This window comes from Macrobrachium rosenbergii, chromosome 23, assembly GCF_040412425.1.
Source record: "Macrobrachium rosenbergii isolate ZJJX-2024 chromosome 23, ASM4041242v1, whole genome shotgun sequence".
Lineage (NCBI taxonomy): Eukaryota > Metazoa > Arthropoda > Malacostraca > Decapoda > Palaemonidae > Macrobrachium > Macrobrachium rosenbergii.
This window is the reverse complement of record NC_089763.1, coordinates 10,496,620-10,561,239: the sequence shown is the minus strand read 5'-3', so window position 1 is coordinate 10,561,239 and position 64,620 is coordinate 10,496,620. Positions and strand designations below refer to the sequence as shown.

Genomic DNA, 64,620 nt, shown 5'->3' with positions numbered 1-64,620 from the left:
TGCCATTGATGTCTTACCCCCGCAGTATTGTTTTCCAGATAGTAAGTTATAGGTATACCGAAATTAGGTAAGATAAATTCGTAAAGTTACTAAGTCTTTGGTCATAACCAGCCCGTTTCACGGGCAGAACCAGCCCCGTTTCAAGGAAGCCCCCCCCCCGACCCCTGTGGTGCTAGTGATGTCTACCCACACAGTCCTGATTTTTAGATAGTAGTCATATGTATATCAAGTTTGGTTGAAATTGCTCAGTGCATTCCAGAGTTATTGTGGCATGTACACACATACATTTATTTACACACACACACACACACACACACACACACACACACACACACACACACACACACACATATATATATATATATATATATATATATATATATATATATATAAATATAATCCACTGATCACTCTTTACCAGATACCAAAGGGTCTTAAGGTTATTACAATTGCACACGTTTTCTATATAATGTACATATATATATACATTTATATATAAATATATAAATATATATATATATATATATATATATATATATATATATATATATATATATATATATATATATATATATCACTTTCGTTATAGGGGATTTGTAATTTCGCCAAAATTCTTCTCAAGAATACCACGAAAATTATTTTTAATCAGCCCATGCTGGCTCTCTGTCTACCTGGGTCAGTCGAGGTAGAAATGAGATCTTATGCAAGAATATTTCCTAGGCCTATTAATCCGGGAGATACTTAAAAAGCATAAAAGAAACTCATCGACATAATTAAGCAATGGTTTTGGTCATGTGATTGGAAGAGACCTACATCTTAAAATATGAGGGAAAAATGTTTTTAAACATGATACGAATTTTTTTTTGATACAAGAGAGGAAAATTTTGATTTTACTTTGGTGGGTGGGATTATTTTTAAAGCACGATGGAAGCAAATCTTTCAAACCAAGGGAATTTTTTAAAACATGGAAAAACTTTTTTTAAACGAGGGAGTTTTTTTAAACTGGAAACAGTTTTTTTTTTGCAAAAATAAAATAATCCATTCAGTAGACTAACGTCGCAAAAACAGACTACTAAGGTTAACGAGGATTTTTTTTTTTTTGGATATCAAACTGCATAAACAAAAATCTCAGACATTTCCCGAGATACTCTTCATCGTAAAGCTAACCGACATAGGCAGACAATTTCCCCCTTTCTTAGTAACCCCGGGCTAACAGCAACAACTTTCTTTGTTCGTTTGTCTGCCTCTCATCCCACACACCTATTAACTGGTCGCTTTGACGAATAAGGTAAGCGTGTGGGAAGAAGCTCTCTCTCTCTCTCTCTCTTTCTCTCCTTTATGAAACCCTTCCAGAAGTTAAGAGGGTTTGTACTGGTTTCTAACGAATTTTGGGTCACTGTGCTGGGTTTACTTGTTGCTTGCTTTACTGTTTATCTTGGTACCGTCTATTCGCTTTGTCAAGATTTCGATTTTGTTTAGTCAAAGGACACCTGTATGTCTTTAGTCGATTACATTTCACGGCACAAGCACCAATATACATTGTCAATTTTTTTAGTGGCCTCGTAACCTTTCTCTCCCTCTCTCCTTATATTTCTGAACGTGCTTTGCACTGAAATCCTGGAAATCCGGAATGAAATGTGGGGGAAGAATCCTCCCTCGACCCCGCAAAAAAGATAAAAATTCAAATAAGTTTTTATCTCAGCCCAGATTGACCCATCCTCGCAATGATGTTAAGCGTTAGCTCCTGCAATGTAGGCTGAAGTATAAATTTATTTATTAGTTTCATTCACCTGTTGTATGGTCCTTCTCCTTCTAAATTATTTAGTTTGTCTTCTTTAACAGGCCTGCTTTGTGCTGCTTATTTTTATTAATCATCTTTATTTAAAATTAAGGAAAAATGTACACCAAGTTTCTTCCAGGGTCTCCCTTTGCGTTTTGAACTGGGATCCACTCATGCGTCATCAGAATTTGATTTTCTGTGCCTTAATTTAAGGAAGTTTTAATCTTAATGACTTAGAATTAAACATATTCACATACACATGCACACACACACGCACACTCATTTCTTGCTCGTGTACAGTATTTTTGTATATAGTAGGCCTAAACATCTTACGCATAGCCACATTATACACACTAAATACATGTCGTGAATGTGCCTGCAAACCTTAATGGGAATCAATAAATGATAAACGAGCTACGGGGAGTTGTGTATTATTGGGTAGTTATTTTTCATGGAAAAATATCTCAAAGTAGATCATTCATTAGATGGTATATCTTCTTCTTGCTCAACATCACCCAAGACTTTATGGAGCTTGCACATCCAGTCTCTTCCCTTTCATTCCAACTGCACCGGTTCGGAGGCTGTCTTTCTATTTTCCATTTATTTCTTCTGTCTGCCGTATCTCACTCTTCTCCTTTCCCCTTCCTCCATCGTCTTAATTGCAATAGAAATATTATGACATTAATGTTTATAATGATGTCGGCTCTCTCTCCTTTAGGAACACGCTGAGCGTGATCTATACGTGCACCCGTGTAAGTAGAATTGGTGTACATGCTGGTAACACAAGGTCTCTAACAATGTTTAACAAATCTCGCAAGTGGGGATATGTGTTGGGGATCAGCCTAAAGATGGTCGCAGATATTCGGGATAAGCACTTCTTGAAGTTGAGACAGCAGTGAAACCGGAAGCTACGGCGTTATTGTGTATATTCAGTCTTTGTATTATGTCATGCATAATATGTACGTCATCAGTATATACGTCCAGTGCCTGTATGTGACACGGTAACTGAGTGAGTAATAGTTTACTGTTCCCCAACACAAAGTGGTTTCAAAGAATTGCGCTGTATTATCTTAACTCCATTATAAGCGCATCGGAAACAGCACTTAGAGAGAGAGAGAGAGAGAGAGCCTTTTTTCTCAGCCAAGCACAACGACCTTAGTCATATTCGAGGTATTAAATGCCATGCATCTCGCAACAGTAAGGACAGACACGATTTGCTGCTCATTACATCCCAGTACAGACGGAGATAAAACTAAACTGACAACACTCTCGAGCATAAAGACATACATAATATGAGATCGGACATGTTGTCACGAGGCATCACGTGTTTTAACAACGTTCGACCTCAGGAGGTTTGAATTCCCTTGGTTACAGGGCATCAAGCACCCGACTTGAACCGGGGACGGGAGGTGGTGACTACTTACCAACCCCCACACACTTCGTCCTCAAGCATTTGCATGCACAGTCATAACGTTCGTTGAAGCTATGGAAACACGACACACACATTTATATATATATATATATATATATATATATATATATATATATATATATATATATATATATGATATATATATATGATCACTAAGCAAGCAAGTTTAATTTTTGCCTTTTAATTTACAAAATACCTTATTCATTATTTACATTACCTAAGTATAGAATTGCATTACAAAACCATAGTTTATTTCAAATCAGTACCTCCATAAATTCATCGGTTACAGTTGTTTTTATTTTACTTCCATACTGCATTTCAATATCCATGTTTTCTGAAGTGATTTATTATTTTTTTTCTGATAAAACGAAAATGAATAAATAAATATTTCTCCTGTAGAGTACTGACCTAATCTTACCAAACTACAGATCGTAGTCCATTTAAAAAGTATTTTTTTTACTGAGAGTACCAAACAAATTCGTCTTGCAGAGGTTTAAAAAAACAAGAATTTCCTTTAAATTTGTGAAGGGCAACGGTTTTAATTTAACAGCAACATATGGTAGGTGTTTTAAAGAAACTTTCAAATTCTTAGATATTCGTACTAATGATGAAATCATTAGTATTCTAAAATAAAAAAGGTATAACACCCACACAGAGTCGTAAGATGAATTTTTCTGTTTCTTATCGACTCCTTTTATTTAGACATCGTATCTTTCGAGTGCTCTAAGCTAATTAACAAAACTATTAAACATTAAGTAGCTTTATTTTTTACATATAACTTTCGTAATGCTTGAATTTACTTTAAAAACTATAACTCATTCAGATGGTACTTATGGATATGTTATGTATAAACGAAATGTATATGGAAAAGCGAACCAAGACAAACGAAAAGCATCAATATAAGTTCAAACTTGGCGCTGAGTTTGGATAAACCAATCAGCAACAAGACGTGGATAAAAACAACCAATGACGAGAGGTCTGGCGGTGAGTTCGTGCAAGTGACCAACCATAGCCAAGATGACATCAGCTCACGTCGCGAGAGAAACTTCCCGACCAATGGGCGACGTCGTCACAAGCCACGGCTGCTTTGTTTAGGTTATTTTGGCGGCATATATGGACTGTCCGCGAGCGTTCGCTTTCAAAAGTGTCCAGAGTCGCTGCCGTACCTCAGTGTTTTTCGGTTATCTTGTCGTGTGTTTGCTCGTCTTTGTCAGTTTGTTGTGAGTATTTGCTTTCAAGTAACAAGTGCTTTGTTCCTTCACGCGGTTTGGTGACTTCTTTTTCCAGTTCGGTGTAAGATATATGATGGTTGCCCTTTCCATTTTCTTTACAATTTGTCACCATTTGGTTTTATCAAGAGGTTAGGTTTTTCTCGCGGTTTGGTTTCCATATGATTGGTCTACCCTAATGTAGGGGACAAAGGCGACTGTTAGGCTAAAAGTGTTCTTGTTGATAGCATAATTGACTATGGCGAATCCTGGTGGGAAACAGGACTGCAGACAGGTTCAAATCCATTAGGCCATGTGCGAATTTCAAATTTTCGGTCTATTTTTTAACCAGTTTCACTAAATTTCTCACTTAAGCTAATTGTTATCGCATTTGATACTATTGGAAATGCTTACAGCTCTATTCGAGTATTTAAATTGTAAAAACTGGGTTAGGTTGATTTAAGAATTGCTGACAGGGTACAGTTTGCTGATGGCTTCCGTAGGCTACAAGGTAGTGCTTTTGTAATGACGTTGTATTATCAATTAGGCTAACTTGTCTTTCCTTTCACATCATATATAAACTTCCTAAGTACCTGGTTTAGAGACATAGACCTAGTTGTGACAAGTGTTTGTAGTAGGTCTCAGGCCTATGTTAGTCACATTCAGGCTGCAATGGCTTTCTTACCGTATTGTCGTAGATGACTATTGTTGTTGCAACGCCTCTCAATGTGGATGTCAGTCCCACAGAGTACAGTCCGTCATAACAAGAATCTGAGGTAGTACCTGTGTTATTTCATGGCGTATGCTATTTGAGTTCGGGCCGTTTCTGCCGTAAGCACGTTTACGTGCAAAATGGACGCCGTGTTCAGTACCAGTCCCTTGGGGATGTACGTAAAACAAAATGACGGTAAATATCATAAACATGACATCTTACGATGTTTTGGATGACTTACCGTCGAAACGATCAGGATTGGGCTGTTTTACATGGTACGCAAATCATTGCAGTAGTCTTCATAAAAAAAATTAGTTTGAAATTTAAAGTAAACTTTCCTGTTGCTTTTTTTGTGAATGCCAAAACGTTCTCAACAGAGACTAAATATACGTTTAGGATGCTTGTCTAGCTCACTCACAAAGCATCAGCCGTCAATTCGTCTGCCATTGTTTAAATTTCTTTCAGAATTTGAGCTATATTGACTTTTCTCTGACGAACTAAGCAGGTCTATTTTAGAGCAGGTCCTGAAATGTACCAGCAAGTAGGCCTAGGTGGTTAAGGGTTTAATATTTGGACTCCTACGTACGCTAGGTTATCGGTAGGAAGGTAAAGTTCATCATGCGTAGCAGGTGGGCGGTCCTTGAAACTACGAATAGGCCTATCACGTAGAATAGCTATCTTTCAGGTTGGGGTTGTGGAGGGAGAGTTGTTGGCCTTGATGTGAGCTTTCAGTTATTGTGGTGATACGTTCAAATTCTTGACAGCAGATGGAAATTACTAATTTAACTGAGTATTTTTGTTTAGGGAAGAAAGGACCTGGTGCTGGCAAGACCAGTTTTTCACAGTTGGGCGTCCGTTACTCTGCTGTACTTGTGTGGGTCAGCACCTGGTTCTCTTGTTTTAATTTTGCTTGTTGTTACTGTGTTAACGCACGTGGGAAATTAGTCATAATAGATTATGTTGTATGTAGTGAAGGAGTTCGTATAAATGTTAACCTTTACAGCAAACTTTTTTTTTCCGCACGAACTGGTAGGTTACCGAGGTCACCAGCCACAGTTGCTATGCTGTGGGATGAACAATCTGTGCTTCTTTGTGCTCAGAAGAGGTTAAGTGTTAGTATTTTACATTGTAGTTACATTTTTGACAATTTGAATAGTTAGGTTTAAACTTGTATTGACTGACCTTTTCGTCGTTATTTCTTCAGTTCGTAAAGGTGGTTTTTAAGTCATATTGTACGAGAAACAAGTTAAGTCTTGTGCATAAAGATCGTACCTCTCGGCGAGATATTTATTTTACCGTGCAAGTTTTGAAAGCGGTAAAAATTCATTGAAATGCTGTTAAATTCGCGTCGGTGGGGGAAAATTTCGTTGGTGTTAGTGTATCTAGTTCCGTTGTCAGATATAATAAAACTTAAAAATGTAATAAGCATGGGCTATAAATTTGTATATTGCTGAAGGTTAATATAAAGGTTTTTAATGAAGTTTCAAGCAAATAGTTTAACTACATAGGCTAAGTTAAGTTGCGAGATGCCTCTTACGTAAATGGGATGACAAATCACAAAGTTGGCAACTCAGAACTGCGCCTCCATGTATGGCTCATCTTTGTTCTATGCTGTGGGTATTTGTTTCGTTGATTGTTTCCTCATTCTTTTAGTTTGTTTTAGATATGTACGGATTAATATGTATTTATGTACGAATTAATATGAAGTTCATCGAATGAATTTATGGATTATGCACGCGAGTTGATATATATCGGAAAATAATTTAGCCTGTTGTAACCTCTCCTCAATCGTAAACAACAATAATTAACCAGATATTTGAGATACACCTGTGTATTCTAGCTGTAATACTGTTTGCTTTGCTTTGTTTTAGAGCAGCAGCATTTTCTTTGAACGGTACCTTACCAGTCATCCCCTCCCCACGTGTTTCCTGTTTGGATAGGATGTCGGGTGAGGAGGGTACGTCGATGCCAGCATGCGTGGTTTAGGGATGCTGGAGAGTTTATAGTCACTGCTCCGCTTTTGCTTCCACTTTTGCTTCCACTTTTGCTTCCACTTTTCCTCAGCGTTAATGCTCAAAGGCGTTGGATCCATCTTCTTCAACTGTCCAGTTTACGTTTAAAAGGAAATGTAATTATAGGTTGTTGCTCATAGTGGTAACTTACCAGGGTAGTGAATTCAACTTCTAGGTCTTTGTGTACTACTGCATATTTCCAAAGTATTTGCTCTCCATGATTTAAATGCCAAGATAATATAGTTGTGGGTTAATGATGAGTAGAAATTTCTCGATGGTAGTTCGTGGATAAATGTAAACTAGAATTTCCATTGTAATCATTCCCTATAACGCCATAGGGGTGGAGAGTCCCCGCAACTTGGACGTTGTTTGTGTAGGTTGCCTCAGGGGTGAAAGTTTCGTTGTACGTCTCGACTCTCCACCGTTGCCTTGAGGCGGTTACGGAACTTCACAGCTTTTGTGGTCTCAGGCATTTGATAGGTGACAAGGGCCTGTATGTTCCACGAATTGTAATCTTTAATGTTCATAGATCGCGATTTAATGTTGCAAATGAGTGTTGGGGACCCCATTAAGCTTAATTTTACTTGCAGTTGGGGGGGGGGGTGTCATCCCCTGTTTAGTTAGCTACTGTGCAAATGCCAGTACCTACTGGTACGGATTGTCTTCCGGGAATGAAAATTTAGGGCGAGTAGAATTCCAAACTGCTAAAAATCTGAGTAGTGGCACCACTATTTTATCGCTTTGGAGACAATTTCTCTTACGGCCTTCGTTGTAGCTGTGGTTTTCCCTTGTACGGTAATTCATTCTTGGTTGGGAGTTGACTCGTACATTCAGTTACGAGTCGAGATAGATAAGTATGTGTTTTAGGAGTTTAAAACTATAATAATAGGAAAGAACATCTTTCCAATAGTTTTGACTCGGCGATATTACTAAAAGTTGTGTTTTATGCTTATTAGTTAATGCAATATTGACACAGCAAACGAAATTGAGGATGTGTTTTTGTTATTGAACACGCCTATTTTTAAAATTAAATGAAAATTTAATTTTTGAAGGAAATTACGAAATTAATATACTCTTAATGAATAATTACCGTATACATACTCAGCTTTTTGTTTGGTGAGTTGCAGATTCTCTCTCTCTCTCTCTCTCTCTCTCTCTCTCTCTGGGTCAATGATATTTGAACCACAGTATCACCCATCGGAATCTCTTTACTATAGTCAACTGACGTGTAAGAAACTGATTACCTGAACGATATTAGGTGACCTGCTTGACTTTATTATTAAGAACATAATCTATACTCGTCGAATTCTTTTTGCATTGGTTTATATGTAAATGATGTTCCAAGTGAGCCCTTAGGATTTTGCAAGCTGCAAATTTAAAAAGTTAATGAATACAGAAATAAAGTATCAGACAAAAAACTTACAGTGAAATATAAATGACCAGTGTGAATTGGAAAATAGATCACTATAGCGCACACGTCAAATTATAAAGAACATTTCAGTGGGAGATAATTGCACTTCGAGTAAATCCTTGGAATTATATAGGGAAGCTGGTAGCTCCAGTTATACGCAGTTGAGCATTGAATTGGTCTTTCTTATCTCGAATGAATGAATTTGGGTTATAAAATAATGCTGTGGGAAATAACTTTTGATAAGGGGAATTTCCACTAAAAAAGACATCAAGGGATACTGAAATATTTAGATTAGAAAGGTTGCTGAAATATTATCAAGATAGGTAAAGTTACGGGAATGCTATTGGAAGATTGCATTTAAGACCCAATAGATTTTATCAACCAAGAATTTGCTGCACCTGGCAGTTGAACCTGAACGAGCTTTAGTAAGGTACCAAATTTGGACCTGCTACATTGTTTATTATATTAAAACTTCAATGAAGTAAGCATTGAAAAGTTACAGAATTAGGGGGACTTGTTGCCATGTTCATTCCCCATTATAATGGTAACCTTGGGTGGGTAAAGTGTGACATGGGTAATAGGGGTAGCGATGGTTCTTTTACATGCCAGTGTAAAGCAGTGCTGTCAAGAAATTGATCGATCATGTTTTTTAGTTCCAGGACAATGATTAGAGAAGATTGTCTGCAATATCGGGATGAGAGTTGCCTGTTTACAGTAATAAGGCTTGATAGTTTTCTGCGGCCAGTCAGGTTATTATAGTTTTACCCTAAAATCGACTCTTGCAGTTGTTCTGTGGGGTTTATTCTCCAAGTTTTACTTCTAGTTCTTTGTACATTTCATTTTCTGGATCACTTTTCTTGCTGTCAAACTACTCCAACTCCCCTTAACACTCAAGTGCAGATTGGCCGAAAATTAGCCCATGTTCTGTTTGCCTTGTGTAAAAAGACACTGGCATATGGCTTACAAGGTGATTGGGTCCGAAACCTCTTAAAATTAAGAGGGTATTGTGAGAGTTGTTTGGCTACATGTCTCGTAATATAATTTTTAGAAGACTGAAATATGTTGACTTAGTTACAGATTCTTAAACTTGGGAATTTAAACTTGGTGTTCTGAAGGTTTCAGGTGTGTTTTTGAGCCTTTTAGGTTACTTGTCATGTATCTATTTTCGCCTTCGTTTGATTTGTTTCAGAGTACATAAATGTTCATGACAAATATTTAGACCTAATGTTAAATATTAAACCCATGGTGAGAGAAATATGGAGAATACCATGTAAACTAGGATGCCAGAATTTCTCCTCTAAGGAATTTTTTTATTGCCTTAATTTTTATCTGCACGGTTACTTGATTAGGTGCAAGTGCCGTTCTATTATGCAGTGAAGTTTGTCACTGCAGTTTCCATACCGAGTGGCTTTTCTATTTGAGCCCCCCTCCCCATTTTTTCAGTATTCTACTTTCCAACCAAGGTTGCAACCTGACTAGCAGTATGATCACTCCCCAGTGCCGTGTGAAACAAAGGTCACCTGAGTAATTCCACCCGTGTTCATTTCCCGAACAGTATGTGATAGTGTCAGCTGGTACCTGTGGGCGTCATCTAGTTTTGCTAGTTCCTAGTAAAAATGCCTATTCATTACGTGAAGGGTGAAAATAAAGAGGACTCAATTTAAATGAAAAGATTCTTAAACCAATTCCTGAAAGAATAAGGCCTTACTAGCTGAACGGCATTGAAAGACCTATCGAATCCTTAACTGCTTTAGGCGTTGTGGATATCTGTTCTTGCTCCACCGTTTTATACATAAGACTAGGGTAAAAACTTGTTTACTTCTCTTATGGCTACTTTTTAAATTTTGTTGCTTTGTAAATTTTGAACTAGTTGAAACTCTTCTAATTTGCTGGTGGATGATGTAAGGAAAGTAGTGATACTTTCCTTACGTCATCGCGGTTTGTAATTTTTTCCCCCATCTTTTTCAACCTTAACTCGTGTTTGAATAGGCGTTACATTCTTTGAGAATTTGACAAGCAGTTGTAGGGAGTTTTGAAGTTTGTTGATTAGGAATATTGAGCGTTGTGTTCCGAGGAGGGTAGCCTATTCTGCTTCACGTCTCAAGGTCAAAGTTGGTCTAATTAGTGTCCATAGGGCCTCAGTCAACAACCAGGATAATTATTTGTAACCGCGAATTTAAGAGAAGTTAGTTACAATAATAATAGTGGTGAAAATATTAGAAGTGAAGTAATAACGTTTGTGTAGAACAAACTGTCACGCTTTAAGATAACTGAAAAAGAGCATGATTCCGAAATGGTCTATAATTATTTGACTAAAATAATGCATTTTCAAGGTTCCCATCTTTATTGGCTAGTTTAACCTATAGAATTTTAAAACTTTGTTATCCATCCCACGTAGACAAATAAATGAGGATCAAATCTAGATGGAATGAATGATAAATTGTGATCGTACCGGCTAGTAATTGAAAAACTAAAAGGTGAAAAGGAGACTTGTTTTGTAGAGGACTCGTAGCGTCCTGACTAGTGCTTCGGGGGTTAAAACTCAACCGGTAGTTCATATTACTGTAGTATCGACACTATGACTATAAGTACAAGTAGTGAAAGTCTCTTTTATTAAATTTCTGAAATACAACGGGACTATACTTCACACAGACGCGGAGACTAACGACTTGGATGATGGCTTTCTTGTTTTTCCTTTTTAGCCTAGTTTCAGTGTTGCTTTTTTAACAAGGTTTATTACTGTTGCTGTGAGATTTTTGTGTGTGTATTTTTGGTCTTTGCTGATTTTGTTTCAAAGTTACACGTAATATATCCTCTTAAAAAATGACCGTGGCTTTATGATGTCCTAATGCTGAGAGCTTTTAAAACTTCCTAACTTTCAACTTCTCTGCTCTAGTGAAGACGGCCAGTGTTCTTGAGCGGGCTGTCTGCTGGAAGAGAGAGAAACAGGAGAGGAAAGAAAAAGACTTTTAAGCAAGGAAGGAAGGAAAGTAGCCAGAAGAATACTTGCCCTACCAACCTTATTGATCTTCTGCCACCTAGGAAAAATTATTTGTCTTAAAGGTTTTAGCACAGGAAAATATTAATAATGGGATTAGGTGAGTTTTAATAGCATTTAGCTTCATACTAATTCAAGGCCTAATATAGCAATAAGTTTTTAAATTCTTGGAAATAGTTTTTTAATTTAAAGTAAAAACCCTAACACGTACTGTATATTAATTGATATTTTAGAGGTTGGGTACTAATTACTAATAAGTTTTGCATGTTATACTTAACTCAAACACGTTTTAATGTTAGTCGAGAAATGTAGCGAATTGGATTTCTGAAGATGAAACAGACTACCCAACTGAGCGTGGAAGCAGATTGTTGAAATAGTGGAGTTGGAAATATTTTACAAGTTCCTCTCAAGCTCATGCTTGGAAATTATGCTGCAGTGTTTACTTTATTTTTGGTCTAAATATGTTAGATTTTTAACTAAGCTCTTTTAAGTTAAGATATTTAAAACATTGATTACGATATGCCATGGTGGGTCCATATACTTTATTTGATAAGCTTGAACTGTCGATCTGAGTATTTATGCATTTTCCGATGAAAATACTGTAAACGAAATTATTACAGTTCAATAACTAATCTGTTACATAAAACGTTGAGCGTGCCGGAAGGCGTGGTTTTAGTTAATGCAACAGAATGTGTCTCCTCGCTCCGAAACCTTCCATGTTGATGCTGAAGGAGGTTTGCCGGTTTCTGGAACCCTCACCCCCACCCCCAACGTACCCCCTTTCCTGGTCCCCCTTCTTCCTTTACTCTAGTATGCCGCATTGAATGAGCTTGATCTTTATACAGTGTATACATATTTGTTCCGTTTATACATACTTGTTCCGGTAACTATTTTTGCCGAGTTAAATTAATATATTTTTTTTTATTTTATTGTTTTCCCCCTTCACCCCTCCCCCTTTTCATTGACTTAAGTAGGCCGGTGGAGGTGTGCCAGTTTTCCTGCGACTGCATCACCTGCGTAATCCTGATTTAAGGAATAAATGAGTTGTCATGTAATCTTATGTGATCCAGGACTGTATTTTTAACTACCTGTGTACAGTGTGGCATACTGCAGTGTGAATTCATTTGACAGTTTGAGTGCAGTGATTGTGTTAGTCTTCATGGTCCATATAGGCGGGTTATGTTGTGTGTTTGTCGGCCATATTGCTAAGTTCGGACAGTAGGGCCACGTGTTTTGTGGGCAGTCATGAGAGAAGTTCCTCTTGTGCAGGTGGTACCCTTCACCAGGTCTCTCCGTGTTGACATAAAGTACTGTTGCCCTAGTACTACAGATCTCAGTTTGTGTGAGTTTTCGAAACCCGAGTTAGCGTTTCGTTGGTATTCGAACTTTTTGCTGTGTGTGTATTGGAAGTGTAATGATATTAAGGAGCATTTGCATGCTTTGGGTTTATAAAAGGATTCTGTTGAATGGTTTTTGTCCCAAATGTTTGGGACAAAAATTAATCTTTAATCGAAATAACAGTAATGTTTTGTAAAATGCTTTCATTTACGTCACTAACCTTCATGTTCGTTATTTTTTTTTAAATATGCCAGGTTATGTTAGTGTTCCAATGCATGCGTGAAGGACTTTTATTTCAGGAAGTTTATGACCTTTCAATTTTGATTTGTTAAATCTTGCCATGCGTAGTGATTTGATGCTTTCCTGTACCGATCGGTTTTGGAATTTGATGAATATGCAGTAATAAACTTAATTGACGTAAAGAGGCGTTGGCACTTGTTCGTTTACTCGTTGCATTGATTTATATTTCTTCCTACCTACAGGTCAATCCAGCATGGCGCCTGTCGAGAGTATGGGAGAAAAATGTAAGTACACACAAGTCATAGCCCCTGGAAATGGCATATTCCTGTATCCTGACTGGTTGCTGGGGTTCAAAGCAAGCATTACAGTGCTGTGTTTACGTAGCATTTAGTCCCTTTTTACCTTTCAGTTTGCCTAAGATATATCGGATTGTGAAACAGTTTTCCTAAGATATATCGGTTTTGTAAGGAGGTTAGTTTTACCATAAGGTATGGGGATGTGCCAGTTCTAGTGGAAAGTTTGTTAGTGTTTTTTCGATCTTTCAAGGTAAGTGGATTTCATTTGCCACCTGTTGATTTCCCAGTTTTTTTAATTTAAAACGGACCAGAAAGTTTTGTATAGTGATCATAGTAATTTTCTCGTAATATTTACCATCCTTGGAGACGTACTTATTTTTCGTGAAGGTTGCAGTAGTGTATTAAATTGAGATGGTTTTTGGGTAATATCTTTTCCGTTTAACCGCCGGATAGTGGTAGAAGGCTCAGCGGTAATCTGTGATGGTTATTGATCTTTGTATAATTTCATGGACGTTCCCATGATGGTCAAGTCCGTTCGATCACAGGAGGCGTCGGCACGGGTGCAGTAAATGCCACCAGACTGCAACCCTGAGTTTTAAGCAATAGATAGGTATTACAAAGTAATTTCTTATTAAGTTTATCCGTCTGCTGGTTGTATGGTAGTGATGAATTGAACTCTCTCTCTCTCTCTCTCTCTCTCTCTCTCTCTCTCTCTCACCTTATTGTAATTCTATAGGTTTTTAAATCTATCTCAGATTATTCGGTTACGTAGCATTTATGGTGTCTTGCACGTGATGCTTTATGTGAAGAAAAGTGATCTGTTGTGACTTAGCCGAATTGTAAGTCGCCCATTGATCATAAGCCGCCTCTTGAAAGAACTTTCGGTGACAGTAATTATCAGAGTAGATTATGTCATTGTTAATCGTGACGCATGTAAATGCCATAATTTTTCGTAGAGGTGAACGGTTAGTGTTCAACTATAAATGTCTTTAGGTCATCACTTGCATGCGTTGAAGTTGGTTAGGGCCTTTATATTGCAGTGTGTAGGGAACAGAAATTCCGTTCGAAGGTTAGCCACTTGCCATGGACGGGAATTGAATGGTGTCTTTTGTTATGGTTGATGTCACATAACCTTTGGTGTTAACCACTATCATATAACACGGTCGGCCAGGAGTTTTTTGAAACGATTATTTCTTCCTGAAATGTGTGTATTGGGGACCTCCATCATCCAACATTCTCATGACTGATTGTCGGTGTCCGTTAAGCAGTATACATCATTACTACCATTGTCCCATTCGTCCAGTGTATAGACTATTGTAAGACTTTTTTTTCCTTGGTAACTAATTTTTTGTCATGTTGCGCGTGGTGTGACCCTTTTGTTAACGATGTAGTTATGTTTAGATTCCCTCAAGCTAATTAGTTTCTTCTCACATGTTCCTGTTACCAAGGTATCCGGAAATAGTCACTGAACTCGAGATTTGAACGGTGGTAGCTAATATATTAAGAATAAGTCTTTGTGTCCGATCTAGTTACAAATTTACAAAGTGGAAACATTTTACATGACACCTCTTATGTGAATAGTTCAGTTACTTGAACGTTTGTTTAGAAGACTAGAAAGTCATCTATCCTTCTAGTCCATCAAACAGGAGTTAACGATGCCACTATTAAAAAAGAAAAGCTATTGAAAAGTAACTGTAGTGCAATTATCGTAGGCTGTTAGAGAATGGGCGAACGTAACTAATTCGTGAGCAGCATTAACACACTTCAATTCATATTAATCCTCGCAATTTGATGGCGAATTGTTTAAAAGTTACGGTGTAGGATCTGGATTTTGTGAAAGAGCAAAATTAAACGGAGCCCCTGGATGTAGATTTGTATATCATGAGACGTCTGAATGAGGATTTCATTGTGTATACCTTATTTCTTTTGAGTAACACCTTGAGGAGTTGAAGCCTTTTATGCCCGGATATGGGAAAGGGAGGTAACTTAGAGTAGGCGATCTAATATAGTCGACGCCTTTCATGACCTAATTTTTCTCTACTTTTCAATTTTTTTTTTCTCGCTAGTCTCTCTCTCTCTCTCTCTCTCTCTCTCTCTCTCTCTCTCTCTCTCTCTCTCTTATATATATATATATATATATATATATATATATATATATATATATATATATATATTGTGTGTATCAGGTTGGGTTTGAGGGGCGTTTAACTTGTATAGTTCAATATAAAATTAACTTATTAATAATTAAAAGTTGGTTAACCTTGTAGAATTGAAGTGTTTTCTTTTCATAATTACCCTTGTGCTGGGATTTCTTTTGTTAACCAGCGAGATAAGTCTTTTGACTGAAAGTTCCACGTCAAGTATAACGGAAGTTTTTTGAGGCAGTACCAGTATGGAATAGTGTAGGTGCCTTCTTTGGAAGGCATGGTTGCTACAGCCTCTCCGTGCTGTATGTGTATGGGCGGGTAGTGAAGGGGATTTCTTTTTGACTGTTCGCATAGGTAGGTGTTTTCATCGTAGGCTGGGAAAACTGCAAGTTTTGTAACCTCTGCCGTTTGTGGAATACGTTGTCCTCGAAGGGTTGCTGGTTGCTTCCTTGATTCTCTCTCTCTCTCTCTCTCTCTCTCTCTCTCTCTCTCTCTCTCTCTCTCTCTCTCTCTCTCTCTCTCTCTCTCTCATATAAACACTTAGAAACTGACCCTCAGCTATTTTGGTACGGGAAAGAAAGCAGCCACCTTGATAAGCTACTTTTGGTGGATGCAAATCATATTTAATAAAAAAAAAATCAAGGTAAAAAGTTCGCCCTCGCGTTGTTTCGATTGATTCGGAACAAACCCTCTCAAGTCGGTTTAATTAACGAATTTCCCGTGGAAGAAATGGCCTGGTACAGGGGTAATTTTACTAAGTTCTCTGACATAAACGAACAAAATAATTTCTTGAATGGTAAGTGTATTCTGCACTTGGATCTCATTCCGGAGCAGGTGCAGTGGATGACTAATTTTGCTGTGTGGCTATGAGTAAGAGCGCTGCGTGGTCGTACATATTTTAGTCTACCCTCGAATGGTCTTCGCCATTGGTTTTCCCTAAAACACGTTCTTCCCGTCCTCTCCTCCGTGCCTTGTGTTCTTTCGTTTATGTAGTTAAGCTGCGTTTTTTTTTCCATTGTCATTCCACGCCCGTTCCAAAATGCTGAGAAGAGCGATATGAGAGATGAGTAAAAAAAAGCTTTGGGTGTGGAGTCAAGTCTGGCTGTCGGGAATATGCATTGATTTGTAACAAGAAAGACCTGTTAGGTTTAGATCGTGAAGACAATTCACTTTCAAGCTAGAAAACCATGTAAGTGATCTGTTGACACGATTATCTCATTTTTTAGGTACCTAAATCGCGCCAAAGCATTTTCCTTTTGAAAAATAGTAGTAGAGTTATTTCTTGTCACTTATAATGCTGAAGCAGTTGACCAGCAAATGCATGACTTCTTATACCCCTTCAGTATGATGATCATTGTTCATATCCTGTTAACAGGGCATCACGGAGACTTGGGTTGTTAGAGGAAATTTGAAAAAAGTTGTTAAAAAGGAAATGACGTTGAAAAATTAGGTCAGGGATGTGTCAAGTCTTGCGAGGGAAATTAAGCAAATTTTTTGGTACAAATATTTAGTAGGTAGGTTGTTAGGAGGATTTGCAAGGAAACTATATTATATATATCTATATATATATATATATATATATATATATATATATATATATATATATATATATAATGACATGCAAGCAATTGGTAATTGATCGTGTTTTCATTTATATACTTGGTATTTAGTAATCGCTAATCGAAGCTGTCGAACAATTTGGCTGCGGTTGAGTTTAACAGTGAAAATTATTTTCAGCATTCAGTTACTTTCAAGGTTGCTCCCAAAGTAGTCAATAGATTTGTCAGAGGTCCATACCCTTCATTTCCGACATAAATGTCTTGCAGGGCCTAGTCCCCCACCCTATTATATCGAATGCTAATGAATGTAATGTATAGAGTTGATACTGCAGACGAAACGAATATCTGAAAATCACTTGATTTGCAGGTTTCCGATTAGCAAAATTTAGTTCGCGAAAAACCTCGATTATTGACTAATGTAATTTGAAACCACACATGCAGCCCTTTTCATATCCCGTATCCCATTTCGGATTAGCGAGCAGAAGTGTTGGGGAAAGCCGCGGATCCCAACTTTCTTCCCTGGGATCCAGGGAATACTGCCCAGGGGTCTCTCCCCCCCAGGAATCTTGGTTTCCCCATATGACTCATCCTTGGGTCAGGTTGAGTGATGTACGATGGTTTTTCATTCTACCTTTTTTTCCATTTCTAAGTTTTTTCTAAAGGCCACATTTGTTGGTGGCTTTTGGTGATATTTGTGAACTTTGATAAGCTTCAAAGATCTTTTCATCTTACTCTGGTTTAACAACTGGAGAGCATGGGCAGTCAACAGTACTGTTGTTTATCCCCGGACTTGAGATGCTGTAGTATGGTGCATGTGATACTTGAATCAATGTGCTGTATTATGTTTTTGAGCTCTTTACGCAGTGATGGCAAGGGCGTAGTTAATCTTTTTCTCTTTAATATTTAACACAAATATTAAATTTGATTACCATTTTCCAAGACAAAAAGATGACGTTTCTCCTTTTATATTGTTAAGACTTTTGGAACGTGAAAGGCGTGTAAGTTTCTAATTCTACATAATCTAAGTTTCATAAGCATGCTGGGCCCCTTTTTTTTCAAGTTTTTCATAGGTGACTTGACTACTACGAACTGTTGAGCGTCCACTGCGGTATTGCTTGTTGAATGGCCGGTCGATAAGGTGTCTGGATATGTCTGCAGGAAGCTACATATTGACTAGACTTGTTTTCCCGTTTTGGAGTTTAGAGAAAGGTTGGGCGGAATGTCTATTGCACCTTTAGGGTTATAGAAAGTCGTTTCATTTTGAACATTTCGTTGCCATGTGTAGCTGAACCTTTAATTATAATATGGGATTGGCCAGATCCAGTAAAAGAGCCTTGTGGAACGGTGGTATTTCCCCATTTCAGTTGTTGTCTCATTCTTGAGACTGAAGTGACTGACTGGTCTTGGGAAAGTTCGGCCAGACTTGCTTTCTTCCTTACTGAATGGATTTTGACCTCAGAAATGAGGTAAGACTAACTGGTAATTTATTGAAAGGTTGGAACTTTGAGTGTTAAGTACTAATATGCTGATAATTTTTTGGGGAAGGCTGGCTTAACAGCTCTAAATTGAGATGGTAGTGACTTGGAGAGGCTAATTCCTCCCTGCGATTGGAGTCGACTAGATTCTGTTAAATAAGTTTGTATTGTAATTGGGAACTAATTTTACTTAGGCTTCTACAATATTCGATAAATTCCCGTTGTTGAGTGTGCTTTTTTCAAGTAAAGTAGTATATATTTCTTATCACTGCGAATATTTTGTCTCTTGGAAGTTGAACTAAGAACTACTGGATGTTTTCAGCAAAATATTTCAGAACAATTAATATTCCCCCGGACCGTCCCGTAGTTTTGCATAGTACACAAACGGCCCCACCTTGAGTAGGTGATGTGTCAAGTATTGGGATGGGAAGGTGTGCAGTACTAGCATGTGCTGGCTCCACCTGCGAAAACCCCACCCTTGTTCTTCCTTGGCTCCACGGTGACGGACGTTCAAGGAGTGATATTCGCCATTTGGCCATTGATTTTACCATAGGGACCTAGATGGAAAAGGGAATTGGTGCTGGGATTGATTGCTTGTCTCATTGCGTCAGGAAATTAGGATAGTTTATGGATCTTATTAGGTAGTGACCCCCACGGGTATGTATCCATCTTTGTTTAGTACAAGCCCGATAGGGATTACCGTAAAAACATAAACAAAAGACTGTAAATATAAAGATAATGACCCCCAAGAAATATTAGTCCTGCATAACGACCCCCGAAAACCCTTCGGGGTCATTATCTAGGAAAGATCCAGTTTACTGACTTTAATCATTTGTAGAGACCTCTGTGCTTGGGTTTCCTCGGTAGTGTCAAGACTACTGCGGAGTTTTTTCTTTTTTTAAGGGAAGAAACATGCGGTGCATGCGGCGTTAAACATTTTCTGGCGTAAGTGCGCACTTAAGACAACAGCAACGGTCGTAAATCCTCGGATTAGAAGTTCCGATGTATTGACAGGTTTTGTTTTTATTTGGTTGGAGTAGTTATGACTTGTCCAGTAAATTTAAGTGATAAATTTCAACCAATTTCTAATTTTCAGTAACTTAAGTTACATGTAAACATGAGATATGTTTATTTATTGGTAACCTCTCGTGCTACTTTTTAATTGGTTCCTCGAAACCAGTATGGTTATCAAGGACAGTTGATTCGTGCTGCCTGTCTTAACCTTGGAGGTTTAAAGGAGAGTTGTCCCTCCCATTTCTTAAACAGCTGCTGTTCCTGAAGCCACATGGTATATTTCATCAGCTGAAAGGTAACGGTGCTGATGGGTATGGTTACTAAAACAAAAGCTGAGCTTTTCACAGTAAAGTTTAGATACAGATGAGTATGCGCTTAGGACGTTGAAGTATTGACTTTCATTCTTATTGACGAATAGTCTGTGGCTGATCCATAGGCAGTCTTAGAGAAGTGCAGTTTTTTTCAGAATTTCGGATGGTTTAGGGACATTACGAAGCTGCCACACGTTGCACGTAGGACAAGTTGGGAAAATAATTATAAACAAATACGCTATTGGTCTTCATTTCATATTTATGCGCTCATCCTTCAAATATGATTGACCGAGCCACTTCAACGAAGGTTTTCGGTCGACTGAGTTGACAGCACGCACTCTATTGGTTTCTTGTTTCAACATTTCCTTTTGGAAGAAGCTCTTCTTGCAGAAACTAAAACCCCATGCCAAGTGTTGAACTTTGTACACCAATAGACTAAAGATTTTAGTACGCCATTACAAAGTAAAACTTGAGACTTCGGTGTGTCTTCACCCTGACAATGGTTTGAACCGGCTTGATTGATATATACACAGGACACCTTTCCATGTGATTTTTATAATTTTTGACGCAGACGGAGTTCTGGAGAGGGTTTGAAATGACTACCCTATTTTCTCTTTATTTCTCTGGAAAGGGGCGTAGCCTCGCTTTCGGGAAACTTTGAAAAATTGTAATCCCCATTACTCCAGAATCTTTGTGCTAGGTTCAGGTTGAAGTTCATCCAGTGGTCCTGGAGTAGGGAATAAAGTTGAACGCCAGGCGCGACCACGTGCATATAGACAGGTAACAGATGTTACATGTAAGCGCAGGCTCACTCGAGTGAATAATTTCTCATTCTTTAACTGTATATCCATCTCCAGATAATTTTGTCCAAGAATAGTGCTAATAAATTATATGTGATATATATATATATATATATATATATATATATATATATATATATATAATATATATTATTATTTTTTTTTATTTATTTTTTTTTTGAAACACTGCTATGAAGTTACTTTAGTAGCTAAATTTTTCCAGTATTTTTTATTGTTCTTGGCATTTTCAAATGGAATTTAACATAATGTGGTAGCCATTCTATAATAGCTTTTCCGTAAAATATCATGATAGTTATTCTGTAAAGGGCTGGAGAAGAAATTAAATTTTTATAGGATAATTTACCAGTTCATAAAAGATAACTCCACTTGTTCACAAGATGCCTTCCACCTGTTTTTAATGTGTAATCACGACTTGATTTCAGTTCCGCTGAAGGAGATAACGGGAATTAAATTCATTCATGTATTTGCATGTTTATTAAACAAACTCCTTTGAGGCGTCGGATGCATTGTTAGAAAATGACAATTAAAGGCATAAAGTTTTCCCTTAAACCATATGTATTTTGATGCCCACAATTTGTGTTAGTCTTAAACCCCCCCCCTTTTTTTTGTTACTCTTAGCGCCATTATTGAATTTGGAAAAGTTTTTCTAGGCACGTGCTTACATAACACTTTGTACCTTCGACATGAAAAGTAAAACTAGGTGACGTTAATTTTTTATGCGCATTTCACACGATAACCTTGGCTGGATACTTTTCACTTTCGAACACTTGCGGTTTGTGTCAGGATCAAGTGATTTTCGTATAGTTATTTAGGCTTTTATAGAAAAGATTGGTCTCGTTAGTTTTTTTCTTTAATTTTTTTGCGTCTTAGGTCACGATACACCTTGCTGTCCAATTGCTTTCAGCTTAACTGCTCATAATGACCAGTCATCCAAAAAGTGCGACTCTGGCTTCTTGAATAGTTCCAGTAACAACAGACCCCCTTGGTTAAAGTAGCTCTGTTTGTGCCCCGTGTTTCGAACGGTTACCTTTAACCGCTTAACCTTGGGAGCTTCGCCTTTGGATGAAAGCCATGGGTTTTGGGTGTATTGGTGGCGTATCAGGGGTGGTGAGCATGCCCTCTCCTTCCTGTACCCTATGGGCCCTCTGCCCCCCTCCCAACGGTGTCCCGACATCCTAGGTATCTCGTAGGTGTTGGATCTAAAGATGAGACCTAAGAAGCCATGTAGTTTAACGACCAAATTTAAATCCTGGTCTCATTTGGTGGTGGTTTGTTTATCAAGTACGGGTGATAATTGAATAAGTGGTTGACTGAAAATATGAGTTGAAATAACTGCAATTAGATTATTGGAGATGAATAACTGCAGTTAGATTATTGGAGATAAATAACTGCAATTAGATTATTGGATATCATAGTTACTTCGAAGGTGTTATATTATAGGCATATAGAATAATTTCTTGAACTTGCGTGCCTTATATGTATGTAAACTAGAATTAAACGAATTGTAAATGGCTGAAACTTATGCTTGGCTAAGTTTTGTATCAAACTATATTTGAGCTGCTTACAAAAGCTAGGTTTCCTTTAAATTGTAATGGTTGATGCTAAGTAAAATGTTTAAGTGGCGATTAAAAACTAAGATTGTAAGTACGTGAATATTGTCCATTTTATTGCCTAGCCAAAAACTTCGCATACTAGCTTGACCTTTACATTGTTCTGATGAGAATATCACTCGACTAGTTCAGTTGGTTTAGACGAAAAAGGTCGTTTCTGGATGTTTTTCGTATTTCAAAGACGGTGTTGAAGGATGGCATCGTGAATGGTCACCTGAAAAATGCCCAGGTAGAGCGGAATTTCTTTTAACATCAGGTGGTGAGTAACAGGCCGGGCGGTTTGGTTGGTGATTGGGTGTCCTGCGGGGGGAGGGGTGTTACCATGATTCCTCCCCCCCCCCTATCGTCGTTCCCCTAGTCCCTCATCCCTCCTAGACAGCAGACGGCGGCGCTAGTGGTAGTGGTGTCTGGTATTGATTGTTCCGACACACACGCACACAAACCTCGCCCACTCACGCAACGGACACGCACATGGAAGAAGTACATGCATGACCATCGTACGTACATTCATCGTGTGTGGACGCCACTTCATTCTGTGGCAAACTAACATCAAACCAGAGAATTGCTAGTGGTTAACATGCCCCAGATTTTATGGGAAATTACCGTTCCATAGTTGTAACGATAGTGGCTGTCGTTGTAGTCTTTTGTTGACTGATGAGAGCCCGCCATAATTGTTGTAGAGGAGAAATACCATGGAAACGCTGGCACCAGTAATATTTTCTTGCTGGGTGCAGTTGGGGAGGGGAGGTGGTTGGTCATTAATTTTTGAAACGTTGGCATCATTAAACATTGGAGTATTTATTCGCAGGGAAAACTGCCCCAATCTGGCAATGAGTGATAATTAACTTGAATACCATGTTATCCCTTCATTGTCGTCGTAATAATTTTATTGTCGTAATAACAAAATTATAAGTGGGGAGCGAGTATCTCAGTTATTGTCGTCCGTTTTAAGGATCAAGTTATTTTTCTGCAAATAATTTTGTTCCTGGTGTTATGGCCGATGGAAACTTGTATCGCAAAACCCTGGTGTTGATGTTGGTTGCATATTTATATCTCCTTGGCGCTTGTTGACCCTCATGTGAAATTATTGGCGTTTGAAGTCATTTTGATGTATCCTCTTTATGAAATTTGCTTGAATAGTCAGTTTGTTGTCGATACTGTTATGCAGTAGTGACGCCAACGGAGGCCTAGAGCGGTTGGCAGTTTTGACTTAAAACATGGTTTCTGACGAGTGACATCTGTTTTGCTTGAGGCTTTTCATCTTTGGGCTAGGTTATGGACGGTGGTCCTGAGAGTCAGGGGTGGGTGCCTGTTATGTTCGAGGTAGCTATCGTGGTTATTAATGTACGGTGTTGAGATACCTTGCCTTTCTTGAAGCAAAAGAACTGACCCGTCTCTCTCTCTCTCTCTCTCTCTTAGAAGTTTCATAGATGGTGAACACATGCATCATGGAGGTTGCAAGCATTGCCCTCGATCCTGACAGCATTGCAGCCTTTTGTCACTTTGTGCTGTCATCGTTACTTCTCAGTACTCAGAAAGGTTTAGCCCCGGTCATGGTGTGCATTCTAGGGTAGATAACCAAAACGTGACTAGATGGCTCATTGTTGTTGCAGAGTATTCATTCACCTTTAGTTATTGCTTCTCAGACGCCTATTGACCAGTTTTTTTTTTAGTTACTCGTGGGCATTATTTCGTAGTGTGATTAAGGCGCACATTTTATTCTGTTTTCGATTGGAAATAGTGTAAGAAGAGTAGACTCAGATGTTGAATGGAATTAAAGGGAACGATGAAGCCGTGGGTTGTCTAGGCTAGATGCACAGCATGAATGGCTGTCATTGTAAAGTGTGCCCGAGTTTCTTGTGATCATTGATGCCCATTAATAAAATGCCCAAAGGTATTTCTTGACTATTTTGCATCCAGAGCGCTGTCTTTGTTATATATCGCACTGCAGTGAGTTGTTTGCTTGTTTTTTTCCTCGTTCTGGTAACAATGTCAGTTTTCTGTTCAGGGTGAAGGTACAATATAATATGTTAATTGCTAGGCATTTTTTTTTATTGTAGTTTTCTCCAGTAACATTATTTATATCTTGAACTTATGAACTTATTTATATCTTGAACATATGAACTTCATACAGTCTGTTTGGCGCGTATTGAAATTGTAAAGGTTTACGATATGGTTATACTTTACAAATGTCTCGGTGAAAAAGCCATGTTGTATAGTTTTTCAACATGCCGTTGACAATCTTCAGTTGCGCTGTATATCTTTTGTGTCCCGTATCTACGCACGAACAGCACATGTAGGTCAATACTACAAGGTTTTTTTTTTTTTTTTTTTTTTTTTTTTTTTTTTTTGTACTCTGATGTTTGTGAATGTATGGGAAGTGAACTCAGTGTTTGGATTTGCAAGGTGTAGCTGTGGCTACTGATTGGAATTTTTGGTATTACGTTTTTTTTATCGCTGGTGGCTTACAAGGTATCCATATTAATGCTAGATTTTTAGCTGTATGCATTCTAAACTTACTGCCCTAATAGGTTGGTTGAGAGCATGTAGTAAGCGTCCTACTGATAAGTATGAACTGTAATTTTGGTGTTAAATTCTTTGCCAAGAGTATAATGGACAGACAAATAAGCTGGAAGTCCCTTGTTGCCGGGAGTGTCGTGTTGCGGACATCGGATTTTCAGATGAGAAGTGGGCTCGCGAGTTTGGTATTGTTTGAAGGGCAGTGCCCCCTCCCTGACGCGCGGGCGCCTGTGAACGGGCAAGTATGGTGTGGTTAAAAAAGATGGTGTAATTAAGAAAGCCTAAAGAATCAGGATGATCCGCTAGATAATGTACGCCATATAATTTAAGTTTTTTCATCCGGTAGAAAAGAATTGATAAGTTGCCGGTTCTATTCCAGGTAGACTGGAGGGATATAAAGAAGCCGGAAGGTTACCACAGTAAAATTATATTGCGAGCATAACATTTGTCATCTGCGTTTTTAGTAGGTACAGGGCGAAGGGGAACCTGAACAGATTGAATGAAAATGTCACGTCCCGTAGGTTTACAGCGATACTGTGTCAGTTTCCGTTGAACTGGCTGAAGTGCTTAGTAGGCTTCCTATAGTCTTGGGGAAATCCATTGATTTCTCGAGCATTTCCCCCAAAATCCAGTGTCAGCTGCAAGGAGTTAGCTGGCTGCTGGCTTCTCAGATGCAGCAGCAGCATCTTGGAATCTTTGAATGAGGCGTTTCTTTGTTTGCCTTCGTCGGCTGCTGCCACGAAAGTTGAATTGTATTTCATTTGATTAAAGATTTCTGCAATTTATTACGTGTTGAATTCAGGGTATTTGACCATGCAGAGATCAGGTTATTTTAAATGTTAATTTTCTGTATTATTTAAATGTTAATTTTCTGTATTACCTGGAAGTCCCGAATCCAAGGACAGGGTAACATGGAACCTAGTCTCAGAGCGTGACTGATCGTAGCTGATGTGCTTGCAAAGTAGTATGAGTACTCTCAATTGAAAGTGAGGATATGTAAGTTTATGTAAAGATCATTTGCGCTAAACTGATTAAGATGTATTAGGTAGGCGAGAAGCAAGCGTATTCAACCGTAGGTGCATCTGGGTAAAATGTCTTAATTTTCCATAATCTTAATACTTTGGTTAATATTTACAGAAAGGGATGCTTATTCTTGCTATTTAAATCTAGACAATCCTTTTGATACCATTTTCGGTCACGCTGAAAGTAATGTAATTCTTGAATAAAGAAGCAGCTTTGTAAAGAGAGAGTTAGCGTATCGAGTGGTGTTTGTGTATATTCAAAATTGCCGAATATGTGTAAGCACTTAAAAATTTCTTTCAGAGACAAGGCAATTGAAGTGCCGGCACTGTAAGTTGCTCAGTGTTACTGAAGTAAGCCACTTGAATTCATCATCTTCCAGATCGAAGGAAGGCCAGTTATGTAGGTCTTTGCTGTATGTTCACTTTTTCATTAGATAGATTAAAAAAGAAGTTAACGAATACCCCGTACTATCACGTGTCTGTAGATCTCCAAAAAGAATTTTTAGTATAAATTTGAAAAAGTGTCGTAACTTAAGATTATCATTATATCTCAGACATGGAAGCCCTGTGAGATTTCTTAGTTCTGTTACTGCGGTTCGGATGTGGCAGCGGGCTTATGTAATGTTAGTTTGTTGGCATGGAAAAAAGGACGGTTGGTTGGCAATTGTCATTTGCATAGAGCTGTAGCGCTGGCGGCAAGAGATGCTCTGTTTTTCCTCTAGCAGAATTTCCTTTTATATAAAAGCAAGGTTTTGATTTTGCTTAGAGCAGCACTTTTTAAAAAAATTTTCTTTGGAAGCTAATTCTGGGTGAAGGTGAGCCAACGTGTACCGTGTTGTAGGGGCCTGATTATGCTTTGCTTTGCATTGCATGCGTGCAGGTGGTGTATTAAGCAGCGACACCAGACTATGACCTCAGCCGAGAGGGGAGAGGGTGTTGGGTCGGTGGGGTAATAGAGAAGTCGGGTACGTCCCTGGAAGGAGAATCCGAGGGGACTGTTAGAAGAGACGAGGGGGTAGGGTGGCCCTGGGATGGGGGTGGGTTGGGTTTGGGTAGAGTATTGGCGGTGGATTGTGATGGTGGCTGGATAGCGCAGCCGCGGGAACCACACCCAGGGAGGCAGAGGAAGAGAAAGAGAGAGAGAGAGAGAGGGAGGGAGGAATCGAGCCAACCGCTGGGCCTGTGAGCAGCAGCAACGCTAGTTGGCACAGTCGAAGGAGTGTCAGTGTCGTTCCGGCTACACACCACGTCACTACTACCACCACCATCATCTCTCCTCCTCCACCACCACCACCACCACCACCACCACTTCCTCCCTCTACTTACACCATTGTTGCGGGTCACACTCCAGAGACGTCGCCTTTCCTCCATTCTGTTACCCCGGCGGGAGCCCATTCGGTCTCTGGCTTTCAAGTGGTGAGAACATAGCAGGTGCTGTTGTTGCCACTGCGGACTTTTTGTTCAGCTCAATTTGTTGTAGAAAATTAAAACTGGCGTCTTTCCTTGAACCACATGAGACCGGAAAGTTTTTGTGTTAACCTCCCAGCATTCTGGATACACGATTGTGCTTGACTTGACTCTGCCGTTGCGTTGGCACTTCGATAAGTGTTCGACTTCGGTCGAACACGTGGCTTCCGACCCCTTTAACTCTTGTCCCCTCCTCCCCCCCCTCACGAAAGCCAGTGTTCGAAGCTGGAAAGGCTAAGGGCCCCATTCCAAGTCTGTGCTCTGGTTAGTGCTAAGGTCCTCAGATTGTGTGATAAATTCTTTGGATTAAAAACAGTGAAACTACTTAAGTTATACGGGTATCTGTGCATTGGCACTTGTTCAAGATTAACAAACAAACCTTACCTGTTCGATCCTCATTCTTTTGTGTGTGCTTGATGTGACACTCCCCTTTTTAGTGCTGAGCTCCATCCACGCAGGCACACATTCATTGCCATCACTGTTCATTGTATTCCTCTTCCTGAAAGTAATTGTGCCTTCGCCCTTTGATCCACTAATTGCCATTGCTCTTTTTCATCTGTCGGTAAAAGGTCAAGCCCAGTCAAACCAAATTCATAAATTGTAACCTTTGTAATGAACATTCTGTTGCTGGAGTGAGTCTTTAAAATTCTAGCTCTGAGATTACGAGTTAAAAAGGCATCGATTGTCATTTGAATGTCAAGAGTCATTCATCTATTTATATACTGTAGATTTCTCATGTGGTTCATAGTGGAAGATGCACGCTAATGATGATTGTGATGAATGGTGTTTTGTTTTGGTTTCTGTGCAGAAGAGTGATACGTAAAACTGTTGTCATAAATTTGTTCAATAAAGGGTAAGTGAATTCATATGAGATATTCTACATGACTTACAGTAGTTTTATATTTAGCTGGTAGGATCCTTTACAGAACATTGCTGTGAAGAAGTTAGCATGCTAGTAATTTTCGTTTTGGAGACAAAGCACTGAAACTCAAAGCACAAACACTCTGTTCATCCAATTCATTCATTGGGGTCTCCTCCCATTTCCCCCCCACATCACACCCCCCCTCCTGGTCACCACCATCGACGACTCGGGTCTTCGATCGTGGTGACAGTAAGAGAGAGGAGAGGTGGTCCTCGCCGTCGTGGCTGTTCGAAGGACGAGGTGGAGGGAATCCATGCTGTGGAACCGCCTCCTTTAGCTGTTACCGATTGGGAACCTGAAGAGGAAGGTTCCCTCCCGTTCCCCTAATCCCTTTCCCCACGCTTCGGGCCGTTGGACATCCAGTGCGTATCCTGGAGGAGGGCAGCCAAAGGCATAAGCAACGCCAAAACAGCGAGCGGTCCTTCGGGAATCCTCCTCCTCCACCTCCTCCACCGCCCAAGTGTAACTCGTGTTGCCATAGGGCCTCTCCAAGTGCTCTTTTTCTCTCCCCCAAGGCCTAACATCAGCCAGCAACCTCCACCATGCTCATTGGACTCGTTCGCGATTCTTTCCTGCGGTGCTTCTGCCAGACCTGCTCGGTCAACTCCGCATTGCCAGGTTAGATCTAGGTGGACGTTTTGTTTTCGTAGTTTAATTACTCCTCATTCCTCCTGCATGTCGTCAAGTACAAATGATACATATTGAGCTGAAAAGTTTTTTATATTATATAGTCACAGCTGCGAGTTGGATCTTCTAATTAAAAAAAAAAAACTGAAAAGTGTAACTTTGGTATTGCGTGCAGTGAAAAAGAAATTTGTCTATCTTACAACACCAGTTGCCTGGCCATCAGAAAGCAGTGTTTTCGTTCATTCAGAATTTTGGTTGCCAACGGGCTTTCAGAAAAGGGGGAGGAGGCTGAAAGTTCCGTTTTCTATGAACCGCGCCCATTTGGATGTAAATAAGGTCGAGAGTTTAGTGTTAACCGTAATGCAGCATCGCCCATATGACTCGATCGATCCGGAGCTGGCCGTGTCGTCAAGGGCGACTATCGTATAGGCCCGCAGTGCCCTGATCGACCTTTTTGCACCGGGGATGCTGCAGTATCTCAAAAGCCGGCCGATGCAACAGTATTTTAGGATGATTTCAAGATAAATGAACTGATAGCGGCTTTCGGATGCCTTGTCTGGACTTCTTAAGACTTGTGGAGACTTCCATTCGGCGACAGGGTTGAGACTTGGCCACCGTCGGTTCGCGTTAATACGAAGGTTTCATGGACTATGAAGACTTGAAATTGATTTATCGATGTTAATTTATTGAACACGAACGCTGTCGAGTACTGCATAGTATTTCATTTTGGAGAAATAAGCCTGCTCAATAAAATTTTACTAGGTTGTCGGTTTTAATATATTTTAGTTTTGAAAGAAGCGTCATATTATTGTAATGGCATTTTAGTTTCTTTCAAAAACACTAAACGAAATATCTCAAAAACAAAAACAGTCATCGGAGATTGATGTTGGTTGCATCTCATGGAATTATCTGGGCAACTAGCTGAAGTAGTGCTTCACATTTCTTGAATCTTTTTCCTATTGATAAGTAGATAAAGTCTTCAAAACACTGGCAAGGCTGCCAGCGCGTGATTTTCCTAATTGACTCACGAAATGTCAGTCATTTAGGAACGGTCATTGATGAGGAACCTGATTGATCTCTTTAGGTCAGAAAAGCTATAGTAGGTTTTTTTGAAAACTCTTCTCGGGCTATTTCATTATCACAGTTTTTGTGTGACTTGAGTGCGTTGTCATTTGATTAGGTTTTGGTGATGCTATAAACCCAAAATTGAGTTTTTAATATTTTGAGCGTTTAGCGAAACTGCATTGAAGTTGAATGTAGGTATTTTAGTGTTCGAAGTTTTTCAGTAATGATTCGTAGTTTGTAATTAATGATCTACATCTGTTTCAAGTTTATCACATGGAAACTAGGAAGTCGAAAGCGTAGCATTTGCAAACCAAGTACATCTGCAACCCTAATTTGCTGTGAATAAATATATCGCTGACAGGAATCAATGCGTCTTCACTTCTGTTTTCAAGTGGTTGTGATACTTGTCGTCCCTATGGCTGAAATATACAGATGATCAACTTTCTTTTAGTTGAGTTGTCTGGGTTTCTATGGAGTACGAAGTTTTTACACTTTTTATCGGGTCTTTACCGTTCATAGCATTTTGGTATTGTTGACCGACGTTGTCATACTTATTGTTTACTTTTGAGAAAAATAAGATTGGACATATGTAGCTGTTTATTTATAAAGTATGCTTGGGGTATTATTAACTTTATGCAAGTGTTGATTACTTTCATTGCAGTCATGATTTTCTTCTTATATTATGATACAAGCGAGCATTTCTTTGATTTAGTTTGGTAGATAAATGAAACTAGACATTTTGACATACAGTTGCATTCCCAGTAACTTAGTCTAGTTGTCAAAGCCTTAAGCTCAACTGGCCCTTGTTTTCCGTCGCTTTATTAAGAGTAGGCCGGCAATATTCTGGGTATATGTAAATATAGAAATTGCTATGATTGTTGACTGTAACAAGAAATAATGCTGCTTTCAACTTTTCCCCACCAGACATCTTTGCGGATGCGTATTAGTAAGGCGGAAATTATGTTGATTATGTTGTTTGTGTAATCTAATTTTAGTGAAGTATTTTGATATGCTAAAATTAAAAAGGCATTTCACTTTAAAACTCAATCTTAGTATGAAGAATGTTCTTCCTCTTATATCAAAGGGTCAGCTTGCTCGAGTGTCCCGTTTACATGCAGTCCTGAGGAACCTCGTGTGACTTTGAAAGTTGCTTTGGGTAGGGGCATGTTTTATTATGTAACACCTCTGTAGTGCACATTACCGGTGGCCAGGAGAAGGGGGCCGAGACTAGTCATGCAACGCAGTTCCTGCATGGTCAGCAGTCATAACTTGTTCAATAATGATGTAGCCTATGCCCGGTGGCGCCAAGACATTGACGCCACAGCCATCCATTTGCTGCTGCGTTGGCTATTGACTTTCAAAGGTTTCTCCGCAGGTTCTGGAGGACACAGTTTTTGGGTGTCGAGAGCTTTCCTGAAAGGTATCTATAAAACCTAGATGGATTTGGTTTTTGTGTTTTTCCTTTTCCTTGAACAGAGTGGGGGGGGCGGGGGGTGGTTTGCTTCCTTGACAAAGTGGGGACACACTGGGATAGATTTCATTTGTGACAATATTGGATACAGATAGTCGTGAATCATGTTGGGACGTCTTGTTCAAGACTGCATGCCGTGAATATCCTTGCGTCTTAAACCCCTCTCTCTCTCTCTCTCTCTCTCTCTCTCTCTCTCTCTCTCTCTCTCTCTCTCTCTCTCTCTCTCCCCCGAAATCTACCCCCCATTCCATCTACCTACTGGGCCCAGTCCATCTGCAATCGGCCGCACCCAGCAACTCTCATGTGCAGTGTTTGGGGTAATGAAAGGTGTCTTTGCACACGCAATCAATCGATGGGTTATTAGGAGTCGTCTGGTATATGACTTTCGGATCCAAGTTTCCAGTGCTTATTAGTTATATAGTTCTTGATATATTGCATTGTTCCTTTAGTTTTCGATAGTTGGAAAGTTACTGGCACTTTTCGTCGCAGAGTTTGGAAGTTGATTATAGTCCCGTCAGTTGTAACAGGTCTTCAGTCCTTAGTTTGGTTGAGAGTCATTGCAGTTTCCCCCTTCCATATTTTAGTTTTTCTCAAAGTATAAATGCCCAAAAAGTGTTCGTAAGGTTTATCTCATAATATTGAATAGAAAAATTAGTTGCCAGGCGGTCGAAGGTGTTTGAAAAAAAAAAAAAAAAATTAAAAATTGAGCTAGTAGGGCACTCTTCGGGTCAGTTATTTATCCTAATAATTTTCCGGCTTAGTAGTCTAGTTTCGTCTCTCAAGCTTCGGCATATCCTTAATGATTCGGGTCCTTCGCTAATTTCGTGGTTTCAGATATTATGATAGACTTTGCATTAAAGCTGAAGGAAATGTGAACATATGTAAAGATTGATAGCAGTTGAAGGGAGGGAAGTGTGCCTGGGGATGTACCTGTCTCGAGTAAATTCTTTAGTTCATGGAGTTTATAGTCGACAATAACAAAAATTTATGCCCACTGACAAAATGTGCAATCATTAAAATTCGAAGTGGGACAGTATTCAAGTTTTTTTTTTTTTTTTTTTTTACAAAAGAATATATAAACTGTCTATCTGTCTATCTTCGGATATTCCTACAGCAGTTTGTCAGAACAAATGTGTGGATCCCCTTCGCTTACCGATCCCAGTAGGGTGGATAGTGCTGTCAGTACGCCTCACGCGTTGCACTGCAAGCATTACATAACGCTATTTGCAGCGTCCCTTCGGCCCCTGGCTGCAACCCTCTTCACACCTTTTTCTGTTGTTCCGTTCATATTTTCTTCAATCTTTGTTTCACCCTCTCCTAACAATTACTTCACAGTGCAACTCCGAAGTTTTCCTCCTGTTACGCCTTTCAAACTTTTCTACTCTCAATTTTAGTTTCAGTGTTGAATGACCTCACAAGTCCCAGCGCTTGGCCTTTGTCCTAAATGTTATATTCAGAATTTATATAGAAATCCTCAACGATGGGAGCTGATTGATGTGGTGGTTCCTTTTAATAATGATTAATTATGGAAGTGCAACACTTCATCAGTCTTCGAGTAGTTAATGCATAGAAACACACCATACACAAATATAATGTAGTTGCAAAAGTACAAGAATACTGCAGTCATTTTGACGTAGCAAGTGCAGTTACTACACTTACAGGTTTGTTGTATCCTGTAACTCTTAGCTAGTGCCCTGTTTTGACACGAAGCCAGCCATTTCCAATGGCAGATTCCACCTGCCTCCCCTAGTGCACTTTGCACCGACCGGTTTTCAATGAAAGCCCGTCTTATACCGATGTTGTTACCAGCTTTATCCATTGTCAAGTTTCAAATGATTTTGAGACTGGTTTCTGTGTTCTGGGGTGTGGGCTTATATATATATATATATATATATATATATATATATATATATATATATATATATATATATATATATATATATATATATATATATATATATATATTATGTATACTGTGTATATATATATACATGTATACATATATAAATAGATATACATATTTTATATATATAAAATATATAGATATCTGTAATATATAAAGATATATATATATATATATATATATATATATATATATATATATATATATATATATATATATATATATATATAGAATTTCATTTGTAAATAAATTTCTAGAAAGTTTTTTGAGACTGTATTGTATTCTTGCAATATTTGTGGATGTATCCAGTCGCGGGTGAACTCTCTCTCTCTCTCTCCCTCTCTCTCTCTCTCTCTCTCTCTCTCTCTCTCTCTCTCTCTCTCTCTCTCTCTCTCTCTCTCTCTCTCTCCATGCAATTGTGCGTGCTTGCGTACTTGTACTTTTAATACTGAGGTTGTGAAGAATGTAAACGTTTTCATAATATCAAAAGTATCAAATTAGGCAAAGAATTTTTGGATTGTCACTGTCCTGATTCAAGTTCTTGTTTTGAATCCAGAAGCATAGTGTACAGTAGTATTAGTAGTCACAGCTGAAACGTGGCAAAGAACGCAGCATTGGTAAGGAAGGTGGTTTTTGTTTTCCGAGCGGGGAGTGTGTGTCGGGGCAGGGAAGGAAATGATGCAGGTAAATCAATAGCTCTCAGACATGCCGGTCACTTGGATGGCGGAGAAAGGAGGGGGAGAGAAAGAAAAGGAAGTGAGGGATGGGACAATGAAGAAGAGAGAGAGAGAGAGAGAGGGTGGGGGTGAGGGAAGGAGGAATATAAATACGGTAACATAAGGGGTCTCTTGCTCTGGAAGAAAAATCTGGTAGCGTAAGGGGGATCTCTTTCTCTGTGTGCTTACTCGAGTAAGCGTTCCCTTCGTTTCTGTATTGAGGTTTAAAGTAAGTTTACTTTTTGGACAGTTCTTGGAATGCAGTGAAACAGTGTCTTGTTACAAGATCGCGCTGCTCTTGGTCAGTGTACTAATTATCGAAATGTTCTTGAGGCTCCAAGGTTTTCTCGATCATGAGGCCTATCAAACTGGTAGAATAATTGTTGTTAGCTGAGGGAGTCATGATATTCTTCAAAATAACTTGAAAGATTAACTTTTTTCACTTGATATGTATAGCATCTTTGCCTTTAGTTAGTGGTTTCTTATTTTCTGTTGGAACATGACTGATTAATTTAATTAAAGCGCACAGCTTAGGGCCTGCTGTTCTAATTCTGTGGTATACAGATATCCTACCTGGTTTCCATACATACAGCGAGTGCTTGTAATAGTTCATTTTCTGGACGCTTGCGCTCGTGGAAGTTTTGCAACTTGTTTCAAGAATTACGTTGAGAGATGCCGTGGTACGATACATGAGAAGTGTGATTTTTTCTTTTGTTTATATACGGTATTAGTGGCAATTTTACTTGGTGAGAGTAGTATACCATGCCTTACCTTAATTTAGTTTAGGTTGTTTTTGTTAATTGTTTATTATTGTAAAGTGGTTACTTTACCCTGTTGCTTGTTTGTTAATTTACATTTTAAAGAAAGCGTTACCCTAATACTTTAGTCCGTTCTGTTATTGGTATTCTTCCTCCCTCGCCTTTCCTTTCCAGTCTCCCCTCCCCTCCCCTCCCCAATTCCTTTTCGCAGTAAACGTGACTAGGCGGCAACAAAAGCCTTTTACATTCTCTGCCCAGACAAGCCTCCACCCGGCCCTAACATTACACCTCCATCTATCCGTGTTATGAGATGGAAGTTTTCCTTACTGGTTTTCTCTGCTTCTCTTCATGTGTTGGCGAATTTGGTCCTGTTTGGTATACCCATACCCCATTTATTTATTTATTTATTTATTTTTTAATTCAAAAAGAAGTCTCCTGTAGATGTCCTTTCTTACAGTCCAGGAACTGCAGTTGTGCTTGTGATAAACGGAATATTTGACAGAACAAGGACTTCTTTATTAGGTCTGCTGACTTTTCGGTGATCAGATCTGCTAAGATTTTTGGCGGAGAAGATAGCAATACTGCCTCCGTATTTATTATTTTTATAATTTTAAAGTTTTTCTCATGCTTGAGGGCCTGTTTGGAGACTCAGGCCTTGTATATTATCCAGTTATATCTCGTAACAACCAGGCTTCGCAATTTTGCCGGTTATGCCTTGTGTGATTGCTTGATTGCGCTCACTCGTGTTTGAAGACTGGTGATCAGTAGATTCTTGGTAGGCCTTCGAAATCTCCAGTATATCTTAAATTGACTAAAGTGCCCAGTCATTTTGAAGAGGAAAAATGTACACCTGAATATTTAGCGCGCACAATAGTCTACAGTATATGCGAGGGCAATAAATTTGGTATTTGGGGAGAGGGGTGTTGTTTTTGTTGAATTAGCGCGTGTGTGCATGCAAGGGGGGCTATCCCTTTTATTACTTCCTAGGGAGTTGAGTAGAGGGGTCTGTGTAAAAGGAAGGAAAAATAGGCTTTAGACGGGAGGTTGAGAAGGGTACTTGATGGCCACCACCCGGATTAGGCTCCCCTCTGACCGAAGTAATCCGCCTTCGTTTTTGTGGGATTACCCGTTGCGGGTTACGCCGATGCCAGCTCGGCTACAGGGTGTAATGAATCATTTTCAGAACTTTTAGATTGTGAAAGCTGTATTCAACTAAAGAATCTTGTATACAGTAGATGTCGTGATCAGACCGAAATTAAACATGGAATACATTCGACAAGTTGTAGATTTAAACTAGTTCGAACCTACGAGCCTCTGTTCACGGGAGCTTCTTGTAATTCGGGGAACTATATCCTTCCCGGGGTTTTCTCCTCCGCTACGCACTTGATCAAGCGTGAATGGAGACGAAGAAAATTGGGCCTGGGGATGGGGAACTAAGTTCTGCCACTCAGCCCACCGCCCACGTAATAAGGGGCGAAATTTGGAGTGTTCAGTAGATCGTTTCGATCGACGAAGCGACGTTTTTTTCTTTTCCCTGCAAATTGAGTAGGCTAAGTGTTGGTTTGTTCTTAGTGATGCAGAGCCTCGGAAATTGAAACATTATCACTAGTGAAGTAAATTGAAGTGCTGGCCGTTTCGAATATTTATCTTGGTAAAATGATCAGCTTTGTTCAAATACAGTAAAAAGAAGGCCCTCTGGTATTCCTATGAGAGCTAAACTGACAGTTGAAAAATTTACAAGCTCTCATTTATCGAGAGTTCATATGCAGGTTATGATTGTAATCCTGTAAGAAATTGGGACTTCAATGTCGTGAGCGATGAGACTCGTTCACTTTGTTTGGTTTTATGTACATCCCTCCACTGCACAGGGATAATTCCCTCTGGCGGACCCTTGTACGTCTTCAAAATAAGGTGCTTTTTATATTTTATAGTTGCCTTTCAGCGTGTTCTCATTAGTATCAGCTCCTGCAGAGGAGGAGTCTTAGGTCTTGTTTAAATTTGCTTTCTTTCGTTATAAATTGGATACATAAATAAGATTTACTTTGGTGCCTCAGTTTTCTGTTCCAGAAACTATGATGACCTTAAAATGCTATCGTTTCGTTCTTGGTGGCCCTGGTTTCCGAATCTGGTTCACTAGAAAGTTTCTGGAATTTCAGTCTTGTGCTAAAGATCTGAACGAAGGCCTTGGCCATGATTACCCTCCTGCAATTAGCTTACATTTGGTGATATAAGAATGTAGCCTGGCCAAGATAGCTTATCATTGCAAGGTCTTATTTCCCAGTTCACTGGCAGTCTCTGTAGAAGCAAAAAAAAAAAAAATAAATAATAAATAAATAGATTAAGATACCAACTGCAGTTGAAGCTAATTCCTGTGGAAATTTATATAGAAAATAAATGGAATGATAATGTTACCTAGAGACGAGTACATCAGTAACCGTGCTGCAGGCTAGTAGTGCTCAGTACAGAGAATTTTTTATCAGTTTTGTCAATCTGCAAACTGCTCAACTGGTTTCTTGTTTCAGTCAGATATTGGCATCTGGTTTTAAAAAATGGATATTTGAATTTTCAGCAATTGCGAAGTTACTTAATTTGCAGGGAAATAGCATAATAGATGCAATACAGATGAGGGATGTATGTACCCTGCTTCGTTCAACGAATGTGAGTAGTCTTACCCTATATATGAATAAAAAAATTGTGGCAAATAACTGCAGTGTAATTACTGCTAGCGGGAACTAAAGTCTCGTTAATACGTAAGAAAATTGGCCGTTGCTATGTTGAACGACACTTCGTCGCCGACTGCGTGCTTCTCTATCTTGGAGTGAGTCACAAATTTTATCGGGCGCCAGAAGAAATCGATCAATAAATGACTTTGTCTAGGGTGTTGAGATTAGTCATGTCTGTTCTTGTATGGGTGGCGCCTGTGGGGTCGGTAATGCAGTGGGTTGTGTGGAAGACTTAGGCATTGATATTTGTTTACCTAGATTAAGAAAGGCACAACTCTGAAATCAGATTGTTGCCCCCGAGTATTTTGTTTCTTTGCACTCGAAGTTCATTTGAGTTTATGATTGTTTGGATTATCTAAGATTGTTTGCAGCGATGAGTTTTCGTTTTCTCTCTCTCTCTCTCTCTCTCTCTCTCTCTCTCTCTCTCTCTCTCTCTCTCTCTCTCTCTCTCTCTCTCCCCATTTTAATATTTTTGCGTAAACTACTGCAGGACCACTTTTAGATTTTTATAGTGATTATAGTTGTGTGAAAAAGTATTATAGAAAGGCAAAGAAATAATTTTAAAAAATGTTGAATGTGCCATAGGTTGTACAGTAAAAGCTGAACGCATTAACCTTCCCCCACCATCTGCTGTCAAGCAAGGAGAGAATTTTCCGGGAACAAGTGTGGATTGCATTGTGTGTCTTGGGGATGGAACAAGGTTCTCCGAAAAAGAAAGTGGAGAAAGGAATTAGCGTTAATGGAGCGCTGCTCTGTCGAGAGGGGAAGGTGTGAAAGCAAATGGGATGCAGGTGGGACGAATCGGGAGAGAACAAATAATAATACAATTTGTTAAAGTATTTACCCGTGCCCATGAATTTAATGATGTGTCGGAGCTTTGGTCATTTCGGACGGGAATTTTCTCTCGCATCGTATGTTGATAATTCAGCCGCGGAATTGTGTCGCGAGGGTGTTAAGGGCAATCTGATAGGATTGTGTGTAGTGGTGAAGATGTGCAGGGGAGCCATTTCCCTTCTCCCCAAGAGTGGCATTAGGCTGTTACTCTGCCATTCGCTTATGACTGATTATTACCAGAAGGAAACGAAAGTGCTTTTGGGACTGCTTTTACGCGCACTAGTCTTCTCTTGAAGATTGCGGGGCTGTTATGGCCAATAACAGGTTTTTGTGGTCTGGATTAGCTTGTTTAACCATTAAATATCGGTTTTTATTCGTAAAGATAATTTGGATTTATTGAATGCAAGCTGATGCATCATAAAAGGGTCCTAGTGGCTTGAGGGTATTAAGGAGGCAGTCATCTTCTGGATATCATTGCTTGTGGCTTGGAAGGGGCGGTGGCCCTATTGATGGTTATGGGTAAGTGGGATCCGCCATTGTGGTATGCCTAATGATTAGCGCTTCGGCTTACGTAGATAAGGCAGAAAAGGTAATCTTATTTTTCTTTAATTGCACTTACTCGCAGGTTCATCAGATTGACAATGACAGTACTGATTATTTCTTTAAAGGTGCCGTGACTGAATTTTCAAATACCTACGAAAGGCCAACACACAACTCGGTACATCATTATACCACTCATTAAAGTTAATCGTGTAAAATTGAAAGCATGGGGTTGCTATATGAGTTAAAAGGCGTTTCAGTACGCATAGAGATAATCTTAATCCACTGACTATGTAGAGCTCCAGAGATAGAAAAGGAAAGCTTACTTGCAAACTTCCCATTGGACTGCCGAAGTTGCTAATGAGTTTTAGATAGTTTATCTCCAGGGATATCGCATCTAATTACGGATTCAGAATCTTCGCGGAGCACCTCTCCCAAGGGTTAGCCTGGAAAGTGTGCGCGAGCTCAGAGCAATGTCATTTTTTTTCCTTGCGTTTAGTTCGGCTTCTTAAGAGCTGAGTGAATCGATCTTTGGTTATTTGATTCCTTGCGTAGTGCTTCTGCAGTGTTACCTTCATGTTTCTTGTTAGAAAGTAAATATTGATGAAATACACATCTTCATGAATTGGCCCCCGGTGTGTATGTCGGAAATTAAACTTTTCCCTTGTTTTTTTTGGGTAGTTTCAAAAGGGGCTTTGATTTTAGCAGCCATTCTTTGGCACTGAATTTTTCCTAGTTGGTGATAGATGGATTTATCCTAAGGGTAAACCGATTGCAGTTTGTATATATATATATATATATATATATATATATATATATATATATATATATATATATATATATATATATATATATATATATATATATATATATATATATATATATATATATATATATATATATATATATATATATATAATTTAATGTGTTATAAACGTATATAGTGGTGTATGCATAATTACATTTCCAGTGGTTACTTTCATTTAATTTCTTTTTCAGGGGTTCTGTTATTTGGTTTCACAAAATGCCTGTTAAGGGGGAACTAAGTTTTAAGGGTTTTGCTAATCAAGTTTATTAGTGAAATCCACTAAAATGAAAGTCTGCTGTTAGTTCTCCGTAGGGAGATGGTAAATTCTTTGCTAAAGCTTGTCAGTTCATCAATTTTGATTCTTATTTTGCGAGAGTTAATGTATAAGCCACAACTTGCCTCCCTTCCACACATACAATTTAAAACTATTTTTAATAAACTACGAGCTGCTCACACACGCCTTCTCACTTTATTGCTTGTTTTATTACCGGACCACTCCGTCAAAGAATATTATTAGATTTCAAAGTATCAACCTTTGGAAATAATATTTATCGAAAGTCTGGGGCTTGGATCCAAAAGTTTTTATTTTACAGTGTCCTTGCAGTAAAGAGCATCTTGCTTGAAAATACTTATAATAAATCTAAGGTAATTTAAATTTCTATCTCCTCATGAGTCTTTGTTACCAATCTTCAGTAATGTTTTTTAAGTTGCCTCAAGACTTGGGTTTGGATTCAATACAACCACATTAGTAGTTATGTTTTAAACATTTAAGTGTCTGATTCGAGTGTTTCCCACGCAGTGTTTGCAATCAAATTTTGTGGTAAATTCAGTAGGATTGCTTGTTTAGCTCGAATTAATTTTCCTTTTGCAAACAGATATAGTTTCCCCACCCAGTCAGCCTTAGAATCATAATGCGTACGTTCGCCTTGAATGTCGGTGACTAACTGAAGGATCGATTATTGCTAGACAGCCTGGCGCCTGTAACAGATGCCAGAAACTCCTGGCGTTGTTTTATTAGGACTGATAAGGTTGCAGTTAGTTTTGGGGGACTTTGTTGAAATTTCTTGCTGGTTTTGCTGCTTCAGTCGCTTTATATACAAGGAAGCTACATTTCAATGTGTTAGCGATAGTTGCTCTTAATTGTCTGGCATTTGTTGAGAGTCGTTTAGAAAATAAGAATAATTCATGAGGTTTTTCTCCTTTGTTTGTTGGGGTCTTTGGAAAATTTCTATAATTTGGTCGAGAAAATACGAATGCTTACTTTTAAAGTTTCTCTTGTAAGTCTGCATTTTAGAAAATTCTATAGCTTAATTAATCTCCTCTTTAATTATATTAGACGGGGAATTGGTAATACTTGGAGTTTCGGGTGCCAGGATATTGACAAAAGCTAACTTTTGAAATAATGATTTGTTTGGCGAGAGAGAAGCCAGTGTCGTCTTGAAATGCCAGCATTTCAAGATATGTCCGCGTAAAGGCGCTGGAGACTGATCATCTGTTTGGGAAATGGGTGGCCTTCCAAGCTTTGCTTAGCGTAAGATGTGCGCTTCCTCTTCGTAAAAGGATGTTGACGAGAAATGCTTTGGAAGCTAAAGAAATGGCCGCCTCATAACGAACTTGTTACTTGCGTACTCGACCTTGCTAAACCGTACTTGGATTCGGCAAAACTGATTCAGCGTACATATTTAACCTACCAGTTTCAGATAAAGGTTGGACACCAGAGTGCACGTTTCCTACACGTGTTCTAACGATGAAACCCATTCTGGTACACTGCCCTAGTTGGTATAAGTAGTGGTATAGAAATGCATTTAAGGTTATCTTGACATACCTATTGGATTAAGGGGTTAGTTGAAGCGCTCTGCTTCATTTTTATCAACTTTTATCTTTTCATTCTTCACTTCAAAATTTTTATTATTTCATCCAGTTTCACATCTGGAAACTAATGGTTATGGCCTTGATTTTTAAATAGTTGTCGCCTTTTTGGCATAGATTGGTCCGTTACTTGGATTTAGACCCTAAATTTCGTCCATCCTCGAGTCCCATTAACTTGAAAAATATATCTTTCCTCATTACAGAGGCGTTTTCTAGTTCATTTGCTACGTATTATTCTCTCGCTCGCGCTCGCTCACAATAGTGCCCTGATCGAGGTCTATTTAGTGGTGTCTCCGTTATTCAGTCAATAGCCTCCGGAGAAATGGAAAGATGAATTAACTTGAGTGTTGTGAGTTGGAATAATTGAGTCGTCCTTCCTCCATCATTTATGAATTTTACCGGATATTTCCCTTGGAAAGTTTGTCCTTTGTTAGTGTTAAAGAATGGCTTTCTCTCTCTCTCTCCCTCCGTAGAGGGGTAGTGCCGTCAGTGCGCCTCATGAGTTGCACTGTAGGCATTACTTCAGGTTCTTTGTAGCTTCCCTTCGGCCCCGAGCTGCGATCCCTTTCGTTCCTTTTACTGTACCTCCTTTCGTATTCTCTTCCATCTGACTTTCCACCCTCTCCGAACGATTGATTAATAGTGCAACTGCGAGGTTTTCCGCATGTTAAACCTTTGAAACCTTTTACTGTCAATTCCGTTTCAGCGCTCAAAGACCTCATAGGTCCCAGTGTCTGGCATTTGGCCTAAATTCTATATTCAGTGCAGTTCTCCTATCTTGCATGGAAGTTTTATCAAAACCCCTGAAGGGTTTACGTTCCTTTGGTTGTTTGTATACTTGGCGAAGGATTCATACTAGTTCTATATATCCGTTTATTTTATAGCCAACGTTCCGTAATTATTTACAGAATTACATCCTCAGGGCTGCGCATAAGAAAAGATAAAAACAGTTGTAAGTACAGTCTTAGAATTCATTTAAAGTATAACAGAGCAAGAATGAAATGAATAAAAACACACTCACCCTAGAGGCGAGACAAAGAAACTAAATGGAAAGAAACCACCACACGAAGAAATTAAGGTAAATACAATTGACTTGCAGATGTGTGGGTATTTAAGGATGGTATGGGCTGTTTTATAAACAATGACTCAAGGATTGTTAAATATTGTGGGTTGGCAGTATGACTGATGACATTAAAATCTTTTTTCTCAATGTAGGTTTTGCATTGTTTAGAACGGCTCCTGATATTGGAGTGCTCCGGGTTCGCGATTCTGCTACCTGTGCAGAAACTGACTTCCCGATGTGAATCAATGCGCACCTCAATGCGTCTCCCTCTGGATATGTTACCTGGAGTGTTTCCCTGTGCTCTGTATCTGTCTATCTGTCTGTCTATCTATATATATATATATCATATACATATATTTATATATATGTGTATGTATATATATATATATATATATATATATATATATATATATATATATATATATATATATATATATATATATATATATATATATATATATATATATTATATATATATGAAGGTATGGGATATATTAGTAAATGCCCTTCTTAAACCTCCTGATGCTTGTGACAGCTAATATCGAGCAGTTCACTATAGGAAAGATAGATTTAATATGAAGTTTAGTAAAAGGAGTCATGGAAGTGACCGTCCCTTCAGGAATTAGCAGAGAGAAAACTAAAGGTTAAATTTGTAAAGTTGGGTAGATTTTTTTCATCCTAAAATCGTAAAATCACTAAAGTTCGGGTTTTCTTTAGTTTGGAAGCGATGCTAACCATGTTAGAACTTCGCTGTGGAAATATAGTAGTTGATTATAGAACTTTGAATATCCCAGTGACGAAGGTAAATGAGAAATTCAAGGAACCAAGTAGGAAATCGAGATAAAATCGTCGTTTTACCGACCTCAAATAATATTACTTTGCGATATTTTTTTTGGTTTTTGAGTTATTAGTCTGAAAGATGACTTATAACGAGACAATTACGACTGTTGCTCTAGTACAGGCAGCAGCGGTGGCAATTCTGTTGCTGGTTAGACAGTGGTGGGTTCGGTGGAGTCTGCTTCAAGCCACAGGACTTGTGGGTGCTAATTTTGGGTCTTGCAACATCGGTGCCGCCTTATTTATGCAAACATTATTAGTCTCGTGAATTCCTTACCGGCCTACCCTACCTTTCCTTGTCATTGGCCAGTTGCTGGTTTTTCAGTTTCTTACGCTTAGAAACCCATATGTCGAGCTTCATGTTATTTGCTTTTGTAGTTGGCATGTCTCTCTCTCTCTCTCTCTCTCTCTCTCTCTCTCTCTCTCTCTCTCTCTCTCTCTCTCTCTCTCTCTTTCTTTGCTTTGTCAAGTGCACCTGTGATCTTCGTTGCAATTATTGATGGTGGTCTAATCGCGGGTTCACGTGGGGGCCCTGCTAGCTCGTGCAACATGCAATGGGCCGGTCGTAGGGTGCCAAGTGCAAGACAGGTTAATGTTTTCGATTTTTTTTTATAAAGAAAATGTTACAGAACGCGACTAGTTCTTTGTCGGTATAATCAATTTTTGTACGTTGATTTTGTATAGTAGGAAAGTTTGTCTCATTCTGTTCAAAAATGGTCTCTGTAGTTTGGAGCCATGCTAATTAGAAAAAATTTGGATGTATGTTGTAGTTGTTGCATAACTACTTTTTCTGTTACGTAGTTGCATTAGAATTGATACTAAGACCGTGTATTTTTTTCTTCATGATTAGTCAGAGTTCAGGGTAGTCTTCAACTTTAAGAAATATGAAATGTTGTTCGTGATCTTGACAGTTTACTTGGATCTTTGAAATTAAATTTGTAAACAGTGTTTTAACTGATTTCGTAAGTGATGTGTTAACTTATGCAACAATTGACCGGTAGTTGGCGTAAGAAAAATGTGGGTTAGTGAACTTTGGGTGAATTTTACCGCAGAGTTCCGTGTCGTGTTGCAGGGTGCCGGCTGAGTTATCACTATTGAAGACAGTCACGTTACCCCTTTGACGAATGTTGTCTTTGGTATGCCTATATAGAAATCAGTATTCCCTTAAATACTCAAGACACGTTATATTTATTTGAAATGTTTCTCGAGCACTGTATTTCACCTCTTGGAATGACAGTTACTTTTTAAGAGTCCAGTGAACATTTTATTTCTCGTTTTAGCTGCTGAAGTACTCTTGGAAATGCTGCATAGCTCTCATCGATTTCTAGCAGTGCGGACTTTTAATGTCATACCCTATATTATATTTTTGTAAAGCACAAATTAATTTTGTTGAAAATTGGACTTTTTTGTAACTAAACCTTTAGTCATTATTGTTTAGTTATTTGAAAGGGGGGGGGGGGGGCACAAAATCCTTGCGCAATTTTGATCACTTTGTTGGTTCAAAGTTGAAATGTCGTTGACAGTGTTATTAAGGATTATAGCCTTGAGGCGTGTCTTGTGGAAATTCATTCTTCATTCTGTCTGAATTTTGGCAGTAGGCAATGTGGTGCTTTCCCCAAGCACAGGAGGAAAGGAAAGGAAAGGAGTAGGTGGTGAAGTATCTGCTTGTGGAGCTTATATCGATCCCCCACAGTCAGCATGCCCTCAAGTCCACCCTCTTTCATGCTCCCCCTTCTTCCTGTTTTCTCTCTCCTACCCCCCCTCCCTCCTCTCCTGGCCTAGAGCCTCCCAAATATACCTGGAGGTTGGGGGGGAGGGGCTTTTTCCCTTCATTCCTTTGAGCCTCACGGACGGCCTTTGGTCTGGAAGTATTTTGATATCTGATGTACTGTATCCGTTTGGTTATTCCACGAGCCTTCTTTTCTCTCCCATTTTGTATGTATGTATGCACTTGCGAGAGGCTTGCTTTGGGGGACATGCGGATATCGAATAAGTTGTTCACGGTCTGATTCCAATTGATATTTACAGCGTTTCGTCAATTTTTGGCATTAATCATTTTAAGGGTTAGGGTACGCGTACGCATGTCAACTTTTTCTGCTATTCATACAAACATCCGCGCATAAAGACAGAATAATTCTCTACTAAAGAAGGAACGGTACTCCTTGAATTTGTGTTGGAGACTTCATAGCAGGGGGGTGTGTTGTTTTTGTTGTTGTGGAGGCTGTCGTCTCATTGTGTTTAGGGTTCGCTTAAACTATGAAACGGAGAGGGGAAACTGATCCTTCATTTTATTAATTGCCGACAACTTCCTCAAACGTCGCTTCCTTGAACCTGATAGACGGGAGATGTAACACACTCGATTGCTGCTTAGATGACGTATCAATCTTAGAAGAATGGATGAATGTCATATATTTTGTCTTTGAAGTTTACCGAAGACGGTCTGATAAGACTTTTTGAATAAAATTTAATTCTACTCCAAGTCCTGGTGCTGTTTGTACTAGCAGAAATACTTCGAGAGAATGCAGTCATTTTAAAGCAACATTGACGTTGTAAAAAGTAAACTTGGACAAACTTTAACTTATGGTACTCAAAGGTGCACATGGAAGCAAAACGACTTGTTGAAATTTTTGAGAAAATCTTTACTGGAAGAACTGTCCGAAGCACAGATGAAAAGAATGATAATAAAGTACCTCTAGTAGTCGTTCGTTAGGGTTGAGCTTACGTTCTGCTATCAGCAAACGGAGGTGGAGTGGATGCTGTGCCGCGATGTCAGATCCCACACTGTGTTTCCCTGGATGACTCATCGCTGGGATTTCCTTCCCTTGCCGCCTCCTCCCTCCCTCCCCCTCTTCTGGGTGTGGACTGGCGCTCGCTCTCTCTCTCTCTCTCTCTCTCTCTCTCTCTCTCTCTCTCTCTCTCTCTCTCTTTGTCGACGGAAGGAATGGTTTGGGAATGTCCCTATAAACCCAATATCTTATAAATTTATTAAGCTTGGATAATTGAGTGCTGCGAAACTCAGCTTTGCGTGTGTGTTCGAGAGAGAGAGAGAGAGAGAGAGAGAGAGAGAGAGAGAGTCATGGGTTATAAGTGGCACGCCAGAGCGTAGGCCATCATACCAACAAGAAGGAAAAATGTTTATTGCCTCGACGAAGTAAACCTCAGTAGTTGGCGAATTTTGGCGCATTCGGGCATCGTGTTTCTGTGGGGGTGGGGGGAGTTTAGCTTGCACCATTGGATTAATAATGTATTTTCAGTAATCTTGAACTGTAATTGCGTATGGAGGTCATGCGAAAAAGAACTTGCTTGCACAAAAGACCATGAAAGGTGACTAGCGCCGTAACCGGAGCATTTGTTTCTTTTGAGATTTCTCGTTAGAAGATCCAACAAGCAGGAAGGTATAGTTAAATAAGTTAAGGTTCTAAGTATTGGGTTTTTTGATCCGTTCTTTAGGACGCCTTCACAAGAAACCCATCAAGAAGGGCAGCAAGAAACCAAAATGCAAGCAGCCCAAGAAATGCAGAAAGTATGTTGGTGAGTATCCGCAGATTTTTCTTTATTGAACTTGACTACAGGCTGCTGCTATTCAGTGTAAGTTTATTCTTGGATTTTAAAGCTGGCAAATGCACGTTTTTTTTTCTGTTGGAATTTGTGTGTGTTAAGTTTTGAAGCACTAATTAGCTTTTCCAGTGAGTTCATTTTTTTATCCGGTTGCAATCTTTAGCAAAACTGTGCAAAGTGAGTGAAATGCAGCAATAATTTCGTATAAGCACAGAAGTAAGACTGTTCCACTGACAAACCCTCACCCCAAACTGGATAGATTTTCTCTCTCTCTCTCTCTCTCTCTCTCTCTCTCTCTCTCTCTCTCTCTCTCTCTCTCTCTCTCTCTCTCTCTCTCTCTATTTAAGATCCTTTTTAGGCATTTATACAGCTCGTGTTTTTCTTTCCTCTGGTGTTTGAGCACGTTCACATTTTCAGGCTTGGCATTAGCAGTAGAATTTTCCCTTTTGCATGTATTAGTTGTACGTAATCGGATGGATGTAGACATCCCATGGCAACAGCTGGTTTAGACGCATGTTGAATTATATGTTTAAGTGTTAGGTTATGAAGGTTTTCCTTTGACCTGTGTTTCTCTCTCCACTTCCTCTTTTACTCATTGCCTAGACAGCTAGCTCTCTCTCTCTCTCTCTCTCTCTCTCTCTCTCTCTCTCTCTCTCTCTCTCTGACCTTAGCAACACTTATAGTTACTCTTCTTCCATAGTAGTTCGGAATTGTTTAGCTTTGCGGTAGCATTTAGTAGACTCGCGTTTCAGAATTATTTTTTACCGACGCAGATATTATTATTTTAATAATTCCTTATGAAAGGGTCTTAGAACTTGTTTCTTGTTCTTATCATAACCTTTCATGTGGATGCTATTATTTGTGGAATATTTTCGTATGACAAAGGAATGGTAAGATGATATTTCTGGCGCAGCTTCCTCCTCTAATTTTCGCTGAGGAAGATGTGGATGGTAAGAAATACTGCGAAGAAACAGGTGACCTTTTGTTAGTATACAGATAGCACTGGCGCCTCATAAATGTGTCGTTTGATGCCTGTCGAGGTTTATGAAAGGTAAGTGGTCCTTACTGGAATGATTAATTGTGGTTAAAGTTCATATTCTGATCTTGTTCGGTGTTTCTATTATTTTGTAAACAATTCTTCATATTTTGAGATCATCGTATTGACGGATTAGACCTGGGCTGGGTAGCCCTGTTCAGCGCGGGGATATACAGAGCATGTCACCTTTAAGTCTGTGTGGTCTTCGTAGCGAGGCAGACAGCATTTTGGCTGTCGGGTTCATTCACCTCTTGGACCCCTTTCTTCCGAAAACTATTTAATAGAGTGGAAGGTTAAGAAGCTGATTTGACTGGCTTAAATTCATGTTTGATTATACTGGAATTTTGAAATGTAACGTAAGGTGTTCTCTCTGCTTCCGTGATGACTGTCAGTTTGTTTCAAGTACTTGTTATAAACTAGACGGAAATGTGTGTTGTTCACTACAGTCCATCTGTCACATTAAGGGTAATCGCAGTCACATTTGAGATTTTTTGGTGGTGTTTAATAAAATTGAAATTGAAAGTTACGTTTTATCACGAATTTATGGAAAATAGATTTATAAAATTATATATTTACAAAATGTTGCTCCTTAAATTTGTGATCGTTATGCTGACACGAAAATGGTACCCAGCAGTTTTTAAAGAGCTCCCTTGATGCTGACCTTGGCAGGGTCAGGGCATTGATTGAGGGCGTTGGCCCCTGCTGTGCTTAAAGGGGAATCTGGTAAGAGACTTGTTGTCGTGGATATTTAGGTTAGAAGTGTGTCTTAGAGCCGGTTGTATATTTTTTGTAGTAAGCATTTTCTGAAGTGTCTTTGGTTTGTCGCATTGCAGGTATTGAGTGAGCCAGAAGGGGAGTGGGTGTTAGCCGACGAAGGGCAGCTGCAGCCGCTCCTTCTCTGCCCTAAGTTGCCTTTTGCCTTTTGCCCTTCACCCCACAAACTCCTCTTGTCGTCGTTACCGAATAGTTTGTTTTAAGGAGTTGCACTAGAGAGACGATGGGCTTATTGCGTCATTGAAAAGGAGCTTTTACTAAGTCCTTTGTCCAATAAAATTTTCCAATGAAAATGTCTTGCCTGTTGACTAAGGTGGCTCGAGTAAAGTGGAACAAGTTTATATATAAATTGTACTTCAAAATTTAGTTCAGTGCTTTTGGTGTTCGAATTTGAGTTTTAAATTGGGTGCTGGATTATTGGACAATCTCTCTCTCTCTCTCTCTCTCTCTCTCTCTCTCTCTCTCTCTCTCTCTCTCTCTCTCTCTCTCTCTCTCTCTCTCTCTCTCTCTCTCTCTCTCTCTCTCAAAGATAAAAGCATTTGTGGTTTTTCATGTATTGATTGTCAATCGAATCTCATGCTTCTAGAGATTTTGCATGAATTTCAGGTAACCTGTTTCTCTCTCTCTCTCTCTCTCTCTCTCTCTCTCTCTGTTAGGAATTTCTTGGATATTTTCAGATTCGTCCTCAGTCAACATTGGCATTTTTGCTTTTGCTCATAGGAATTTTTTAAATGTGTAAGTTTTAGTGTACATGTATTTTGCATTGTTAGGCTATACCCAGTAACTTCATTTTCCACAGTAGGCGCATAACACATTCTTTAACGTTTTCGTATACAGTGTTTCTTGTTTTAAACATTTCCAGTAACTTAACACATTCGTTCACATTGTCATGGGTGTCTTGTTAAAGACTTTAAGATAATCAGTGCATGATGGTATTGATGGTTGCATGTCCAGATGTACTGCTGGCTTCCAAGGTACTTGTACATATTTACATTTATTTTGTGTAGCTTCTAATGTATTTTTTATTTAATGCTGGTCCCTTGAAAACACTTCTGTGACAAGTGGCTGGAAAAGGTATGAATGTGTGTACTTATCAGTGTTGGAAACTGAGGATGAAAATTGATTTTTAGATAAAAAAAAATTTATTTTGGACTTGGCAGAGCCGTGTTTGTTGATTATGCTTTGTTCTTGTAATTTTTGGTAGATTGTGCATGTTTGCCCCATTATCTTTTTTATCCCAACATTTTATAATTTTAATATTTTTATTACTTGATAAACTTGGCTTCCTCCAAAGAGCGTTAGTTTCAATGATCTATAGTATATTCAGTTGATAATTGCAAATTATTTTCATACAGCCACAGAGATCCGCTGCGAGGAGAAATCACGAGGCGGTATGTGTTACGAGGTGATCTTGGCAGAACCTTCAGCTGACAAACCATCACCACCCCCAACCACTTCTCCAAGGCCTAAGAGCATGACTGCTGAGGATATCTCTCAGAAGCTTGTGCTTGCTGAGGAACGCAGAAAGGTAGGACAGTCATTATGATATATATAAAATGGTTGAAATATTTATACATCAGTTTCAATGCAGTTTCTCACACTTCGTAGTATGTAGCTTGTAGCAATGCTGACAAATTCTTGTTCAAGTTAAGAGGTTTTAGTTTTTAAATGTTTTAGGGTAAATTATGGAGAGTTTAGATTTAATTTGAAGGTATCAAAGATAACAAGATGCAAATTTAACCCTGGTATTTCAGGGCTATTAGCTAATTTGAATATTTAAGTGCAAAGTGAATGGTTTGGGGTCACCTATTGAATAAGTAGAAAGTTTTTAAACTGTATTTAAAGTTTAAGCTTTGAACTCTGCATATTATATGGTAATGAAATTTTCAGTCTATGGAGGCATCCCGCTTGGCTTCTGTCAGCGAAAGGATGTCAAGACTTGAGGATGCCAGTCGAAAGAGGGAAGAAGCCAACAAGCATTTTATTGCTACCACTCAAGCTGCCCTTGAAGATAAACTTGACACCAGTTCCAACAATCGTAAAGCATATCTTAATGGCCTCCGAGCTAAGATTACTGATCATGTGAGTTGGTTAATTCTCTAGAAACTATGTGTAGAGGTTAGTGAAATGAATAGGCATCTAATAGAAGTTTTTTTTTTCGATGGGCTGTTGTGCTTATGTTGTATTTAGAATGTTGCAGAACACATTTTTTATGGTAAGGGTTGACTTTTTTTTTTTTTTTTTTTAATTAAATACAGAAGGCAAAACAATGTAGCTATTTGTTTAAAATGCAGGAAATGTCATTATCACATAATGCAAAGTATTTCTCCTTCAGTGTATATTACTTGCATTTGTAAGGGTGAAAGTGAAAAACGTACTACATTTAATTTACATGATGGAGAAACTGATGTGGGCAATAGGTGCTCTGTCAAAATATGCCACATATTTGAAATGAGAGCTGTTAGAGTAACCACTGGGGCGTAAGTCTCAATATCCTCCCTCCAGGACCAGCCTTTTAGCATGTGCAGCTCAACCAAGTAGACCTGAGTCTCCTCCTAAGATGAGGCAAAAACAGTATGGGTGTTTCTATAAAATGCAGGATGCCTTTTTTGACCTAAATACAGTACTCGATTTTTAACTTGATAGTATCCTTGTGGGTTTCAGTTGTGGTGGATAAGAGAGTGGGAAAATGACTGATGTGTGATAAGTTCTACGTCAAAGTGTATGTTTTAACATTATTTAACCTCGTTTTCTCCCTGAGTGATGTAATATTTTTTGGTCAAGCTCTTTGTTGTCAGGTTACTGTATTTGTTGTCGGAAATTTAAGTTTTGTAAAATACGTATTCTTAGATAAACTATATTTAATGTTTAATGAAGTGTAGCATTGTAGGGTAATATTACCTGTAATTAAATTGGAATCATAGTTAAGGAAAATTATTACTGTATTGGTTGTATACGGAGTTTGACTATAAATTACTGTACTTCTGATTAATGATGTAGTACCCCTATTTGTGCCTCTAGTATGTAATGGACCTTTGTCATATTACAGCTAAACAATGTGGACAGTGTGAGGAAGGCCCTTGATGAACAAACTAATGAGCTCAGAGAAGCCATTGAGGTAAAGATGAAATCAGCTGAAGAAAACCGCACAGAAAACCTTAACAAGATGCTGGAAAAGCTTAAGGACCATGTGAGTTTGGGAAATATCTACTTCATGAAAAGTACCTTATTATAATATATACTTTTGTCAGAATGTGATTTTGTCCATAATATTTGACACAAGGCTGATTTTGTTCAAATATCTTATCTTCTCAGGAGGAATATGCAAGGAAGGTTCGCCTTAGCCATGAGGAAGCCATCCGACAACTTGAAGGGAGAATTCAAGAAAAATTAGCCATGGCAGAAGCTAATCGGGAAACTGAAATCCTGAGGAAATTGGAGCCCCTTCGAGAACATGTAAGTTGATTTTCATCATTGTAACTTTTTGTTTTCAAACAAAACAGGAATATGAAGGTTAGAGTTTTTGTTAACTGAATTTTCCAACTTCTAAATTCTGTAAGAAATGGAAAAGAAAAGAATGTTTAGCATTGAACATGTTGACTGGTCTTAAGTTATCTGTCCAGTACACATTTAGTGGTATAACTATGGTGTATGATAAAAGCATGCATAATTTTTTTCTTTCATACCTTTCAGAATTTGAGTAAGCTACCCAGGTTAAACTGATAAAAATTATTTTACTGTTGCCTTGTAAAAACTCCAGCCTTCATAATATTTTTGTGTTTAGTATAGTTTTGCACAACGATGTTTTGTTATACATTGCACGCTTAGAAATTTATTTCTTGTTATTTTGGATTTTTGTAGACTTTTAGTTGTTTTGGTTTTATTTTGATTATTTTTTGTTTGTTAGTCAAATAAGATAAATGAAGCCCAGCAAACAGTATCAAAGAAGGAGGAAGAATATAAGAGCAAAAAAGAGGAAGACATCGCACAGTATGAGGAACGGCTCCGCAAAATTTCTTTAGAGAAAGAAGCTAAACGGCAGGAGGTGTCTAGAACATTATCAGGAAAGATTGAACAGGCCCAGGAGAACAGGAGTAAGGAAGAGGAGGAACTTAAAAAGAAAACTCAGGAAAAAATTGCTCTTAGATTAGAAACGGCAGATAAAATTCGTAGTGAGTTGGAGGAAAAGGCTAGAAAAGCAAAGGAGGAGCAGGTATGTAGTTTACTTTGCCAAGTGTGTGTATTTTTTTATTACTGCAGGGTTTAATAATTATTTTAATTTGCCAATCCTATCTGAGGTCTTTTTCATGACCTAATGATTACTTCTCCACTAAAGTTACTGTAAGCTTTCAAGAACTTGTTAATTTCTTAGGCTTGTCTGAAGTGTGATTGTTTTTCCAAAATTAGTTTGTTGGTTGTAAGGAATTTTGAGTTTTAAGGAAATTTTGATACATGAACTGTAACATTAAATTTGATTTCTCAAATCTAGGAACGCCGGGCTGAAATTGTACGAGCAAACAAAGAGCGCATCATCGCCGCAGAAGCAGAGAAATGTGAGGATACATCCTCAGGATAAGTAAGATTTACCCTTCCTTCCCAGCCCTCTCACCCACCCACCCATTCGACCCATCGGAGCCCACTAGACTAGATTGCTGATGACCACATTTCCATGAAGACTGCCATCCTAGTGGGGCCAAATAGTACTAAATATCAGGCCATGGGGCTTAAAGACCATAAGAAGCCTTTATGTGAGATTCTGAGGCACTTAACATATTGCTGTCCCCTCTTACCAATCAGATGTTGCCCATTTTTAGTAGGTTAGTATTGTGGATTTTGGGAGATCCATTTTGCCTTTGTCAGCCTTAAGGTGGTGTTATAATCCTCCTCTTTTACCCAAGGGCTGGTAGTGGTTTAGTGCGTTTTCTCCCACTGTCTAAGAAGATTTGATGTTCCCTCAAAGCTACGCCCCATATCTCATTTGCCTTTATTGAAGATTCCTAAAGAATCTGCTATATTCCGCCGCATCTGATGATGTATGCTTGTACATTATGCATATGCTCAGCTTAAGAGGAGAAAAAGATTTTAAGTGTTTAAATATTTACTGCTGGGTTCTCAGTGATAGGTACTTTTAAGGTTAATCATATGATTATTCATAGATGGAATGCCTCTTACTGCCAGTTTTCTAATTTGGGATGTTCATGTCATCTTGGTCTGTTAATGTATGAAAGTGACAGCACACCCACTAACAGAAGTAGGCATTATAAATGATAATAATAGAATATTTAGGTACATTATATTCAGTTATGATCCATATACTATACTCAGTGTGCGTAGGGTATTGAATGAGTGGGTGACTGGTGATGCAAGGTCCATTTATCCTCATAACTCGCATATCTGCTATAGTGTCCCAGAATGTGAGATCCCCTCCCACTCTTCCTTGCAACTATATTCATTTCATCTCTTCTAGCTCTCTGGATCTCTTTTTGTGATCCTTTTCAAGTTCCCTTTTAATAACTCCCACGAATTTTGATTTCTTCAAGAACTGTCTACACTGCCTTCTGCTTGCTGGTGTTTGCGGTAATCACATCCCTTAGCGCCTCAATGCAAAAGTACTGTTATTGTAAATCGGTGTTCTTCAGACTTCCCAAACTATTTCTAGTATGGAGTGATATTCTGGATTTAATATTTAACTTTAAGGAGCCTTGTGATCTGTCTTAGTTTTTAAGGATTTTTTCTACCTTAGGTGAAAACTGCAATCTCTTCTAAGACTGCCTTCAATCATCAGAATTGTTGTTCAGTTTTCATCTTTGTACATTGTGTAAAAAAAAGGGGTTATTTTCCAAGTTGATCAATTGAATCTGGATAATTTTCACAGAAACCCTTTGTTTAATATTAGCATAAGTGTTTAATCTAAGGAACTGTGCTACAGTGGCACTTTTTATTTGAGCAGAATTGCCTGTCCAGTGGATGGTTTTTTCTGATTTTTTCTACTGGAATCTTTTAATTTATCCTAATTTTTAGTTGAGAGGAGCATTTTTTTAGTTTTCTGTAGAAGAGATAACTTAATAGTCGCCCTTTTGCTGCATATTTAAAGTTTGACCTAGGAATGGGTTTTCATGTTTAGAAGGATGGAACTGGGCACTTCTTTTATGTGAGTTTGAATATTGTTTTCACAAGTATCCATAGGCCACAGCATTATTGGTGTAAAGAAGTTCTTAGAAAAAGAATATTGAAAATTTTATAAAAGTTATATGAAGCCAATTTGTAGGTAGTGAATGGTGTGGATTGCTAGTACTGTACATCTAAATTTAGTAAAACAGCACTGGACAATTGTGTAGATGATTTGCATGGGTGTGAAAAATGGTTGCTGGGGATAAGTTGTATGGCAGATAGATTTGTTCTTGCAGTGAAGTAAATGTTATTTTTACTAGTACAGTACTGTATCATGTTGAAATTCAGGAGCCAAAGTAGACTAAGTGCCTGAAGTTTTTCATTCATTAATGATATTTTGGTGCTATTTCAAGATTTTTCCTAAGTTTTTCCTTGTGATAACATCTGGAGTCTTGTAAAATGTTATTTCTTGAATGGCAATAAAAACTGATTTACAAAATGTCGCAGCAAAAGGGTTAAAGATTTTTTTTTTTTTTTTTTTTTTTTTTTTTTTTTTTCTAGAGGTCTTGAATCTTTAGGTTTTATTTTAGTGAGATAAGGGAACAGCTAAGCAGAAAGCATTTTAATTTTTCAATTTTATTTTTTAGTGAAACTTCTAAAACTCAATATCTTGATCACCTTCACATAACCTAGTTGAGTAATTTGACTAAAGGCAGCCAAACACATTCAAGCACACACAAATGGGCGTTTTATTTTAGTTTTTCATGATTAAAGGAAAGACTGAAGGTTTTGTTTACAGTAGTGTCAACTCTAGTTTCATATCTTTAGAAACAATAGTCAGGCGTATAAGAAGAAAGGCACCAATGTAAATGGAACAGTCCAATGGTTGAGGCTCCTTTTTGTATTTCTCCATTTGCTCTCATTTTAAGAAAGTGCCATTTCATTTGCTGTGATTTTTTCATTGAATATCTATTTTGCATACTGTAACAAGATTTATATATGTTTGTGCATTTGCAGTATAAGTACATTCCACATTATATAGTGCTTGAATAAATGGTAGTCCAAGTTATTTATGGTTTTATTTCAGCAGAAAGATCTTATCCTAGATGTTCAGTTTGTCAAGAGACAGCATTGCTGATGTGGTGTTGCATAAAATTTTGTAATATGCATTTTTAAGGAATACGCCACATTGAAGTGTTGAAGGAACCTTTATGTAGATGGTTAAGGGTCTTAGTACGAAGGCCATAGGAAAATTGAAGGTATGAGATATTTGTTATACAGTTTGTCACTGCATATGTACTAAAAATATAGTCCCCATTACATGGGCATGCATTAAATCCATAAAACTGCTGAAAGGAGGGGGATGTTGAACACCCCATTAAATTGAAATGATGTTACTTCATCAGCTCTGATGTGAGGCTTTTTTATGTTGCAATTCTATAGGTTTTAAGATTTTTGAGGTCCCTAAACTTTGAGAGAAGTTGAGAGGTAAACATGAAGTTATACCCATCTTTGAAAATAAACAGTGGCAGTAAATGTAGTCCGGTTAAATTGTATTTATAAGGAGTAATTTGGATTTTTAAGGAGACAGTTGTAGTGGCAGTGTGTGTGATTACATTATTGGGTAAATGTCTGAAGCTGTACTAATTCAGTTTCTGATTTATGAATGCTACTTTAAATGACTAGATAAATTTTCTTAGCTAAATTTTAACACAGGGATGGCTGAGCCTGCAATGGCTCAGGTGTTGCTGTTGCCACCTTTATCAGTGTTTATCTGGTATTGTTTATGGGAGATTTTGGCCATACTTTAAACACAGCTCTCCACATTATTTTTAATTATTTGTAAGGAGAACAACACTGATACAGTACTGGGAACTTATATGCTTTATCAGGAACATGATTTGAAAAATATGAAATGAAATAAAGAAAATATAATAACTAATATTTTGTTATTGTATGCAGAAAGAAGCTTTGCAGATTTATTTTTAAGACATTGCAAATACAAACTGAATCAAATTTACCAAGCAGTTTGTACATTATTCTTTAGTACAATCATAACTATTGTAGTTTCATCCTTGGCACATTGCCACATGTAGGTTTGTCACATACTGTGAAGACTGGCTAGCATTTGAACTTATTTTCATATTTTCTATACAATGTTAGAAAATTCCTGGTGGTGAACATCTTGTAGCATAACAAGTACTGTATTTGAAGAATTTGGTTGACAACCTCCAGTTGGGGAGCTATGCATGGTTAACATGAAGCATGAATTTTGCTATACTTGTGCTTTTAATTCATAAACAGGCACCCACTTTAATCTTGGAAAAAACCTAGATTCTTATTTTTTTTTCTTGAATCTCCCTTATTAGCCAATACAGTACCTACAATCAAGGTACCTCATGTTTTTTGCAGCCTGAAGGAATGCAAAAATGCTGTCAGTAGTTTGTGTAATGTATATGGTTGACTACTACTTGAGGCTGAGAACATATTCTGCCAACAGGACCCTACCCGAGTCTTTCTTATGCTCATAAGTAGGGACAAAATTTCATCCCAAATTTATCAGGTTTATTTGGCATGACGACAGCAAAAGGACACCTGCTCTAAATGGGCAGTAACTGTTCATCAATTACCAAACTGTCTGTCCCGTGGTGAGTAGGTTTTGTTGCGATATTCAACTAATGGGTAAAAAATTTTATGAATTCAGTCAAATTCACTTTGACAGTGTGGGCACATTATATTCCTTGAATAGTCAGCATTATGGGTTCCTATACAATCTTGTGCATGAAAATTTGCAATATATGCTTCAAACATTTCCACTGACAGTGACAGGCTTCCTTCATACTACTTAACCTCTACATTGGTGTTTTGGTAAATTTTATGTGAAATAAGCACGTCACTAAACACTTATGACTAGTGTGGAGATTCTGCAGCTACTTTTTTCACTGTCTTCCTTATACTGGGAATCACTTTGAGTACATACATTATCCAAGATTTTGCTGCTTGAGAAATAGTTCTGTTACAATCCCATGGCATGCACTGATAACATTGTTAGGTGAGCAAACATTTGGATTTTGATGAATCTTCACCATCAGAAATACTACCAGATTCTTCAGGACTAGTAGATTCTTGATCTTGTGAGTCGATTATAACTATCTACAGTTGAATTTGTATCTGGTTCAAGATAAAATCCACTGCCTCTTCAGCAGTATAGAAAACTTTTTCTCATTTCCTAGGAGTTGATATATTCCCAGCTGATTGCCATGTGGCTGAAGCTTTTTTTTCTTTTTATCAACTCACTACATTCTCTAGTGATTATTGTACTATATGCATCTTAACAAGGATCTTCAAGCAATGTGCTGACAGAACAGAAACTAAGCTGATACAGTGTAATGTTTGTGTCATTACTTTAGCATTTAAAAAAATAAGAAGGCAGAGCACAATGGCATGGAAACTGAGGATGCAGGAATGACGGAAGATGACAAAAATAACTGTACAAAAGTAGCTAAAAACAACTGCATCCCATGGTTGGATCTATCATAACCAAATTAACATTCCTACACTTAAGAGTGAAGGTTCTGTAGCTTTCCCACAGCAACAATGGGCAAGGAGATATGGAAGACAATTACCTCAAAAAGCCCAAATAAAATCTTCAATGCAAATTAATAATTATCAGTAAGAGAGTGCCGAGTGACAGAAGTATGTAAAAATTAAAAATTGAGGTTTTGAAAAATATCTCAGCCATTCTAGTGTTAAATGAGTGTAGAATCTGAAGAATGTAGTCTTAAATGTTTGCAAAGGAAAATTTTTTGGAATTGCAATAGTATCGAAATAACTGATAATGTCTGCAGGTTATTTTGAAAATTTACAATTCAGTAAGTTCACTGCCTTGACTAACACAAATTAAAATTATGACAAAGACTAAAGAATAGGCACAAACTGTGGAATCATTAATGTAAACTGAAGCCGTTAATCCCAAGTACAATGTGCAAAAGTTTTAGAATTTTTACCTATATTTTGTTGTTTTACAGTATAGTATTAATGATCACTCCATAGGACTTTCCCTATCAGTAGGTAATACAATAAGAAATGAGTGAATCCACATATCCCACAACAAATGGCAAGTAATGGACACTATGTTTGTCGATCTTCAGTATTTTCAATGTATATCCAATTAGTGGTTTACAAAGCTGTTAAAACAAAACCCTTCTGGCCAGCCATGTAGGTGCTAAAAGTTCTTAGTTCAGTGGTCTGATTCAGTTACTGATTTTGTAATTTTTGGGCTTATTCTAATCAGCAGTTGTCTCAATTCAGTCCCCTTCTGCAACTGTTGAAATAAACTAAAGGTTTATTTTCATCTTGCCCTCTTTTTCTTAGATCAGGGTGAAGACCATTAATGTTAGCAATGTGGTGAGAGCACTTGCTCGATGATCTTAATAGATGGAGGTAAAAATGAGGAAATATGCAGTAATGGGTATGGGCAAAGGTGTTTTGATTTTAAATAACACTGCAATAGAATTAAGTATCTATAGGTAGAGGGTGTGTTGGAGTCACTTGTACTTAAATTGACAAGTTTTGAGCATTACCCCCCACCCCCCCAGTTGACACAATTTTCAGATAAAAAAATCAATGATTTATATCACAATAAAACAGTATATTCATGGCAAACTGAAGATTATTTTAGCTGTGACTGGACTTCCTATCAGAAATAGGATGGTCAACCATGTGAGTAACTTTCTTGCCTGCACTCTTATCTGGTTTATATCTTAATATAAGATGGGATGATTATTGTCTCAAGTTCTGTACCATCAAGGTGTCTGGCTTACAACACTGCACAAGTACTACATTGTTGGTGTTATCCCTTTTGGGTGTGGCATCCTTTTTCAATTCAGAACAGTCATAGCAGCATTGTTTACTGCTTTGAAGCTTACATTTTAAATCTCTTCCAGCAAGTCGAACAAGTTAGACATTTTCTAATTTTCACCTCTCAAACATGAAAGAATCTTGTGGAATAGCCCACCTGACCCTTGTAATCTTGTACATCATGATATCCTCAATGAAGGTGACAGCTTGAATGGTTATGGGTTATACTGTAACAATCAGTACTTGGAACTGAACCTTGTATTTTATGATGTTATTTCAACACTGGTGATGTGGGAATAGGTACAGGTGATACTCTTAACAAGCTGTGATGGCTGCTTTTGTTGAAGACCCCTGGAGAGATACAGTGGGTCACCGACTTATGGCGGGGGATCTGTTTCAGCACTGCGCTGTAAGTTGATTTCGCCATGTTGGTTTTTAGCTGTTACTGGCACTTTAATAGCACCGTAACTTGATGCTGCATCAAGTTACAGTACTGTTAACTTGATGCCTATTCTTGCTGTTAGCACCATAACTTGATGCAACATCAAGTTACGGTGCTGTAAAACGCCGTTAATGGCACTGAAAAGGCTCTGTAAGTTGATGATGCACTGTACTCTTAAATAGTCCAGAGTGACTATAGTAATAATCTGAACGTATCTAATGGGAGTTAGTCTTGACTTTCTTTGGAGGATTTACTTTTGAGGTTAGAGCAAAAGCAGCTTTGGTTACGTTGTTAGAAGATTAAAAGCATCCTTTAGAAGAGGATTTTTGAAGGTTTTTAGTGAATACTACCAGCTTGCTTCAAGGTCTTCCAGTATATGGAGTGATTTTGGAGATAGTGAAAACATTTTTAGAAATGATCCTGGTAGGGATAGAGCCCTATGGAAATTGCATCAAAATGCAACCATACAATGGTGTCTTTTGATAGTTAAGACACGGTTCATCATCAAAGGAGGTACCCTCATTGTCTCACCCAGGGCTCCATATATATGAGACCAACCAATGTCAAGAATTTTCTCAGCTGGCCTTTGGCAGAGTAATGCCTGTTGACATAATAATGGAGTCTATATGGTTTCAAAGCAGGAAGGTGCCTTTTCCTGCCTACAGCGATTACCCATAATTTCCTATTCATCCTAATTCAAATGTGGTAACAGTTCAGCCAGTTTCACCTTGACTCTTAGGCCTGTGTTACAGAACAAGTTTTTTTGGCATATCAGCCATTGAGCTTGTTGCTTAACAGGTGTCAAGATCCCAAACTTGTAAAACCAAGTTCTTATAACATTCATATTTTTTCTTGGCAGGATTTCTTACCTGTGTTTGGTAGCATGTTAAATTAATTGAACCGTTCAGTGGTACCTGTAGTGTAATTGTAATTTAAAGGGATGACACCAGTATTTACATAATCATGAAAAGAATGTCACCCACTGAGCTTGTCTTCTACCAATTGTCATGGACGTGTACTTGATTTATCCAGTGGATATATGCAGCTCGCATTCTACCATTTTTCATCGTTTTGTGTTTTTGGTTACTACAGGTGAAACGCCTGTGTATGGGGAGAATAGATGTGTTGGAGGTCTCTCACGTTTTTTTACCAAAAAAAGTAGTTTTTTTGCCCTTAGTGCCTGTACCTCTCACAGAGGGTGATTTATTAGTAGTTTCTACTTAATGCTTGGCGTGTAAGCCGGATAGTGTTGTATAACTGGTAATACTGTATATCACTGCATTCTCCTCCAATCTGTGCCTTTGAAATCTTTCAAGTTTTAGCTGCTCAAGGCTTATTGGCCCTGGGATATGGGTAAAAAAGTGCTGTGTATGTTAGTGCTTGGCTCTCCCTTGACCAAAAAATATCATCTGACTCTAACTGTTACATCAGAGATCCTGGCACCTAACGATACCTGTTCCTCACACAAATCCTTTGCTTGAGAACAACTGTCTTTACTTTATACAGTACCAATCAAACCGTTCCGTCACCAGGTCTGTTATAAAATCGGTCCATGCAGCCTTCAACGAGGAAATTAACGTTGCATATTCAGAATGCGAAGACTGATACCAGAATCCATTCGTCGGGAGTGATCGGTAAAAAACTTATCCTCTCACAAGAAAATATTATATATTATTTTGTGGCTAAGGACCTGCTCAGTGAAAATCAACTCCGATTACCCCTTCACTATGCCTCCAAAGGGACCTGCTGATCTAAGCCTTCCCGCAGTACACAACACAGCAGAAAATGCCCACCAAGAGTCAAAGTTTCTCTCAGAAAAAATTGAGGAAACAAATAATCTGTGGATCTGGGATGCAATCAGGGGAGTACAGGAATCATTTGACAGTCATAAAACAGATGAAACAAATAAGCTTTCACTGATATGGGATGCAATCAAAAGATTTCAGAAATCATTCGACAGTCTTACAGCAAGCCACTGCACTCCTTTGAATTGGGCATCTATTGTTTCCTCACTGCCCAGCAACACGAGGGAAGTGGGGTTGTGATGTGAGGTCGAGGTGACCGTGCCCTCCCACATCACCCGTAGATCTATCGGAGGGGACTGATGGACTCCCAGCCTCCCCTCCCTCCCTAGTGCCTCCAGTGGAAGATAGATCCTGGTGGATGATGATAGTGACCATGATGGGATTGACGGCTGGCAGACTCAAGCCAGTAGAAAAAAAAAAAGAGCCTCTAGTTTGCCTGCTGGACCAAACCCCAAGCACAAATCACCTCTCCCAACACCCCACCCGAAACCTGGGAAGAGATATCATGTGATTCACAATTTGTGCTCATTGGTGAAGCTAGATGCCATAGTAGAGAGAGTCAAGTTTCTCACAGGCTCTTACCCTCTTATCTTACGGGATTACCTGCCTATTTTGTCACCTTGATGCTCTTAAAGGCGTGAATTTCGGTCTTGATATAAAATTCTCAAGATATATAACCTAATCCGGGAATGCCCCCACCCCCCAGGGTACTTAATGACACCCCATGCAGGGGTATAGGTGATGGCTTACCTTCTACCACCCAACCTCCCACTGCAAGTGACTGCCCACCCCAGCTGGCCAACCCCCCATCCACCCAAATGATCAACTCACTCATTCCTCAATTTTGTATGTAGACATGGATACATTAGATATAATGTCATGGAATATTTTTGGCCTGAAGTGGAACGTTCTTCTCTTAAACATGTTCTGTAAAAACTTCAAAGACATCATTGCATTGCAAGAAACTCTCCTTTGGCCACATGACTTTGTCATTTGTGACTCAGTGCATGAAGACTTCAGAGCTTTCTTGACCTCATAGATGCAAGTTACAGATCACATTGTAGCTGGTCACCCAAAAGGGGGCCTTTCTTTCATATGGCACAAATCTTAGGCAATATAGTGAATGTGATGACCTATAGGAGTGATAGATTGCTGGGTCTTCAAGTGACGGTAGGGGACTCTTAAGATCCTAATAATTAATGTTTATATGCCCTGGGAAAATAACAATAATTTTGACCAATACTGCATAATGCTAGGTGAGTTACACAATGTTATTCATGATTCTACTGCTGATCATGTTTGTATAACTGGGGACCTTAGTTCTCATCCCACAAAACAATTTTATAATGAACTTACTCTCTTCTGTCAAATTCACACTCTCCAAATTAGCGATGAAATGGCCTTTCCCCACTTTTCCTATACCTATGCACAAAATAAAACGGACACAATTACAACCTGGCTGGACCATGGCATCACGTCTCTGCACTTTCATAAATCAGCTGTGACCTGCAACATTCACTACGATCTTGCAACAGGCTATGATCACATCCCCTTACAGGTGTCATTCAATAACCCATCCCTCCCTACCGTGAACCCCCTAACTGGTTGCCTACCTGCTGTGAACCGGGACTTTAAAAACCAACAGAAAACAAGATCCTTTAGGGTGACTATGGAAAATAGGTTGTGGTCAATACCTCAACCAGCAGACGCCTTACTTCACACTAACCCAAAATGTAGAAATGACCACCACAGGAGAGATCTTAAAGAATTCTAGTCAAATATAATTGCTGCTATGCTTGCCTCCAGCAGGGATATCTTTAGGTCTCATCAAGGCAAAGCTCGTAACATACTGTGCTGGAATGACTAGGTTAAAGATCTGTACACACACTCACGAGAAATGTTTTTACTGTGGAGGCAAAATGGTAGCCTGAGGGAAGAACACTTTTACATTACTAATGAGATGGGCGAGAGGGCAGTTCAAACTCGCTCTTAAGCACTGCAGACTGAATAAAAAGCAAATAAGAGCAAAGCAAAGTCTAGAAACTTTGGAATGACATTCAATCCCTAAATCCCAAAACTAAGAAGCTATCACAGAGAGTAGGAGAAGCCGTTGGTGATGAGGCTATCGCAAGAATGTGGGGTGATCACTTCAGTGCTATCCTGAATTGTATAAATGATCAAGACTCCTGAAGGGAAGTAGATAGCCTCCTTACTGATAACATTAAATTTCATTTCACCGATCATTTTGCGCCAGGTAACATCAGTGATACCATAAACAACTTGCCCAATAATAAATCACCCGGCTGCGGTGGTCTTCCTGCAGAAGCTGTCAAATTCTGCCACACAATAATCTACATCTTGCTAGCTGCCCTATTCAATGTGTGCATATTCACCAGTTTCTCCCAAACTCCCTACTCTTAGTTCACTTATACCATTACAGTAATCAAAAGCAAGCTAAAGGATGCAGCTGACCCTGGCAATTATCACCCGATTGTAATTACAGTACTACAATTGCATCAAAGATA

The 64,620-nt window shown here is 38.6% G+C and overlaps 1 protein-coding gene across 8 annotated transcripts; it reads left to right on the top strand.

Moving 5' to 3' along the window:
- The first annotated feature begins 4,293 nt into the window (after positions 1–4,293).
- stai (stathmin) lies at positions 4,294–56,057 on the top strand. Of its 8 annotated transcripts, none has more exons than XM_067125221.1 (9): positions 4,294–4,432; positions 11,452–11,653; positions 13,374–13,415; positions 50,233–50,405; positions 50,768–50,959; positions 51,927–52,067; positions 52,193–52,333; positions 52,785–53,090; positions 53,367–56,057. In XM_067125221.1, the coding sequence occupies exons 2-9, from the start codon at positions 11,644–11,646 to the stop codon at positions 53,451–53,453; spliced, it is 1,092 nt and encodes a 363-aa protein (XP_066981322.1). In that variant the 5' UTR covers positions 4,294–4,432; positions 11,452–11,643; the 3' UTR covers positions 53,454–56,057. The 8 variants fall into 8 exon arrangements, with proteins under 8 accessions (XP_066981322.1, XP_066981324.1, XP_066981325.1 ...); XM_067125217.1 differs by lacking the exons at positions 4,294–4,432; positions 11,452–11,653; positions 13,374–13,415 and adding exons at positions 26,823–27,322; positions 28,811–28,913; positions 46,960–47,040; XM_067125218.1 differs by lacking the exons at positions 4,294–4,432; positions 11,452–11,653; positions 13,374–13,415 and adding exons at positions 27,131–27,322; positions 28,486–28,913; positions 46,960–47,040.
- Positions 56,058–64,620: the final 8,563 nt, after the last annotated feature.

Coding starts and splice junctions, on each gene's coding strand:
- stai (XM_067125217.1), top strand. CDS start 28,838: ATGCTCATTGGACTCGTTCGCGATTCTTTCCTGCGGTGCTTCTGCCAG. Junction 28,914..46,959: donor GGTCAACTCCGCATTGCCAG/GTTAGATCTAGG, acceptor TCCGTTCTTTAG/GACGCCTTCACAAGAAACCC. Junction 52,068..52,192: donor TGGAAAAGCTTAAGGACCAT/GTGAGTTTGGGA, acceptor TTATCTTCTCAG/GAGGAATATGCAAGGAAGGT.